General features: G+C 35.6%; 1 pseudogene across 1 annotated transcript; it reads left to right on the top strand.

The window, feature by feature from the left end:
• Nucleotides 1–29,433: 29,433 nt before the first annotated feature.
• LOC125394108 (enhancer of rudimentary homolog pseudogene) lies at nt 29,434–56,656 on the top strand (annotated as a pseudogene). The gene is made up of 2 exons (XR_014999249.2): nt 29,434–29,845; nt 56,405–56,656. The product of XR_014999249.2 is annotated as an enhancer of rudimentary homolog pseudogene (transcript).
• The last annotated feature ends 15,433 nt before the right edge of the window (nt 56,657–72,089 follow it).

The raw sequence follows: 72,089 nt of genomic DNA on the forward strand, positions 1-72,089 counted from the left end.
ATTTAAATCTTCTATCTAATTCAGGAAATATTTTACTGACTGTGCTATCTCCACAGCAGAAAACTTGACATATTTGAAAGCCTGATCCTCCAACATTGCAGTGTCTTGTATACTTTCGGCCTCTGAAGCCATATTGCCATTGTCTATATGATTTGTAAAAGACACATTTTATTTCTCTGGAGTCTTAGCAGCAGTGTTGCCAAGGAACCACACCTGAGAGTGTTGAAGGACCAATAGGAAGTAATTCTCTAATCTTATCAATGAGTATGACAGAAAGTAAAAGAAAGGAATTATTTAATACAATTTCTTACTCAACACATTAGATATTAAGTGTTCAAAATTGATAAGGTCTTCATGTTATCAGTTTCTGATAAACACAGACCATTACATATCCATCCCAGAATGTGGATTCTAGGGCTTCTGATTATTAGTACATGATACAGTTATTTCTCTAGAAAGAAATTGCAGCATTGTCAAAGCAGAGGACATTTCTAGATATAAAATGAACTTAAATATACCTTTGAGAATTTATGAAAATGTGTCACCTTTAATTGTTTCAAAGGTAGGTACCTCAGGATAGAACTACGTTTGGAAATATTACACTTAAGTTAGTAGGATCCAGTATTTAAGTTCAGCCCTGTGAATATTTACTGAGGGAATTCTTTATGGAAAAAAAGAGAATCAATGAATCTATTGTATTTTAATAGTAATAAGTACAACCATTTTATGATTTGTTACAATGACTCATTTGTACAATCACTGAAGGTGGGAAAGAGCACAAATGCAGGGTACTTTGGAGAGCTGAATGTTCTAAGAACAAGAGCACTGTGGCACCTTGGTGAGCTGCTAGCCCATTTCTAGTATGTTGGAGAAGAGGGACAGTGTTCTCAAAGCTAATATTTAATACCACTGAATTGAAGCCCCAAATTACTTTACACAGTATTTCATAGATGTAAAATAATTTGCTTCTAGACAAATTAACTTACTATAAAACAAGCAAAACCTATGTTTGAGTCATCAAAACCATCTATTAGAATTTCTGTCATGCAGTCTGATGTGGAAGAACAAGCCAGTAACTCTAGCACTTTGGAGCTGTGGAGTTGAAAGCAGAGTAAGGTGGAGTTCAAGGTCATCCTTTGCTACAGAGGGAGTTTGATGTCACCCAAGGGTACAGAGGAACCTAGCCCAACAAATAGGCAGCAAAACAACAACACAAGCTATGGCAATGCTTTGATCAAAGAATGGCTTCAGTCCAGGTATTTATGGCCAGTTTAGAAAACATAGGGAAGGAGAAGCTGTCCCTTAAGACTAAAATATTGTTTCACTTCAAAATTGATTCTATCTATAGTATTAAATTTCATCTAATATTTTAGAATCAAATTATGTTCATAATTAAAGGAAGCAGTTCTTTGTTTTTCTTGTAAAAGCAGACAAATATTAACAAACATTCAAAGGCAGTGAACAAAAAAATCTTCTGTTTCTGGGAGATTTGTGGAGTGAAAGGAGCAATTCTGCGCACTGTTCATACAGTCTTGATTGTCTTGATAGTACAACTTCTGCTCTCAGCCCCGACTCTACATCTTTTGATGTTTTGATCTTTCCTCATCAGTTATCATATTTGAGCCCCCAAGGAAAATATTGATAAACAGTCCTTAGAGTGAGATATTTAGTCACTTTTGAGTCTGAGTGTGAGGATTTTCCTCTCTACAGAGTCACAGATTTGCATATGAAGAAGGAATGTGTAAATTGAGGATTGGTTGAACATTCATCCCTTCCAAGCTTTGCCACGATTTAAACAAAGTCTCCTCCAGCTAAGGCAACACTTACCCATTTTCTACTTTGTAGTAGCTTTTATGCTAAGAAACTGTCTGAAGATGTACTATCTTCTGGGAATGAAGTCGTGTTGTGATAGAGAATTGTAAAAGGATTGTAATGTTATCAAAGAGCAGGAGTCAAGGTCAAATCAAAATGCTAAGCCCTTTAGTTTCCTCTATACATTGTTTGCATTCCTCTTCTCTCTAGTATAATCATGTCTGTTTGCTAAAAGGTTATGCAAAAAAATAGACTTTTAGAGCACTGACAGCTCAGTCATAAAAAATTCTGGATTTTTTTTTTGCACTTTATATGTGAACACCTGCTATACTTTTAATGAGCTTTAAATTATACTTTACAAGAATGGATATTACTCTTTAGTTATAATCAAAAAATATCAGAATGACTTGTTGCTATGAGCAACAGCTTGTCAAAAAAGGATACTTCCTCCAGGAAAAATATAGAAAGATAGGTCCAGGTTGATAGATAGAAAATATGATTTATATTACATCGAGAGTTATCAATCTTTTAAATGTTCTTGTCTTCTGTGATTTGGAAGGAATTTGTCATTGTTCTGTGGCAATGACTAGATTATTTTCTTCTGTTCTTATCTTTGTTCTTTCATTCTCCTTGCTACTTATAGGCCAGAGGAGAAAAATGAAGACTTCTGAGACAGTTTCACTGTTTCTGACACAGGAAAATGAATGGGAGCTAAATAGGATTCAAAGAGACTCTTGAAACACTGAAATATAATGTTAATTTTGATGTATTTTCCCTGATCTCCAGAATTACTTTTAAATGTTTCACTTATTTAAATGAAACTTAGCTATTGCCAGATTTCATTTAAAAGGATATCTAGTATATAATAGAGGAAAAGGCATTGAGAATAAACCACTGTGCTGTATCTATTGGCATCCTGCATTCATACAAGTGATTTTAGACATTGTGGTCAAACAGAGCTAATTTCTTTCCCCCAGTGAGTATGAATGTGATGCTCCTTACAGATATGTGAGCTGGCTCTGTGACCAAAAGGACTGCTGGGGGAAGTGGGTTGTTACCCAATGCAGACAGCAGCACAAGCCATAGGTGCTGCCTATGAAAAGTGTAAACACAAGGGTGGTTGAGCCTTGAGGGAATCACCACAAACATCTACAAAGAGGACTTTATCCTCTACCAAGTACATAATTTGGGGAGCAACTGTCATTAAACTAAGGGGAGAAAACAAGGAAGGATGCTTCAGGATGTGTCTCTGAGCTACTGATAAGCCTTGTAAGACCATGGGAAGCAGGGAACTGCTTAATAGGCAAAATAGAATGATAAATTGTGTATCTTTAGCTTTCAGTTAAGAATATAAGATTTTTTTTTTTGGATTGGGTAACCAAATAAAAATGTAGCAAACAGCACCCCTTCATGAGAAACGAACTAACATGGTTTCTTTTGTGTTTAGAAACTCGAAGCTCTGTGCTCTTTTTTTATATATATGTATAAAGAAAGGAGCTTTAAATAACTCATTAAAATGTAGAAAAATACATGCAGCTTTCTTCTTATCGTCTATAACAAAAACTTCAAAAAGACCCTTTAATTCCAAAGTTCCTCAATACACAAACAAGCTATCTATTCACACTAATTATGCAAGTCCTGAGAGAGTGAAAAGCAGAGAGAGAATTCTCAGGGGAGAAAACAGTCCTGAGTGCTCTGTGTGGGCATCCCTAAACCGCATTCCACCTTTAGGTGAATACTGCACTAGCTAATTTAATTTAGCCAATAGCAATGCTAGCTTTTTTGGAATTAACAAGAGCAATGATAGTCTATTCAAAGAGTTGTTTATATAAGTTAGATCATTAAGTATGCAAAAAATACCTTTATGCTTCTTTATTTATTCTTCTTGAAATTAATAAGTAACAATACAGATTCCAAAACTAGTGCTAGATTAATTGTGTGTCGGGTGGTGGGGAGGGGTAGACCCTTTCACAAAATTCAAGAGAAAATACATCAATTCTTGTGAATTTAAATTTGGACAGGTATCCAACTCAAGGAAGTTTTAATATTTTTGTTTCTTTGTTGGTTTGTTTTGATTCTTTCAGTCACTAACCCTCTATTTCACTGAATAGTACCCAGCCTGACGACAGTGTTAAAGATGAAGTGTAGCCACAAGCCTCTCAAATGTTCATTTATGTTCCTTTATATACAATTTAAAGTCTTAGGTAGTTGGACACTTTAGGAGAGGTTTATATTTATTTGCCTTATGTTAATCACACAAAATATAATTATATTATATTTTATTTGGTTATTTATACTCATCAAATACTCACTATTTGACATTTAACTTGAAAGTTACAGGAAAGTGACTGGAGAGATGGTTCAGTAGTAAATAGCAGTACATAGCACATACTGTGCTTTCAGGATATCCAGATTTGGTTCTGAGCATCCACAACAGTTTTTCACAAGTATCTATAAATCCAGTCCCCCAGTCCCTCTGGCTTCTGTAGCTACCTACACATAATCGGTGGAAATAAACTCAAGCAGTAGTACATGCATTACACACACACACACACACACAGACACACACACACAGACACACACACACACACACACAAATAAACCTTTGAAAATCACTGAGGAGTTCATTCCTTTATGAGTGAGCAGTCATAACAGCCATGTCCCAACCCTCAGTCTCCCTGGAAACTATAGGGAGTTTGGAAAATCTGAGAGTCCCTTTCCCTAGGCACTACATACTGTTTCTGTGAAGGTTCATGAATCCGCTAAGTTTTCAGGAAATCTGAGTTCTGTAAGTTTTTTATTTTAAGTGAGCTCAGCTTCATAAGTTTTATGCGTTTCTCTCTTATAATTATCAGGAAATATTTCACTTAAGGAGAATCAGTTATACAGAGTGGGAAAAAGAGACGCTTGTGTAAATCCAAATAAATTTTGTGAATATCAATTCAGAGAGACACTGGGCACCTACAATTGACACATCATGAAGAATCCTCCATACTTCACAGGAAAATTATTGCAGGATTTAGTTATGCAGGATTGGGGCTACTTGGAAACCAGAGGACAGTACAATAGTCCTGATACCTGTGAAACAGACTGAAAATGGTCAACTCCAGAAATGATACTAAGACAACTAACTGTTGCTTCTGGGTAGGGAAGTTAGAGGGCTTCAGGAAGGACATGCACCAGAAGGGACACTATTGTGTTATTGTGCACAGAGTCACACTCTGGCATCCTTAAGTGATGGGGAATCTCAGCCAATCACATTCTGCTTAAGGTGTGGCCCCTTCAGGCCACAAAAAAACAAATAAAAGATCGAAGTGCCTTGCCTCTTGCTCTTTTTGGTTCCCGATTCGCTTGGTGTGCGTGGAATCTCTGGTCTTGTAAGTTTTTCCCCTTTTATTAAAAGCTAAATCTTTTGTATTAAATTGGTCTAGTTAATTATCGATCGACCACACACTCTACACTTAAGTCTTATGCAAAACTGGTGTTAGAGTGTCATTTCTGGAGGATCACTGATTGAAACTAGAACCTAAAGCATTTGCACCCAGAAAACCAGGTTCCTGAGTAAGATACAGGCATCTCCAATATCTGTAAGAGAAGCGTTGTATTTTTGGACTGAGGAGGACCTTAAGGAGTCAAAAGCTAATTTACTTCCACCTTCTGAAAGAGATGCTCATGCTGGAAACCCTGGTAGGTTGTGGAAAATGGAAAGATATTTTTGAACTTGAATTTTGTGATCAAATTCAAACTCACATTTTGTAGTGATTCTGAGTCAGCTATGAGCTCCCCAGTGTGAAGGAATATGCCCTTGGAGGAACTGATATGAAATGAGGAAAATATTTATGAAAAGAGAGGCCAGGTAGACAGTTATAATGTTGAATCCTGCCTCTGACTCTTTATCTTCTCAAGGAAGAGTCTTCACAGGTCTGCTTAAGAACAGCTATGACAGTAACAGTTATATTAACTGTCTTTCTCTGTGCTATAACAAATATAACTTGAGGTAGGAAATGTTTATTTGGCTCGTAATTTTAGGGCCCAGATCTTCACAGCAGGAAGAAGTTGCTGATGTTTGGTGTGAGGCAGTGGGTCACACTGTGTCCACAGTCAGGAAGTAGAGATGAACAATGATGCTCAAGTGCATGATCTGGTACAGCCTACACTCAAAGCGAATGAAACACATCTCAGTTAAATGCATTTGGAAACACTCTTGTAGAACAGGACAGAGGTATGTCTCTTAGGTGACTGACTCTGAATCTTATCGAGTTGACAAGATTAAGCACCACAAGGACACAGGTAACTCTCATGGTATAAATAGCAGGTTTTAATCTCTAAAGTGTTATTTTAAAAGAATCACATACAAAATATATTTAGGTGGGTTGTATTTATAGAACAGGTACCAAAACTCTCTCTCTCTCTCTCTCTCTCTCTCTCTCTCTCTCTCTCTTTCTCTCTCTCTCTCTTTAAGTGTGGGAGACAGATGAAAGTAAAAGCTTTCATATTTTATTTTCATTTAGCAATGGAAATGGTAAAAAAGTAAAGCAATTAAAAGATCAGTAAATTAATTTAAGAATTTTAATTTTAAAATAGCAAATATAGATAAAATGTAGACTTTTTTCAAAAGAAACTAACAAAACGTATATAAATTGCATATCTTCTTCATTTTACATATTTTGTATAAAATGATCTCTCTTCATTCTCATTTACCTGCTCATTGAGCTGTTCATTCACTTTAAGCTGTTCTGCACTTCTATCTTCAAAGAATTCTGAATAATTTTGATTAGTAGTTCTCTCTGCATACACATCTTTTTGTTCTCATTTTCAACCGATAGTTTTACTTTTTATTTTACTAAAGCCCTAAAGAGGAGATTTAATGCACTGATGTGAGTCATTAATGCCAAGATTTGATCACTCTGCATTGATGGAAGTATGCTGTACACTCATTCCTTTAATAAAAAAAATGTCATACCATAGGCAATTTAGTATGTAATTATGCCTGAAAAAATGAAAGCATGTCAGTATCTTTCTTAATTTGTGCAAAAATATCACATATTTTATCCATGTAAAATCATAGGTCTTTAGAGATAGTTATATAATAAGAATTTTAGAATATATTTAAAGTATGGGCGAATGAATAGACTATTGCACACTTTATGGCTCTATCCTGGAATCCTGGCCATCATGTTTTCCTTCAAGTTGGCAATGTAAGGAAGAACCACACAGTTCTGATGGAAAGATCAACAATGCTTTCTTGCTTGAGACAGGTTACACAGTCGTGGCAACTGTCACAAAATTATATCTTCTGTAGGTGACAAGCTGCAAGAAGCATCTGAGAGGCTATTTCCCAAGTGTAGTTTTACTCTTACTTGGTCTAGAACATTCCATCCTGCTCACTGGTGTATAGCTACAATTGACAACCTTGCTTGACTTAGTTTACACTTAGTTCCTCTAATGTGAAGGAGCCAGATCTTTTCCTGAGCTCTATCCCTAGAGCTGTGAAGAGCTGATTCTATCAATCATTCCTTTGAGGTCTGTGTAACTAACATCCAATTCCATCTGGATTCATTATCTCCCAAATGGATTTATGCCTGTATGTATGACAACAACTGTCAGACTCTTCAAAAGACTATGGATAGATAATTGTTGACTGCTTGAGGTACAGAGAGTAATACAAACAAGTCAGTACTTGTAGAGGCAGTAGAACCTTTAGCACTAAATCACTTAGACTAACCTTGAGTCAAGTTCAGAGTTACCTCAATGTGTATATACTACCTTACTCAGGTGGATGATCTTTCATTTTGCATGATCTTTCGTTTTGTTTCTCATTATAAACTGAGAATCATATGTTTTTCCTTTTTATGTAAATATAAATACTCTTATGGATATTTACCAAACAGCAATTATAGTATTACTACGTCAGTATACAAAATGAATGACATGTAAAAAGTCATACAAAAAGAGGAGGCACTAACATGCATATTAGGTAAAGAAGAATGTAGTCAGTTGTCTTTGCATTGCCCACTTTAATTTTCTAACTTCTAAAGTTATTTAGCAGATCATAAATTTTAGAAAATAATCAGCATTCTCTCCTCAAAATGAGAAGTTGTATAATTATGAATCTTATCACTTTACTCTTTATTATCCTTGAGTTTATCTTCTTTCTCCACTTCTAAGAACAAGCTAATGTAATGTCTTTCATTACTTTGGATCTTCATAGTTTTCCTTTATTCTCTCTCTTTCTCTCTCTCTCTCTCTCTCTCTCTCTCTCTCTCTCTCTCTCTCTCTGTGTGTGTGTGTGTGTGTGTGTGTGTGTGTGTATGTGTGCATATGTGTGCATGTGTGCACATGTGCATGAGGGTGTGCATGTATATGTATGTATACACAGGGGCCCAAAGTATGAACTTTGAGTGTCTTCCTCAATCATTTTCTCTCAAATATTTTGAGACAGAGACGCTCACTGCAACTTACTGACTGGCAAAATTTCAGGCCATTGACCTCCGTTGACCCACATGTTTCAGTTCCTTGGGCACTGAGGCTATAAATTAACTAAAAAACACAGAGTATTCTCTGTGAGCCCTGGTGATGAAATCTCAGCTCTTCATGCTTGCACTAGTCACTTGAGTGACACTCAGCTTCTCAGACCTAATATTTCCTAATCTATTTGTCTTCTTGTATGTTGTATACTCATAGCCAGGAATCCTTTACTATAATCAAGAAAAAAAGAACTAACAGATATTTATAAAACTTGGAAATTAACTTCCCTTAAACTTGACCCATTCCTTTTCTTATTTTCATTACTACGCTCCTGAAGACCTATTTTTTTATTTTATTTACTTACTTATTTATGTATGTATTTATTTATTTATTAAAAATTTCCACCTCCTCCACCCTCCCTTTTCCCTCCCCCTCCCCACCTCCCCCTTCCTCTCTTGTCCTAAGAGCAGTCAGGGTTCCCTGAAGCTGCAGAGCGATTGGTAATGAAAAATCCCCAGACTATCTTAATACAAAATATACAGCTTTAATAAACAGAAGTAAGACTTACAACAGCTTACACCAGAATCCAAACAACCCATTCGAACGCAGCAGCCAGGCGAAAAAAGAGAGCTAGCAGAGCGCACTTGCTAGGTTTATAGGCAAGCTTTAGCCTAAGGGCGACACGCACCCAAAACAGAATGTGATTGGCTGAAGTTCCCAATTATCTCCCCCTTTTTTCTAAAATAAGACAGAACCAAACCAAATACAACTATATACAATAGAAGCAAATAATAAATATAAAGTTACAAACAACAAACAATGTTAAGCAAGAAACATATAACAAAAGTTCTGCTAAACATTCTATCTCAGGGAGTCTAAATAATGTAGATGGTAACTACAACTATCTAATCTTCAACTCTATAAAAGATCTGAGAAGGAAAATAATTTTAACTCAAGCAGCCCGGAAATACAAGCGGGAAACTTCTGAAATGTGCAACGAATGGAAGAGACAACTGAATACCTGGGCAATCACCCAAAGTCTCGTATGCAATGTTGAGTCAACCAATTTTGGCTAAGGCCTGATATAATTGATATGCCATTTTTCAAAGGCAAGAAACCTTTTAGGACTCTCTCACCCTGTCTTGGCAAGATAAGACAATCCTGCTTTTATCCATTTATGGATATTTTGTAATTCTGTCAGTGTTTGAGGTATGGGCTTTTTCTTTGCCCAAAGGCCAGTTCTGCCAGGAAGAAGACAAGCTCCAGGTGGAGTGTCTTTGGTGCACAACATTCTCTCGTGAGTAGAGCGGTGATGCCAGGAGCAATTGTGTCTCACTACTATAGAACTATGAGTTAGATTAAAGGCCATTTTCCACAGCTCTTTGAAAAGGTTGAAGATTATACTATCTATACTAAGTATGATCTCTATGCATCTAAATAACCTGATTAGCCTAAATATAAATATAATAAACATATCTGACTATGGATTTCTATGTATCTAACTTGAAGACTAAGAGAATGAACAACTGTGCAATGAGTGAGAACAATGACCTCCAAATGAAAACAATGTATATCATTATATAAATATAAATATCTTAATCAGAGGTAGGAATGTAAATATATGTATATATATTAATACAAATAGAGGTAGAAGTATACTCACATACAATATTCAATATATCAATGTACAAAAATCAACACCAATACAATTTTCTAAAAACAATAACTCACAAATATCAATATATTATTATCCCATCACCAATCAATCCCCTTTTTTCTTTTTTTTGATAAACACTCCTGAATTTATAAAATACCTCCCCAATTCCCTCATCCCTATATCAACTATCCCTAAACCTGAGGGCAAATTCTACTGGGAGAGGGGACTTTGTCCTCTAAAATTACTTCCAGCTGTCATGGGGGCGACGTTACTCTTAGGGGGTCCTGTGAAAATAATTGATGATAAAATTCCCATATAAACATTTGGTGTGAGAGAGTTGTAAATAGTCTCTGAGTAAGTTGAGAAGGTCTGCCCAGAGTGTTGTCAAATATTGTGCATTATCTGGAACTGTTTTATTTAGCTGGTACCAAAAAAACAACTCTAAAAAATAGTGCTATGAACATTATGACGTCATAGTAACCAGGTGGAGTTGGTGTTGTGGGGCCCCATCTTAATACTAGAAGCTTTAAAGACTACTGCAGGAAAATTTATTGTTTGTCATAGGAAAGTTAAACATTATCTATGAAAACATATACAGACATATATATAGATATAGATATAGATATAGATAGATAGATAGATAGATAGATAGATAGAAAAATATGTGGGGAAAGGCAAAGAAAATTTATCAATTATAGTTATTCTGTCCTGTATCTTGGCTCTTGATATGAGACAGAAACTCTGGGATATCTCTGATCAACAGGCTTGGAAATGAAGAGGGACTGAGACATAGTCCAACTCCAAAACAAGCTCTACATATTTATAAATAAATGCACATTAGTACATATTTAAAAAAATAGTAATACCTACATAAACTATTTGGATTCATTGTTGATCCTCTTTTGGTCATAGGCGTTTTCTATATTCAATTATCCAGGGTCTCTTGGATCCTTTGAAAATGAGCGTTCTCCTGTGGAGACAAGAAGAGAACCCTGCCCCCAACCTATATATTTCTCTTACCTTTGGTGTGATTATTATTCTTGTAAGTGAGTTATCATTTATCTCTTCCAAGAGGCTTCTCCTCTTCAAACCGAACCTTTATTAATTTTGATGGTATCCACAATTTTTCCTCTCCTATTGAAACAAGAGCAAAACCCCTTCCCCAACACAGCACATCTCCTTGTTTCCACTGTGAGGTCAGCACATCCTTGAAATAAATTGGTTGATTTAATTCAGCAGATTTTTCCAATATCCACTGCAGCCGTTGTCCCCTTCTCATTAGCATTCAGAAAATTTAAGGTTAATAAAGCATTATGTAACCTATTCCTGAGGGTATTTTCCACCCCTTTCTGTTTGTTCAACATATCTTTTATAGTTCGATTTGATCTTTCTATAACTGCTTGACCTGTCGGATTGTATGGTATACCTGTAACATGCTTAATATTATAATAAGCAAAAAATCGTTTCATTTTCCTAGAAACATAAGCTGGACCATTATCCGTCTTTATTTGTGTAGGTATACCCATGATGGCCATAACTTCTAATAAATGAGTGATTACTGAATCAGTTTTTTCTGAGCTTAAAGCAGTTACCCATTGGAAACCTGAGTACGTGTCAATGGTGTGATGTACATATTTTAATTTGCCAAATTCTGAAAAGTGAAACACATCCATCTGTCAAATTTCATTTCTTTTAATACCCTTTGGATTAGTCCCCGCAGGCAATGGTGTTTGGTTATAAAAAGAGCAAGTAGGGCATTTCTTTACAATCTACTTAGCTTGTTGCCATGTAATAGAAAACTCTTTTTTCAAGCCTTTGCTATTGACATGATGTTTTTTATGAAATTCAGATGCCTGCAGCACACTACCAATCAATAACTGATCAATATCTGCATTACCTTGTGCTAGAGGACCTGGCAGACCCATATGGGATCGGATGTGTGTTATATACATAGGGAAAAGCCTATTCCTAATCATGTCTTGTACTTGGATAAACAATGAGGTCAGTTCTGTATTATCAGTTATAAATTCAGCAGTTTCAATATGTAAGATAACTCTTTCTGCATATTGTGGGTCAGTAATTATATTAAGAGGTTCTTTAAAATCCCTAAGCACCATAAAAATGGCATATAATTCTGCCTTCTGGACAGAATCATAAGGATATTACTCAATTCTTCTGATTTGTAACCTGCTTTCCCTGATTTATTACCATCAGTTTAAAATGTACGGGCTCCAGTTACTGGAGCATCACGAACAATTCGAGGAAGGATCCAAGAAGTTCTCTTTATAAAATTAAGTCTCTTGCTTTTGGGGTAATTGTTATTGATTTCTCCCCAAAAATTAGCACAAGCTCTTTGCCATGGTTCATTGTCTTCCCACAACATTTTTTTTTATCTCATCAGCAGTGAAAGGCACTATAATTTCTGCTGGGTCTATACTTGTTAACTGACGAAGTCTCAATTTTCCTTTTATAATCAATTCAGAAACGTCTTCCACATAAGTTTTTAATTTTTTATTTGGTTTGTTTGGCCAAAAGATCCATTCCAAGATAATATCATCTCTTTGCATCAAGATTCCTGTAGGAGAAATTCTGGAAGGCAATATAACGAGAATACAACTAAGCTTTGGATTTACCCTGTCCACATGAGCCTCCTGTAATTTTTCTTCAACTATTGTCAGTTCTTTTTCTGCTTCAGCTGTTAATTCTCTGGTACTGTTCAAGTCTTTATCACCATCCAAGGTTTTGTTTAAATGAATTATTAGATCAAGTGTTATCCCAACAACCGGTTGTAGGCTGGAGATGTCTCCTAAGAATCTTTGAAAGTCATTAAGAGTTCATAACCAGTCTCTCCTGATTTGTGCCTTTTGTGTCTTAATTCTTTGTAAACCTATTTTATAACCTAAATAATTAACAGAATCTCCCCTCTGATTTTTTTCAGGAGCAATTTACAGTCCTCATTTAGGTAACACTATTTTTACTTCTTCAAACAGCCTTTCTAAGGTATCTTTGTTTTGATCAGAGATCAGGATATCATCCACATAGTGGAATAGTGGAATATTATGGACATAGGAAATTGTTTGCGTATAATTACTGATGGTTGGTTTACAAAATATTGGCACAGGGTGGGAGAGTTTAACATTCCCTGTGGGAGGATGGTCCACTGGTACCTCCTAGCAGGCTGAGTTATTATAAGTAGGCACTGTGAAGGCAAACTTTTCTCTATCTTTTTCTTGTAAAGGTTTAGTGAAGAAGCAATCTTTCAAATCAATAACTATAAGAGGCCATCCCTTTGGTAACAGGGAGGGCAGAGGAATTCCAGATTGTAGAGGGCCCATTGGTTGAATAGCCTTGTTGATAGCTCTAAGATTGGTTACCATTCTCTATTTACCAGATTTTTTTCTTAACAACAAATACAGGAGAATTCCAAGGGCTGATGGATTCTTCTATATGTCGAGCATCTAATTGCCATTGTACCAACTGTTCTAAAGCCTGTAACTTTTCCTCAGCTAAAGGCCATTGTTTAGTCCATATTGGTTTCTCAGTCAACCATTTTAGGGGCATGGTTGTTGGTACCTCTGAAGGGTCATCAATTGTGTTGTGTTCTTGTATAGTTCTAATGTCCAGTTTCCGCCATCTGTAATATCTTGTAATATTTTCCTCAGAAATATAGGCTCTAGAAGCAGCAGGAATGTTAATTTGGGTATTCCATTGCTGCAATAGGTCATGGTCCCATAAATTCACTGCAATATTGGCTACATATGGCCTTAGTTTTCCTATTTGTCCATCTGGACCTATACAATTGACCCATCTTGTGCTTTGTCTTACTCGAGATAGAGTTCCAATTCCTAGGAACTGAACATCTACCTCCTGAAGAGGCCAATGCAGATGCCAAGATTCTGGAGTAATGATACTTACATCCACACCTGTGTCCAGTAAGCCAGTAATAAATTTGCCATTTACACACACTCTTAGCTTTAGTCTTTGTTCATTTATAGAAGTCTGCCAGAATATGGTTTACTTTGTCCTCTTAGATTTCTTGATTCATTCACCACATTTAACTCATCCTTCAGGCAATTATTGCTTTTAACAGCAGGCATGGGGCATTCTAGTTTCCCTGAAGAGGCAGATGTGCTTGCTAGGTTTATAGGCAAGCTTTAGCCTAAGGGCGGCACGCCCCCAAAACAGAATGTGATTGGATGAACTCCCCTATCAGTTCCCTGCCCCTGGGGAAGTCCAAGGTCCTCCCCCCTCCATCCAGGTCTATAAAGGTGAGCATCCAAACAAACCAGGCTCCCACAATGTCAGTCTATGCAGTAGAATCAAAACCCAGTGTCACTGTCCTTGGCTTCTCAGTCAGCCTTCATTGTCAACCACATTCAGAGTATCCAGTTTGATCACATGCTCCATCAGTCCCAGTCCAGCTGGCCTTGGTGAGCTCCCATAAGATCAATCCCACCGTCTCAGTGGGTGGACACACCACTCTAATCTTATAACTCTTACATTTTTGTTCCAAACTCCCATTTCAGTCCACCATATTTGAATCCCTGTCCCATTCTTTTAACAGATATTATGAGTGTGCTAACCCACAATTAAGGACAAATGTTAAAGTGTTGTTAATTCTCATACGTAGGTGCTTATGACACTATTATTACACTTATTCCATTTTTCTGAGTTATTACTGTTACAAATGTACTTCATAAAGATCTTTTTATTAACTCAGTTTTAGATCATTTAAATTTTTTCCTTACATAATTGTCATTTGAAAACCTTTTTCTTGACATGAGTATCTCATGAACTGCAGTCAGTGTATTTATTATATTTGTGAGCTTGATTATCACATGTTTCTTTATAGCCCACATATTTTTCAGAGTTATATTTCTAAGTATATATGATGAATTTTAAACTTGTCCCTTAGGAATCCCTTTAAATTCATAGTTACAGACATGTTGAATGTCTTCAAAACCAATATACCTCTCCTACATATCCATTATCTCTACTGTAAATGACATTTTTCCTGTCATTCTAGAGCCATCCTTAAGATTATTTTTTTAGTTTCAGACACCATCTAATCAGCTACCCATTTGACTAGTCATTTTTATATTCCCAGTGTACCTTAAATCAATCTCTTTTCTCCTCTCTTTGTGTCATCATCTGAATTTAAATCCAGATGCAATTCTTTAAATAAACCATTTATTGATAGTAACATTGCTAATATTCCTTCTGTGCATAAGTTTTACACACTTCAACATCAGATATGTTTGCTTGTATGCATACTATATCACCCCCGTTTTTACTGAGAAATCCCCACTGTTTCTTAGATGTTCACTATCATTTTTGCTATAAACTTTACCTTGCCTTGCTATAAATTTTCAAGTCCCTTGAAATTAATCACTATCAGTGTAAGTTAGTTGAGTTTATTTTATTTCCCTTGTTATACATTGTCATGACTGTCTACCCTATTCCAAGCCTAGTGAGGACCATATAAGCTTTGAATTTTAATTAATGGGAATATTGTGATGGTCAACATGTAACCTGAGTTGGTTACAAATTAAGGATACAGTGTGTATCCACCAGAAAAGGGATGATTCCTGTCCCAGGGTAACAAACTAGTATGGTCCTGATTGCTGTCAGTCTTCTACAACAGTGAAAGAAGAAATATATGAAACTTTTATTTCTATAATTTTTCATGTATTATTGTGAGCTCATTGTTGACTGTGGGTAAGGGACTACTTGGTAAATATAATGGCTATTCTCAATTTTCTAGTTAATGCGATCTAGAATCATCTGGAAACTTTTCTTCTAGGCATACTTATTGAGTGTTATCTTGATTATATCAGCTGTGATTGGCGACACACTGACTCTGGGCTGAATTATATCTTGGCCAGAGGTCTTGAAATGAATATTAAAAATAAAGTGAGGTGAACAGCAGTATTTTTCCTGCTCTGCCCTTCACTGTAAATACAGTATGACCAGCGGCTACCAAATCCTACCACTGCCACTTCTCTGCCATTATGTTTCACTGCCACGATGGATTAGATTTCAAACTTTAAGCCAGAGTAAATCCTTCTTCCTGTGTTATATAAATGTATTTATGCATGTGTGACTGTATGTAATATGTATTAGTCAATATATATATATATTTATATATAATATATATATAGTAACATAGGAAGGATTGTAATGTTATAAATACACACACACATGTTATTGTAACATGAGAAATAACTTCTCTAGTTTGTTCTCTACACCTAAGGAAAAGCAACTTGAAGAATGAGAATTTTTCTTAAACTTCAAATATATAATCCATTACTGAGGGTACCTGGGCAGGAACCCAAGCAAATCCCCTGGAGGAACACTGATTACTCCCTCACTCTCTGACTAGATCATACTCAGCTAGCTGTGTTGTACAACCCAGGACCACCTACATGGTGGGGCCCTCAGACAACACTCATTCATCAAGACGAACTCACACAGAGTGGTACAATCCAGTATGATGTGGGCAATACTTTCATTTAATTTCCTTTTTTCAGATGCTCTAGGTTGTATCCTGGTGGATTGTATTCTTCTCTTGGGAGTGCTGTACCATGAATCTTCTTACAGCACCCTCTTAAGTTATGATAAACATTAGCAATGTATTTGTCTACTTGAAGTTAGCCTCCACAACTGAATAAAGAAAGAAAGAAAGGAAGGAAGAAAGGAAGGAAGGAAAGAAGGAAGGAAGGAAGGAAGGAAGGAAGGAAGGAAGGAAGAAGAAAAGAAGTAACAACAAAACAAGCCTTGAACCTCCTTTGGTTGTCTTAAATCATTAAATGTGTGTGGAGAGACATGTTTACACATGTATCTATCTATCCACTGTGCTATTCTTTGTGACCTTGTGGTAAAGGGTTTGGTGATGTAGTCTATTAGATAGAGTGATTTCCTTGCATGAATGAAGTCCTGAATTTTATCTCCAGCACCAGCTATGTAGAGGTATATTGGGATATACCTATAATCCTTGTTGTCTGGAAGTGAAAAAAGAAGATGAGTGGATCAAGGTCATTTTTAGGTATATAAAAAAAGTTCAGTTCAAGCACTTTAGGGATAATTTTGACCATCTGCATGGTAAATGACTGTTGTCTCTCTGGTCTCCTTGAGAGATCATTTGTTTCCTCTTCAAGATCAGTCATCCCTTTGTTGAAAGTATTCACTCCATTATGGGGCTCATACCCATTGCCTAGTCCCATCTTTTCCAAAGGTTATATTTAATATCCTTTCTATGTGATATACTTCCTTTTCTGTTTGTTCATCTGTGGCTCCCTTAATTTTAAAAATAAGGAAGTAATTTTTATGCCTGTCTGGATTTTTTCATGCAATCAGTTCACATAGGGTCTACTATGTAACACTGAGGGGCCTGCTTCTTGGGGTTTCTGTCCCACCCGGTACCCCACAGCTGGTAAGCCCCAAAGAAAATGACACAGATATCTCTATAAGTTATAAAGTCGATTGGCCCATTAGGTCAGGCTACTTATTAGCGCTTATGACTTATATTAACCCATTATTCTGATCTATTTTAGCCATATGACTCTGTACCTTTTTCATCTGGCAAGTCACATCCTGCTGCTTCAGTGATCTGGGCAGGGGTGGGAGGAATCAGCTTTCTCCTTCCCAGAATTCTCCTGTTCTCATTGCATCACCTCAACTTCCTGCCTGGTTTTCCTCCCTATACTTCCTGCCTGGCTAATCAGCATTTATTTAAAACATGATTGACAGAATACAGACAATTCTCCAGTACTACTATATGAATTACAGTCCCCAATCTGTGTAACTATTTGAGAAAAATTGGGAAGTGTGGCCTTGTTAGATGAAGTAAGTCATTGGGAGTGGACTTTGAGAGTTTATAAGCCCACCTCATTGTCTGATACATGTGGTACAGAAAAGTACAACCAAAGAAAATTCTAAGCTGTAGAGCTCAGTTCCAGTGATTACATCTACAACACACTGCTCCCTTAAGGCTCAGGGGACACTGTTGAATAGGGGGAGGAAAGACTCTAAGATCAGGTGGGACCAATTAAAATGCCAGATTGGGCAAGAAAAACTCACGAGCCCTTAACCATACACCATACACCAAGACTATAGGCAACACAGAAAAGCTGGGAGCAGGAGCTGTGGTCTTCCTAGGCAAGAACATATGAATTGTTTCCTCAGTACAAAATAATTACCCATTAGAACATATATACAAGTATCTTTATATAGACTGAAAGAGTTATATTTGAGAATATATGCGTATATACATGTATACAAAGAACTAAAATTAATGATAAAAAGGATCCTGAATTTGAAGGAGTATAGGGAAGAACATATAGAAGAGTTTGGAGGGAGGAGACAGAGGGGAAAATATAATTATATTATAATCTAGATAATTTAAATTTTGAAAAAATAAAATAGAATAATCTCTATTTACATAAAAGTCAGAAGAAAATAAACATAATTATCATTAAGTCTTTCATAATTTCCATTTAGCAATTTTTTACATTACTATGATATGCTTGTGCTTATTAGCAAAATGATATTGAAAATCATTATTATTCCATTTTCTTATATGTTCTTGTACAAGACACATGACAGCTGTCAGTGTCATTAGAATTTTGTTGCTAACAACAGTCTCATAGTTTCCTTGATTTTTTATGACCTTCAATGTTTGAAGAAACAATGCTGTGATATTTTGTAAAATATCTTTTAATTTACATTCTTCTAATGGTTTCCTTTTTATTAAGGTTATAACCTCTTGAAGTAAGATCTCAGAGACAAAATGTCATCCTTGTCACCTCATAGTGAGAACATGTATCACCATCATAATTTATCATTGTTCATAATAACTCCAGGTCAACACAGTCATTCCACATTGTAGTCCCTTGAAGAAAGTCACTGTGCAGTCCATACTTAATAAGTATGAACATATCCATATCCTGTGAATAGAGGTCAGTTACTTGTAATTCTTAAGTACAGAAAAAGTATAATTTATTATTAATATAAATACATATTTATCTAGAAACTGCCTATCATAAATTAGTCTATCACCTATCCACTTGTAATCTATACATCATCTATCTCTATGTAAGCTATATATCATTTATTTAACTATTTATATATCTTTAATCTGTTTTCTCTATATTTACAACAACAGAAGTCAAGGGATATTTAGATATTTATCACACAAATAGGACAATGATAAATGCAAGTTTATCTCAATGTGAAATCTGTTCTAATTTGGTCCACTGAAATCTATTTCAGTGGTTCCTGTCTGTCATAATCCGAGCATTATGAGACCTTTCCCATCTGTGGAGAGTTTGTTACTATACCAATACCCGTGTGTTTTATCCTTCCAGGACCTGGGCTAACATCAGCCATTTCTGAAAGGTACCAAGGTCCTGGGTATTGAGTAAGGGCAATATAAATCTATACTGAGTACTCAGTGAAGTTTCTCTTGCAAAGCTTTAAACCATGTACTTCGTTACTCCTAAAGCTTGGGATGCTCTTCTCTCTCTACACATATGGTCTTTGGTTCAAACCTTTTTTACCTTCTTATTACCTCACTAATCTCAAAAGACTCAGTCATAAGAAACTTCTAAATCAGGATGTCAATTAAGATTCTCTTCCTCTTCGTTTCACTTTACTCCTCTTATGCACTATTGCTGTTTTTTGAGTTAAAACAATAATCTATATTGCTTACATGGTAATCAATGGGAAGTTTCTTTCATGAAAGGATTAAAGAAGGTGTTGGGCACATTTGATTTTGTTGATAAAATGATTGCAAAGTAAATGAAGTTAACAGTAGCAAAAATTAGTGCCGCGTTTAAAATCCTAACACTCTGGAGGTTGATACAGTTTGACCATGAGTTTTAAGCCAATGAGGACTATAAAGCACATCATGCATTAGTAAAAGGAAAAAATGAAATGAAATTACCAATTATAGTGGATCTGTGTTACTAGTTTAGCTAATTACTGAAGTTGTATAAAACATTTTTTTTTCTACCAAGGGAACTTTTGTCAACAATCATTAACAGGCTCTCTTTGTACTCTTGTAAATTTAACGTTTTAAATTCAATTTCATGCAATTATATTAAACACTCTTTAGTCCCTAGGTGTCTTCTCTAAATGAATTTTTGTTTATAATAGTTTACAAAAAGAAATTTCAAATGAAACTAAACTTACAAATAGAGAATGTTGTCATTTCACACAGTAATATATCTAAACCTATATTGGGAACGAGTAATTTAAGATTTAAATTACCTAAGTAAGTTGTAATGTTAAAATATTAAAATGTTAGCCCTAACTTTATACTGAAGATAAAATTCTAAGCTAAGTGTAGCTGTAGTTATCATTCACTATGCTAGTCCAATATTTTGGAGAGATAAATACAGAGTAAATATAGAAATATTAGTATAAAAACTATCTTTATTAAATGTAAAGCTTTTGGTTTGGTTTCACTTTTCTTAACATTGTATTTTCACTAGTATTATTAATTTTTCAAAGTGTTTTTAACATTATGACTTTTCACCCCTAAATGATTTACGGTACATTTTCATAATAATAGTAACACTATAAGACTCAGTAACTCTGCCACTGATACAATGGGTGTATCTTATTTAAAATCCATATTAAAGTACATAAAATGTCCTAAATAATACTCTTAGCTGGCTTATTTTGTTAATTCTTGGTAAAAAGATTTACCACATAAAGGTCATATTTAAATACTACGTTAGGTTCTCAGAGGAACACAGTTAATAGGGTATATGGAATTTAAGTGTTTTATGCGAAGGATTATTGATTCATATTGACATGAAACCTGAGCATACCAGAGGTCTTGGAGCATGTACACTATTGCTTAGTTGGGGAGGACCAGGCTTTTCATTATAAAGCCATTGAATGTCTGGATTAATACTATCCATACAAGAACAGTCTACCAATTTAAATATCAACCTGATGAAACCACTCTCTCAGAGAAACACCTGCGTGTATTATAGTTTTTTACTAAGTATCTAGCAATTTCATGATATAACAAGTTAATGCCTAGTATTAGGCATCCTAGACACTTCATGTTATGAGATTTTTAATTAAAAAGGGGACATGTGGAAATGGCCCAGTATATAAATTGCTTGCCAGGAAGCATTAAGAAAGGATGTTGAATCTGCAGCATCCACAAAAATGTCATGTGGGTGTAATAATTTGTCTACAATCCCAGTGCCAGGAAGGTAGAAACAGGGGGATCTCTTGTGTAACTAGGCAAAATCACATAAAGCCAACAAAACCTACAAAATCATGGTTCAAGAGAGAGACCTGGGTTTTGTAAGTAAGGTGGGAAATGACATAGTACAAAGCTTGACATCAGCTGTTAGCCTTGACATGCATGACTCCACATATATCTGCACATAAAAGGGTATCATATGCATATGCATATATATACACACTTGAACACAAATATACATATGCAAAATAAAACTAAAATTAATATGGTTACTCATGAAATAAAATATTTGAAGGTCTCAACTATTATTTTTCAGTTAGTTAATTTCACAGTAGAGTAATTATAAATCTAGTTTCAAACATACCTTAAAACTTTGTATCATAATGGCATCACACATTCTTCAAAACTAAGAAATTAATGTTGCTTCAGTATACTGTCAGTAAAATAAACATTATTGGATTTCATCAATAATGACTTTTGTTTGGCGTGTGTGTGTGTGTGTGTGTGTGTGTGTGTGTGTATGAATGATATGGGAATATGTGCACGTGGATATATGTAGATATTCTTATCATTTCAAGGTCTGGTCTAAGTCACTTCAATACATTTAGTTGACCTGGCTGACATACTTTTTATTGAATATTGGACGATTTCTGAATCTTTGTTGCACATGGTGTTGACAATCTGGAAATTAACCCAGGTGATATGATGTAGAGAATGACAATGTGTGTTATCTTAGCCTTTCAGTAGAGATAATGTGTTTGGTGGAAGGATGTCATCATGTGAACTTCCCTTATAATCTCACCCCATCACTGGCTACAGGATAGTCATCTGACCTCATTTGTGTGGCTAATAGTACTGCCTGATGTACATCATGCTTTCAAGATTTTTTCTTATAAAATGATAATTTTCTCTGTTCCTTGTACTGTTTTTGATATTTTTAAAAGCAAATCATTAGGACCTTACAAAGGAGAAGGATGCTATAAATTTCTCTCCACCTCCTGCAGGAGAGAGTGTTTATATCTCTTAATCTAGTTTTCTTCTACATGGGCTCCTGTTTAGATTTCAAATCTTCTATTTCTGCCTTTGTCAACTCATATCTGCTACTTCTAATTTTGGATTTCAGCCCAAAATTTCTGTTATCAACATTGTGGCTTGTTCCAATTTGAGGTGCTCTTTAAGAGATTCCTCCCTAATAATTCTGCATAGTCTTTTAACTTTTTCGTCATATTTTTACAGAAATCTCAAGTCTATACCATGTGAAGGAAAATAATTTAAATTCACTGGGATCATTGAATTTCAACATTCTATACGATTATGAAGGCTATTATTTCATTCTTCATTTAATGTTCTGTAAACCTACTTTCCATCATTTGATTACTCCAATAAATTAATATGACATATGAGGCATTATTAAAATACATTTGCTATGGAGACTATGAGAATTCATAGAATAAAAAAATAAGCTATCAAGCCATCTGTCAGTGAAATCTTGGTACTTAAAAGGATGCTCCTTTTCTTGACACTTGTACATCTCTCCCACTTCTCATATGCTGCTCTGAATTTGACAGCTGCATGGGTGATTGAATCCTTCACCTGTGAAATTCAAATTCAAATGCTGAATATGTCATTTTTAGCTAAAATAATATAGAGTAATAGAAAGGCCATCTATATTTATACATGCATATATTTGTATATTGGTGGCTTATCTTGCTACCAGTGCACAAATGAAGCCTCAATGTGTCACATGAATTTGAGAGGGAACTTACAGCTTCAATATTTTAATATTTAAAGATATACAAAATCTAAATTTCATTTATCCACCAGTGTTAATCTTCATTTTTCTATGAATATGCTTTTAATAAAGTCAAGATCAAATTTATCATTATATGCTATCCAGTTTTATTTTATTTCGAAGGTTTATTTATTTTCATGTGTCTGTGTGCTTTGCTTGTATGTATGTCTGTGTACCATGTGTAGGCATCATGACCAAAGAGCAAGAAAAAAATTTTATGTCCCGGGAGACTGGAGTTACAGATTGTGAGTGCTCAGAATTGAAAATGGGTCCTCTGAAAGAACACGCAGTGCTTCTACTCACTGATTCATCTCGCCATCCTTCTACTTCAAATCATTCTGTCCATGTAGCTTTTATATAAAGAAATAAAGATATTTTCTGTAGCTCAGAATTCTAGATCTAAAACTTTTCTCATCTTTGCAGCACATAGAAAATAATCTCTTAGTTATGTCAATGAACTCTCAAGTACCACGAGCAATTAACAAACCAAGCACAACACTTGTCTTAGAATGAGTCCTTGATATTTTTCTACCTTCCTTCTTAAAAATCAGATGTTGAAAAAAAATTGATTATGTAAATAAAATCATCACACATTTTATTTTAATATTTATTAATATTTTATGGCTCAAATTTTATTTGATTAGCCTTCATATTCTACCATCTCTCAATTGAAATGAATATTTAGTATTTTTTGCATCTGAATGCACATTTTCATACAGGTTTATTTATGAGTGTGTGTGTGTGTGTGTGTGTGTGTGTGTGTGTGTGTGTGTGTGTGTGTCGGGGTGCTTGAATATATTTGCACTGTGTATACATTTTTGTGAGATCAACTTTGACTTTACTTCTCAGGAGACATGCATCTTGTTAATAAGACTTGTTTTTCATTGGCATGGCGTTCACTAAAAAGCTCCTCTCCTGGCCAGTGAGCCCCAGGGATTAAACTTACACTACCTTTGTTTCTCTAGCAATGGAATTACAAGGGTGTACCTCTAAGTCTAAGCCTGTTTTTTCTTCCCTACACTGATTTAGGGGATTTAACTCAGGTATCAAGTTGTTTTGCTCCAATTCAGTATTTTTCTTTGATAGTTTGTGAAACACTATTGTAATTTCCCATAAGGTTAAGTCACATCAAATACTTTCTGTTTAAATGCATTTGTTTATTCTGTAATCCTTCCAGATACAAAGACAAACTCTCATGATTATCTTCTGCACAACATCTTATAAGTGAGAAAGACCTCTCTACAGCATAAAGGTTAGGGTTTTTCCTTCAGAGCATAACAAGCCCTTTGGATAGTTGATTGTCTAACCTCTTAAGGTAGTTATTAAGAGAGAGATGAGGAAGTAAAACATAAAACGGAAGTTTTGTGATAAAATTCATGCCATGATTCTTAGAAACTCTGGGCACATTTCTGGAGGGTCTGATGGAAGAATGTATGAATGCTCAGTGGCAGGTCTGATGGAGGAGTGTCTGTGATGCTCATTGGAGGGTCTGATGGAGGAGTGTCTATGATGCTCAGTAGTGGGTCTGATGAAGGAGTGTCTGTGATGCTCAGTGGCGGGTCTGATGGAGGAGTGTCTGGGATGCTCAGTAGTGGGTCTGATGGAGGAGTGTCTGGGATGCTCAGTAGTGGGTCTGATGGAGGAGTGTCTGTGATGCTCAGTGGCAGGTCTGATGGAGGAGTGTCTGGGATGCTCATTGGAGGGTCTGATGGAGGAGTGTCTGGGATGCTTAGTAGTGGGTCTGATGGAGGAGTGTCTGTGATGCTCAGTGGCGGGTCTGATGGAGGAGTGTCTGGAATGCTCATTAGAGGATCTGATGGAAGTTTATGATACTTTGCCCAGATCCATTTTGGTTTCCTGAGACCTATACCTTTCTGTCATTACCTACTACTTTGGTACTCATTTTCGTTTGCTGCTGCATATGGAATATGACAGAAATACTACACCAGTAATACTACACTATAAATTTATGGTTCTTGATCTTTAATCTCTAGTATCCATCCACTGTCTCTTCCAAGCAGCTCACGGGCTTCTGGGCCAGGCATCACTAACATGAATCCTAGTCAGAGTTAAGAGATTATAAATTGATAGGTTATTTTAACTTAATAATATCAGTGTCCTCAAAAGGGCAGTAATTTTTCCAAAGGTATATAAACATTAAAAATAATTTTAAGTAGTATTAAAATGCAAAATAATCACAATAACACCCACTTTGCTCAAATATGCTCATTGTATTACTTCTTTGTGAATATGTATGCATTTCTTTCTCTCTCTCTCTCTCTCTCTCTCTTTCTCTCTCTCTTTCTCTTTCTTTCTCTCTCACACACACATACAGAGACACACACTCACATACACACAATCAATAAAATAGTAAATAAAAACAACCTTTGAAAGACTCTGCTTTGAAGATACAACAGGGATGTTACACCCCTGGGTGAAGAGCAATTAAAATAATTAAAATCCTAAAAGAGGGAGAATTAGTCTTCTCCACATATGAGAACCCTCAATAGTCAATTGATCTCAATTGGTCAGCTCTTAAAACCAATAAGCAACACTAAAAAGACTCAGCAAGCGACAGTTTTGTTTTTGTTTATACTCAAACACACAAATAGGTACACACACACACACACACACACACACACACACACAGAGAGAGAGAGAGAGAGAGAGAGAGAGAGAGAGAAAGAGAGAGAGATTTATATAGCAATAGTAGAGAGGTCATGAATTTGCGTGGCTCAGCAAGGAAGTGCTGGAGATATGAGTGAGGTTTAAAGAAGAGGGAGGAGAGAATATGATGTATATATTTTGCTTATTTATATATTTAAATAAGTAAAAAAATCCTATATATAAAAGTGGATTTTGAGTTTGAGAGAACACTCTCTAAGATTAATTTGCAAAGTATTAAAATATTTAATTTTATATGTTATAATAAATTAAAATGTTTTAATGATTTCTTTCTGTGCCTCTTTGTGTATAGGTCACATGGAAAGCAATGGCAAGGCTCAGACCAGTCCAATCATCTTCACGTCCTTGATAATGAACTTAGGTCAGCTTCAGTTCAGATCATTTAGTGCATAAAAACCTTTGCTCTGCCTAAACACAAATTTTAATTGGAGATAAAGAAATAGTCTTTAAATGTTAGGAAAGCCAATTTTTTTTAGATATCTTAAAAACACATTTTTACTACATTCACAATGTTTAGTATTAAATCACATTTTAATTATTTTTCCTCAGCATACCAAAATGCATTCTGATCATTCTTATTCTTGCATATAGCTTGCATTTGATTTCACAGTTTTTGTTACAATAAAATTGATGCTGAAATTTGTAAATATTTATACCTTCTTACACCATGAACTTTGTTTTTAATTTAGTGTGTTTTTACAATACAAAGATCCAATATTCATTCACATCTAAAACTACAATGTTTCTAAGAGCTTATTCTTCAAATTCATAAAATGACTTCTGTGTGCATAAATATCAGAGCTGGTGAATCTTTCTTCTGTAGATAATCAAAGAAGGAAGGGATTAATGTATGCTGTGATACAAGGAGAGGGAAGACAGGTGGTCCCTAAGAAAAGATATTATTAGTATAGGGCAAGTTGGAAAGGGTGAGATCAGGAAGATGTAGTGATTTCAAGTTTTCCCTAAAATTACAGTTTGCAGTAGAGTATATTTTTAAAAACGGATATGAAATTAGAAACACTAAAGACTATTGAGATAAGGAAGTTATCTCAGTTTGGGTTGTTCTGACAAGTTCAATTTACTCATGGGACAACTATTTAATTGTTCCAATGCTTATACATTTTAAAGTTCACTATGTTTTTCTGCTCTATGTTACACTGTGGCTGGGATTTGCAAACTGATTGATTATTTCACCTTTAAAAGTATACACTTGTGGGAGGCACACGTCCACCCGTACATATTAGACTTTAATGGTGAAAACACAGTCAGACTACATGGGAAAAGTAAAGATTACACAGCAGAACAGGAAGCGAAAATTAGGTAAGCATGAAGCTCCATGATAATCAGCTTTCTGTTAATCTAACAAAATATCCAAGATAATGAATTTAAAAGGGAAAAATATTACTTTTGGTAACAGTCTCAAAGATTTTAGGCTATGATAAATTGACTTCCTCACATTGGGCCTGTGGTGAAAATTATGTCATGATAGAAGTACATGACAGATGTGATTGGTGTTAATTGCTAAGCATGAGCGAATCTAGAGTCACCGGGAGAAGGGCCTCTGAGCAAGACCGAGGGGGATAATATGGATTACAATAGTTGACATAGGAAGAACCATCCAGTGCAGATGGCACTGCTCTCTGGGTTCCTGGACTCTAAATATACAAAGAAATTGAGCAGAAACATACTTTGTTTTCCGTTGCTCCATTACTTATTTCACGTTTTCCCTCACTTGACTTCTTGTTGGATAAACTGTCCCTGTAAGAAAGAAAAACACAGAGGCTGTCTTATTTGGTGTTGCATTGCTATGAAGAGACATCAATACCAAGACAACTCTTACAGAGGAAAACATTTAGCTGGATCTTGATTACAGTGTCAGGGGTTTAGCCTATTGTAACCATGGCACGGAGCATGGCAGTACACAGTCAGAAATAGTAGCTCCAGGCAGCTGGAAGGGAGAGACACTGGGACCTGCTTAGGATTTTGAAAACAAGGAAGTTATGAAAGAAAAAAAAGTTACCTGTTAGGAAAACACACAAAGCAACAGACACACACACACACACACACACACACACACACACACAAAACAACAACAACAACAACAAAAACCATTGACTGTCTGAGTAGTACTTTGGAATAAAAAACTTCAAGTGTGTAACAAAGAAAACTTCAGGGCACTAGGCAGTGGCCTTCACCTCCACCATTGCTAAATCACAGCCACCAGAACCCCTTGTCACTAGGGCTATGCTCCTGTCCTGTGGGCAATGGCGATCGGATACTCTGAAATTGAAGGTCACCTCGACAACAGATGCCAGGGAAGTGGGTTGGGAGTGCGGCAGCTATTTTATTACCTTCATTGTGAGGTACTCTGTGCATTCGTGTTTCAGCTCCTTTGTTTTCACTGGTCCCTTCCTCCAGTGGTGTACATGACCTGGAGCCCCGCTTGTTTCCAACTTGTTTGCTCTTACTTTTCTTAGGAAACCGGATAAAATGAACTTCAGACCTGACCAAGGTAGCTGCTGCCAACAATCAAGTTAGCTCCATTAGGCACATTCTGGTTGTGAAAATCCTGCAACTTGGGCCGCACGCGAATTGTGGGATGCAGATTCTATTACGGCTCATGATAGAAAGGAGAACAGAAACTTTACCAGGTCTGAGTCGATGGCTAAGGTTATTCAACTCAGCCACGGGAGCCCAGCGCCTAGGGTCAGAACCAGCTGTAAGGTCCTTTCCCTTGAGCGTCTCACTCCTTAAAAACCTTTCCTGAGAAAATTATTTTAATTATCCTCATATATACGTTTGTTTAACTTAAGTATTGAAACACCATTTATATAATTATTTGCCTTATAAAAATAAAAGTGCTGCGTGAAACATCAATATCTCTTTGTCCCTTTTCCTGGCTATGAGTTGTCACTAATAAGATCTGCTTCCCTTTGTTAAAGGCCCCATTGATGGTGCTTATGCATTCATTTCAGCCAATTTTAGAAAACATGTGTTTGAAATGATGGCATTCTCTTTATAAAGTGGTTTTAAGGTGATGTTAATTGATAGATTCTTATTTGCCCCAGTTCTGTATTTTATTGTAAATTAAAACATTCCTTCAATAGATGTAGCTGGTAGATACTGCCTCCTTTTATGGTACAGATTAACAATATGTAATGTTCTCGCAATCCACAGAGCATAAAAATAGCTTTCTTTTGTTATCACTTGAGCGTTTTCTAATTTATTCTTCTTATTAAATCTTTTAGAAAAAGTAAAGGAGGGAAATTTGTGAATTACCCTGTATTAAAGACAACCTCACATTCTTTGCAAAGTAGAATAGTGCTTCAACACATACTTTGAAATGAGGTATAGAGTTTGGAGAAAGAACATTTTGCAAATATTTATAAAACAATATTAACAATTAGGTGAAGTTAATGAGAGCTGCAAACAAGGTTGAATAAATTCATGTTGTTAAGATAGGTGGCGAAGAGAAGTGTGTAAATACGGACTTGGCTTGTCTGCTCTTCTTTAGTGAATATGCCTTTAAACAACTTCATTCTAAAACATATTTGACAAAGGTTATTTAAATAAAAAGAAGTGCATTGAGCCAATATAAATCCTTACAGAGATGTCTCTCAAGAACTTCAAGCACAGAGTTGGATAATCAACCGCTTTGACAACTATGGAACCATTAACATTGAGATGTGTTGTCTGGGTCAGTCTTTGCAGGCTGAGACCGACTAACTCACATGCGCAGTGCATGCCTGCATTGGTGGAGCAGCTCTCGCGAGACCTGGCTGTTAGGGGCGTTGCCGCCGAGCTTGTGCTAACACGGTGCAGCCCCCACAACAGACCGGACTGGCTTGCGATGACTCCCATCAAGCTGCTGGTGCAGGCTACTCAGAGGCCGGAAGGCCGAACTTATGCCGAGTACGAATCCGTGAATGAATGCATGGAAGGCATCTGTAAGATGTACGAAGAACACCTGAAGCGGATGAACCCTCTCTGCCAGTCCATCACGTATGGGGTCGGTCAGTTGTTTGAGTTTATTGACCGTATGGTGAACCTCAGCTGCCTGGTGTTCCGAGAAGACACCCAGACCTACAAGCCTTACAGTCGAGAGTGGATCAAAGAGAGGATCTACATGCTTCTCAGTCAGCAGGCACAAAAGGCCAGGACATAGTGATCTGGAAGTTTCCGGGACTGGGGCCAACCTGGACCACAGGTGTGTGTGCTGGGGTGGTACCCACTTTGACACTTACCCTCTTTTATACTCCTTTGGTTATGTATTAGATGAAATACGGGCCTCCTTTTACTCTGGAAACTCCATTGCCCCCTTCATTGAGTTTTCTCTTCAACTTTTTTTATGATGATGGAGATGGAAATAGTTCTTTCCATTATGTGCTTCATAATATTCCCTATGCCCAGCAGACGAGGTAGCAAGGGAGCAGTCACACTGATATATGTGCCCTCCAGATAACTCAGTGAAAATAAAACTCTTTAGTTCCAAGTTTCAAAACGGAGACAGGAAGATCAGGGAGGATCCATCTAGACACTAGGTTTTAGAAGGTTCTATTCTTGCTGACTTGACTCTATTACTTATGCTCCTGGTGAGGCAGATCAAGGTGGCATCGGAAGGAAAACACCAAGACCAATCACCTCATGACTATCAGGAAGCAAAGCGTTTAGGCATGATTTGGCGATGCTCAAGGGGTAATGCATTAAGTCACAAACGTTTGACCCACACTCAGCATATATGGTTTCTTCTCAAACACCACTAGCAGTCATGAGCCAGGAGCGGTTGGATTCATATTCAGACCATAAAATACAACTTGAGTGTATGTTTTACTTTGATTCTATTTTAATAAGTATAAATTAAATCCGATAGACATATTTTTATGTCCTTACATGCATACAGATAATAGGTATCCAACAGAGATCTATAAGTTTAATTATCATTATTTCTGGTCATCTAGCTCACCCTGCTTTCCCTTTATTCCACACATCCTGAGCTCAGAAGGAACGTGTTGCAATTCTCAATTTGTGGCATTTTTAATTGACTGATTAACGTTTGTCTCTTTTGAATGATAAACAAGATGGTTTTATAATAACCTTATGATTAGTGAATGACTTCTCTCTCTCCTACGTCTAAGTGGACATGCAAAAGATTGTGGATGTTGTGCACATTAGAATATGACCTCTCTAATGTTAATTAAATTATCTAACAGTTTGAAACAAATACACAGAGAACTTTCTGTGATAGATGCAGCAATCGTGACGAACTGTTATTGCAATCAGCCCCCATTGTGAAGATGGAGAAGTAAATCTCACAGAACACATGAATTGTTCCAAGTCATGTCTCTAATAAACAGAATGATGAGAACTTCTTTATAAGTCTATTTCTCATCATTCTTATAGTATATTCATCTATTATGTGTAAATGTTTTATGATCGGGCAAATAACTATTTCTCTATTCGTAAATAATGGTGTTAGTAGGAGACTATTAAATCTAGATATGTGGCATGATGCTAAGATTATGTAAATTATGCTGTTGGAAACAGGATTGAAGCATTCAGTGACTTACTTTGGTTTGTGTGCTTCATTTGGTTTGTTTCTGATGATGTAATTCTGAAATCTAGCATATAAATAAATGTCACCTTCATTTGTAAATCATTTAAATTAATATTTGTACTTTTTCAACATTTCATTTTAGTTTGTGTTTGTCCTTTGTGTAGGCAATCCCATGGTGGAATCGTGGAGAACAGAGAACCATTTCAGGGGTCTCTTGTTTCTACCACTTTGTAGACTCCAGGGATTTAACTTGGGCTTTCAGGCTTAGCAACAAGTGCCTTCACTAGCGCATTGTCCCCAAATTAAGGTATCTCAAGAGAGGATCTCATGTAGCCCAGGCTTGCCTCAGAGTTGCTTTGTAGCTAGAAATGAACTTTCTGTCCTCTTTTCCACCCAGTCCTGCCGTATGTAATACTAAGGATTGAACTCAGAGATTTGTTGATGCTAGTCAAACACTTTACCAGCTAAGCTACATAGCCATCCCTTTAGTTTATATAAACAACCTTTAAATGAGGAATAATATTTAAAATCCAGTACCTCTCACTGTATTTTTCATGTGTTTTATAGTAGAAGATATTGTTGTGCTTAGGGATAAGTAGATCAGAAAGAACTAAGCATATCTCAAACTAAGCAGCCCTTTGATAGCTGGCAAGCGAAGAATGTCTGCCAGATAACATGTCATCATTAGTGGTGCGGGAAAATTGTCTGTATTCTGTCAATCATGTTTTAAATAAACGCAGATTGGCCAGGCAGGAGGTGTAGGTGGGGAAACCAGACAGGAAGTGGAAATGATGCAAGGAGAGCAGGAGAATTCTGGGGAGGAGGAAGCTGATTCCTCCCACTCCTATCCAGATCACTGAAGCAGTAGGATGTGAGCTGCCCCACTGAAAAAGGTACTGAGCCACATGGCTAACATAGATCAGAAAAATGGATTAATCAAGATGTGAGAGTTAGCTAATAAGTAGCCTGACCTAATGGGCCAATCAGCTTTATAACTTACGGAGTCCTTTGTGTGATTTTTCTCTGGGACTAAACAGCTGAGGGGACGGGCAGGACAGAAACACAAACAAGCAGGCCCGGCCTTTTCATGTTACAATCATTATCTTTCCAAATTCAGATTCCATGTAAACAAAATAAAAGATAGCAATTGTGAGAGCTACACTCAGAACTGTGGGGCTACTCCCCAGGAGAAGGTGAACAGACTGTGATGACTAAGAATTAAAATAGGGCACAGTCAGTAAAGTGCTTGACTTTAGTCTCTGGAACTCTTGGGGAAAAAAAGCCAACCATATAGGTATATTAATACAATTAGAGGAATCTTCTTGGAGCTCCTTAGCTACCAGGAATGCCTTTTGGCAAATTGCAAGTCAAAGAGGGCTTATATTAAAGCCATTGTAGATGGCACCAGAAGAGTAGACCCAAGCAGCACGTACACCCATACACACATGTATCTGAATATATATGAGCATGCATGCACACAGGCAGACATACAGATAATGGTCAATAGTAAAACAACACATAAAACTCTGCATTTGCATGTGTAATGAGATCTAGTTTAGAATAGCAGGATGACATAAAGAAGCAGTGCTTTATACAAAAAAAATAATTTAGAAAATGTTAAATCTGAAGGGAAATTTGAAGTATAATGTGGAAAAAATATATTTGAAAAATATATGCTAATATATATTTCTTGTTTGATATGATTTCCTGAGTAAACAGACACACACACATACACACACAAGCCTACATGGAGTGTTCATGATCAAAGAGGGAAGAGAACCATTTCCCATGGAAGGGTACACCTAACCTGAGAATTATTTTTCTTCACATGAACTTTGAGAATATATGTCCTTGAAATTTGTATTATTATCTACCAATAAAATTAAACATAAGTCATGGTAAAATAATCACTTGAATTGTTTTAAATTAAAATTTTGATGTGTCTATATCAGTTGGGTGTTAGAAGAATATTCATATTACATTTTTTTATCTTTTTTTCTCTTCACACCTATTCTTTGTAGTTATGTTCACCATCATTGAATTTATACTTCTTTGTGTATATTTGCCTGTGAAAGATGAGGTACACAAGAAAACAGTAGATTCAGGCAAGTTGAAGGCTATCCTCTTTGAGTTCCATGAAAAGCTGAGAATGATTGTATATCTTGGGCTCAGGTGTAGGGCTGGGAATGCAGAAAGACTAAATAAAAGAAAGAAATGTGGAACCACAAGCTTGCAATAAAATCCAGTCACCTTCTCATCACTACTGGTATTACAAGTACTGCTGTAATCCCCTCTTTTATTATTATTATTATTATTATTATTATTATTATTATTATTATTATTATCATCATCATCATCATTACCATCACCATCATTAGCAGCAGTAGTAGTAGTAATAGTAGTAGGAATAGTAGTAGTATTAGAATTTCCCTAACCCAGGCTTCTTCCTAATTACATAATGGCTCCCTCTATCAAGATATCACTGTCCTTGTTCTCTCTCTGTCCCTCCCACAACTCAACCATCCAGTTTCCTCAAATTATCACTCCCTCTCCTTTACCCCTTCCTGACGTCCATGCTCCCAATTTACTCAGAAGATATTATCTATTTCCCCTTCCTAGGGACACTCATTTTGTCTCTTAGGGTCGTCCTTGATATTTAGTGTCTAAGGGGTTCTGGGTTGTAGCCTGGTTATCCTTTCATTATGGCTAATAGCCATTTATGAGTGAGTGCATACTATGTTTCTGGGTCTGGTTTACATCACTCAGGATTTTTTTTTTTAGTTCCATCCATTTGCCTACAAATTTCAAGATGCCATTATTTTTTAACCACTGAATAATACTCAGTTGTTTAAATATACCACTCTTCTTTATCCATTTTTTGGTGTAGGGGCATTTAGGTTGTTTTCAAGTTCTGGCTATTATGTATAATGCTTCTGTGAATATAGTTGAGCAAATGTCCTTGTGGTATGATTGTGCATCCTTTGGTTATATGCTGCAGAGAGGTATTCAGGGTCTTGAGGTAGATTGATTCCCAAATTTCTAAGAAACTATCATACTCATTTCCAAAGTGGCTGAACACATTTGCATTCCAACCAGCAATGGAGGAGTGTTCCCCTTACTCCATATCTTTGCCAGCATAAGTTGTCATCAATGTTTTTGATCTTAGCCATTCTTACAGGTGTGAGATGGTATCTCAGAGTCATTTTGATTTCGATTTCCTTATGACTAAGGGGATGTTGAAAAATTCCTTAACTGTATTGTTGACAGAGGTTTCTGTCCTACCAGGTCCCACAGTTGTTCAGTCCCAAAGAAACACACAGAGGCCTATATTAATTATATACTCATTGACCTTTTCAGTCAGACTTTCTTATTAATTAACTCTTACATCTTACATTAACTTGTCGGTGTTAGCCATGTAGCTTGGTACCTTTTTATCAGTGAGTCATTCTCATCTTGCTTCCTCTTAGTCTGAGTGATGACTGCAGACTGAACTTTTCCTCTTCCCAGAACTCTCCTGTTCTGGTTGCCCTGCCTATACTTCCTTCCTGGCTAATGGCCAATCAGCATTTTATTAAATCAGTACAAGAGACAAGTCCCACAGCAGTGTATTCTAGGCATTTGAAATTTTGCTGGGTGGGTTCCTTTTGTTTTATCCAGATGGCAATAATGAGCAGGTTCCAAAGCTGCTTCTCAGCTCTTTGTGTGTCTAGAGTTTCAGCTCTCAGGCTGTGGGTATGGAGAAGTTTGAACCTTACAGAGTTGGTGGTACAACTCTTGTGCCCAGCATATCAGAACCCACCTTATGTCATTAAAACTTAGCTTTCTAGAACTCCTCCAGTGACTAAACACAGATGCCTCATCTTTGACTATTTTCAGTTATGGCCTCTGCTTCCTGACACAGATGCCCCAGAAAGCTTTCCAATCACCTTACCTTCTCACTGCCACAGGTATTTCAAACGCTGCTGTCATCCCATCTTCATTTATTATTATTATTATTATCATCATCATCAGGTTAATTCACTGTACCAATGATAAAAACATATACTCAGCAATAGGGAGTGGCATGGTTGTGACAACAAATGCATTAAAACAATTTTCACAAATCACAGATTAGCTTCTAGTTCCACCCAATTCCTTAAGAGTTAGTACAGTGGACCAGTATAGCAGAGCCTGCCAGAGTGATGAATAGGATTCAAATTAATACAGCTCATGATCTTCATACTGAACAAACCAGGGGCAATTCACACATTCTATGCACGTGCTTTGCCACTGACCCATACTCCTACACCAGAGACTGGTAATTTGAATGGAAATATTTCATTAAAGCAATTAAATACTGCCAGTGCATTCATAAATAGCCATATACCTCCCTTTCTTTTTGCCTTTCCCTCTCTTTGATTCATATACAAACATAAGTGAGACAATGAATCGTATATTGTGAAAACAATATTTTCAAAATATAGAAGGATAAAGATGATCTTTTGAGGTCTCTATTAATGCCCTACAAACTGAAAGAGAAATATTAAAGTATACGGGCACAAAGTATCTGAAAAATATGGCTCAGTACATGTAGATTAAATTTAAAGCCTAAGACAGCAGTATAAGCTATCAGTTAGTAACAGTAATGGGGGGCAGGGAAAAGGGGAAGGGAGGGAGATTGAGAGCACTCACCATTATCTTGGAAGTGTTATGCAGCTGGACAATGGTGGGATATGCCTTTAATCCCAGCACATGGGAGGCAGAGGCAGATGAATCTCTGTGAATTCTAGGCCAGTCTGGTCTACAAGAGCCAGTTCCAGGACAAGGACCAAAGCTAGAGAGAAACCCCGTCTCGAAAAACAAACAAACACAAAACGAATGCAAACAAAAACCCAGCTAATCTGAGAAATTAGATCTGTGTCCTTAAACCCTTGTCTGCCATCAACTGCAAGATTATAGGGGTATGAAGGAATACAGATTTTTTTCCCCAGCATTATGAACTGCTTTTTCATAATTTAAATGTTTCCTTCTGAAGAAAGAAAGAATGGAGGCTTATAATCCTCTAGACGTTCATAAAATAAACCAGACTCAGGAAGCCCAGAGAAGCCCCTCTCCCAGGATACACTTGTTGTAAGTAACTGGGGAGAGAGAAGACATTTTTGGTGGAGTTGACTGAAAGTTGTGCAGGAAGTGGCACAGGTGCTGCTTTAAGGAATTGCTACCCCAGTGGGGATGGCTTCATAGAGATGCAGTGGCCTTTGTGTTGCCCATGTTTCTAAAAATAACTTGCGATATTCCTGTAAGCAAGTTCAGTAGACTGAATGATTAAAGGAATCCTGTTCTGTTTGCCTGTTTATCTTCAAAGCTTTGGTTTTTGTGTTTTCACTTACTGTTCTTCCAGTTAATAAACTGTTAAGTTCCTGTTTCATTTCATCACCAAAAGATCCCAGGATACCCATTTTTTTCAGTTTTCAATGTATTATTTTCAAATTTCTCACAGACATAAAACCTTTTTCCATTTACAAAAGTGATTGCTACTTGCAATTATTAAGCTTTGGTGTTGTGAAAGTGTATATTTTTAACTAATCTACCAGGTAGCTTTCCTGTCTGCCAACATATTTTCCAACGTTCTCTTTTCTGATACTTTTTTTTTTTTGCATGGGCTCTGTATGGTTATTTTTTTTTAGTAAGTAGTAAGTATTCAATGAAAAATATAGGTAGAAAGGCCTCTTAATGTGTTATTCTTACTCAAAATTTAAACTTAGCAGTGAAGTACCTAGCAGGCCTAGGTTATTTTATTCAATTCCTAAGACTGAGATCCTGAAATTTTTTTGTCCTTGTAAGGATTGGACTGTTATTTTATCTCATTATTTCTAATTCTTTTCTTGGCTGCTGACTCTTTTTTTTCTGGCAATTTTCCTTCCTTATTTCTTTAGGCATTTTATTTTTCCCTTAGTTTGAATTTCACCCGTTTCTCTATTTTGCTTTTCTTTTCTGCTTGGGAAGATAAGTTCATTGGTATTGCTTACATGCATATGTGTGAGGGTTTACTTACAGGCAGATAGATGCCTCAAAGACAAGGGTAATACTGGAAACTCCACTGCCAGCCTAGTTGAATTTTGGAGCTCCACGGTGACTCACAGGCCGGTCAACAGGTTAGAGTGTGTCCACAGCTCACAAACCTTAGAAAGTTCCTAGAGCTTCTTTTTTTTTATAAACTTATAGTTTATAAAATAGTTTATAAACTATTTTTTTATTTCATGTTCTGCATTTTCATTCCCTTCCAATTTTCTAGATGATTGATTATCTTTCTAGTTATTTTAAGTTGATAGCCATGATTTGTGAATTATTTTATTTATTCATAAACTATTTACAGTTCAATATGGATACAAGAATGTTTTTAGTCTCTATGAGCATACCATTGGAATAATTCTAAATTTCCCTTTCTTGCTTTTTACCCCCTCTGAATTAACCATGTGTCTTTGGGGACACATGTTTTATGTTATTTTTCTCTCTCTCTTCCCTTCCTCAGCTGAAATAGCAAGCATTCTGCAACATTACTAATCCTCATTCTCTGAGGTGTTCAGAGACTGCGACAGTATCTCTGTCGGGATCATTGGGAACAAAGTCTTCTTGTTCTATTACTGCTTATCTGATTGTACAAGAATTTGAGAAATCTCCATCTGGCATGCCCTGGTTCTGATGCACATAAAACCCACAAACATCCTGGGACCACAGCTGGGATTATAACTCTCATCTGTAGCTTTGTGCGTGCATACTCACACATGCACATGCTCACACACTTAATCACTCCCACAGACACACACACTTAAACATACACAGTCATGTGGATTGTTTTGTTAAACTCATTGTCTTCACAACATGTTTTAAAACAGCAGTCACTTTGTAGTTCATAGCATGCCTCTTTTTAACATGGAAGTCTTGGGGTTGTTTTTTTTCTACAGTCCTTTTTTTTTTGGCAATGACCTCGCATGCTCATCCTACAGACTCATTGTGTAACTATTCAGTATCTAAGCCTCTAAAGCATTGTCCCAATAACCTGTAGCAAAGTAGCCCTCTATAGCTTTGATCTGTATCTGTTACATTTTACTGTTAATATTTGGATGTTGTTATTGCCAGTCTCATTGTCATTCTCTTCACTAATTTTGCTGTCATTATCCCAGGCAGTACTCCAGTTACTATGATAGAATAGATTGTGTGTACACTGTTAAGGTTTCTAAGCTGAGTGACAACCATTATTTCATTATTGTATTTGATATAGCTTTGTTTTATTTTTAGCATTTTTATTATCTTTGAAATTATAATACAATTACATTATTTCTCCATTCCTGTTCCATACTTTAATTACTATTATGTATTTTATGGCTCATTTTCAAATTCAAGGCCTCTTTTTCCCCTACTCATACATACAACATGTATGTATGCTGTAGACTGTTACTTTGAGATGTGTTAAATTTGTTTATTCTCTGGAACATTTGTTTAGCATCGTAAGGTGTGTTGCTTCTGTTTATGTTGCATTTGTTTAACTCTGTGAAGCTGTGATTCTTTGCTTGTCTAAAACACCTTATGTCTACTAAAGAGCTGAACAGCCAATAGTGAGAAAGGAGAAAGACTAGGAGGGTTTGTCATGCAGAGAGAATAAATAAAAGAAAAAATCTGGAAGAGAGGTAGGAGCAAGAAGAGAGAACAAGGAGAGGCAGATGTCTGAGTCCAGCCACCCTGCCAGGCATGGAGTAAGAGTCAAAGTAAGTATACAGAAGTAGGAAAAGGAAAAATCCCATAGTAAAATGTAGTCAGGATAATTTAAGTTAATGAAAAACTGGCTAGAAACAAGCCAAGCTAAGGTTAGGCTTTTATAATTAAGAATAAGCCACCATGAATGATTTATTTGGGAGCTGGGTGGTGGGCCCCTAAAGAGTGAGAGCAAATATTTAAAGAAAAACAACCACCACCAACATATATACATATAAATTTCTAAATATAACCTGTTCTTTTGGCATAATGTCGCTTGTATGTATGTTTTGGGGCTCAGTATTTGGTATTGGGTAACCAATTGGTGTACTCTTTCCTGAGAAGGCTATTTCTCCTACTGTTAGCATTTCTTATTGCCCCTCCATCTTTATGTGTGGTTGAGGTCTAATGGGCATTTCCTTGTCCACTTGGGCATATCTGTTGTGATGTGCATGTTCTGCTCATGTTTAGGTAGTCACATTAAGGAGACTTCATGAGTCCAGTTAGAGGTTATGCTAGTGTATTACAGGTGTGGTTGTAGGTTTTGCCTCATATATGACAGGCAGGTGGTCTTCCACTAAACTACGTACCTAATACTCTTCTTGATTTCTTTGACTGAGCCCTAAAACTGCCACTGCATTATTTCTCTGTCACAGCGTAAAGTTTTACTGTGACAATTCCTTCAAAATCTTGCACACAAATATTCACATCTTATCAGTTATTTTCATTTTCCAGTTTATATCTTCTAGAAATCTAACCACAGTAGTTACTGCAAGGCCAAATATAATATTTTATTTCTCCCATTTTTTTTTGTTTCCTAAAATCACCATTTCAAGTTTTAACTTCACAGTAAATCATTAACATATTGACAATTATCAATTCAATGTGCAGATAGAGATAAGAACATAAATCTGTATATTCATTTGAAGATCACAAAGAAATGTGCCTAATCTGAAGTCTAGAGTGATCAAAAGATGTAGCTCTAACAAGGGTGATATAATTCTTATTTTGATATTGTCTAACTACATATTTTAATAGGTAGTAAGCATTTGTATAATTTTTCTCAGCTGTGTAGTAGAAAGTGTGCACATTGGGAGAAGGTAAATGCTCAAGCATAGTCCTGATGAAATAGCTCAAGCTCTTTAATCATAAGATTATAGATAGTGTGACAATCTCCTTGCATGAATAAAATGGTAGTATTTTATTAGAGAAATGTTTTGTTTAACTTGCTTTACATCATTGAATACATTCCTGGAAAGAAGATTAAATGTTTTGTTTTTAGGGTTTATACCAAGGAAATATTCTTCTGTACGTATGTGGAGGTTATTTAATTTAATTAGCTTGACTACCAGAATGCCATGCAATATCTTATTCTCATTAGGAAAAGCTTATTTAATAAATCTACCTGCTGAGATTCAGAAGTAATCATTGAGTATTGATGAAAACAAAGTTTCCTTCCTTGTTGTATAATGCAGACACATAGAGTAGGGGATTTGGAACCCCACAGCACTACTGCAGGAGATATTAACAGCAGCTGCAGCAGGAGACTAGGGTGCCAGAGAGAAATTGGGAAAAACATGCTGTGATGCTTGCAGAAGAAGTTCCAATACTTAGGGTCACTAATTGTGAGAAAACGGGATGTGCCACAAATTAAGAGACAGAATCAGAAATCAGGAGATTTTTGAAGAGATTGCCTGTTTAAAAATGAAAGTGTGGCACAATAAGTATCTAGGAAACTGAGTTCCTCCTGCAAAATAAAATCTATAAGACTTTAAACTGCATAATGATTATTAAGTAGCTATTGTGATACGTCTATGGTTTTCTTAGTATCTAACATTTAACATTAACCTAGGATTATGATATAGCTTAAAATATGATATAACTTAAGAAAGAATCAAGTCTTTTAGTGTTTTAATATTTCAAATAATACATGATTAGTTATTGATGAACCAGAGGGGAGGAAGAAGAAGAGAAAAAAATTGGGAGAGAGAATAAAAGAGGGTGTGTGCAATAAGGAAATAGAATGAGAGTTTTGCAAACCTTAGACAAAGCAAGGCATGGTAGTCTATGACTTTATACATATTTTTATTAACTCTTTGAAAACATCATGAATGTATTTTGATCATATTAATGCTCTCCCCTAGCTCCCCTAGATCACATGGCTTCTCTTCACACAGAACTTTGAATTCTCTCATTTTTGTCCTTTTCAATTATTTTACACTCCTAACGTCTGATTGGTGTAGGAGCGTCTTCTTTCTTTGTGTTGCTTTCATTGTGGTCAAATAAAGAAACTATCTAGGCCTTTTGATAGGGCAGAAACTTATATAGGTGGGGAGACAGAACAGAATGCTGGGAGAAAGAAAGAAGAGTCAGGCAGACGCCATGGCTCTCCTCTCTGAGATGGACGCTGGTTAGAGTCATGCTGGTAAGCCACAGTGAAGTGGCGATACAGATTATTAGAAATGGGCTGAATCAATATGTGAGAGTTAGCCAATAAGAGGCTAGAACTAATGGGCCAGGCAGTGTTTAAATGAATATAATTTGTGTGTTGTTATTTCAGGATCTAAGCTAGTCAGGCAGTCAGGCAGCCGGGTGCCAGGAACGCAGCCCGCTGCTCCTTTTACAACATCTGATTTGTGATGCCCATATATTCTTTGATATACATGTAGCTTTCCAATGGAAAGCAGTTAACCTACTGGGGATGACAGTCCTGGAAAAAACTAACTCTCTTTCCCAGCAGCGATTTTTTTTTTAAATCAATAGCTCTTTAGCTACAGGTGGCACTTCATACCTATTTCATATCTCCATGTTGAGATTTGGTCTGGCTTGAGCTTGCACAGGCCTAGGGCCTGCTTTCACAGTCACTGTGAGTTTGTATGTGCAGCCTCCCTGATATGTCCAAAAGAAACTTACATCCCTATCCTTCCTCTTCTGTCTTCTCCCATGATTCCTGATCCTTTGTAAGAGGAATGTAGTATAGATGGCCCCTTAAGATTAAGAATTCCGTAGTCACTTACTAATAGTGCTAGATGGTTCTATAAATAGTACCAGAGGGCAAAATTAATCTCCAGTGTTATCCAGCTGTGAAACCAGTGAAGTATTGCTGTCACTTATCTGATATGATCAGCCAACGGGTGCAATAGTGACATGAACATCACTTTAGTAACCAGTCACTTTATAATTGGGTCCAAACAGTGCTCTACGAGATAAAGCGCCTACCAGTCACTATTAGAGGTCAAGAGCCTATGGCTACACAGATCATGAAACCTATTCCTGTTACTTTCCTAAATGATGCAAGTCTTGGTCTATTGATACAAATTTATGGTTCATTTTGTTACGCTGTGTACATATATTTCTGCTCTTATTTACGATATTTTGTTTGTGCAGCTCATTTAAAAATGTATAATTAAAAATTACAGATAAATAGTAGTTTATAATAGTCAAACTTGTAGTCATGTTAGTTAAGTTTTCTAGTTATACAGAGATATATTTAAGTTAGATTAGATAATCTTCAACATGTCAAAGGCCTATGGAAAATGGCATTTAAAAGGTTTTAAGAACTTGACTTTTCTTGATAGTGAGACATGTCTGCTTCTGGCAGGAGCAATTACTTAAGAGAGGTTGATGGGCATCAAAGAAACTTGTTATATAATCTGTCGTCAATATGGCAAGACTTGCCATTTGGGGAAGAAACTGTTCTTGCCTAGACTGCTTGATGGTATGCTGTATGAACTGGACATACAGGACCCACATAAAAGTGACTGCTGAATTTACCTAAAGAAGGTAAGGCAGTCATTCAGGTTCCTGCTTCACAGAAGAAACTGCCAGACATTCTGCAGGACACAGAAGAAAGCAACTGATGAACTTAGTACAAGGCAGAACAGATCTTCAAACTTCCTGCTTCAGGGAGAAGTCTGTCAGATACTGTAGGCCTGTAGGCTAAAGATGGATGCCCTGATGTTCTAGAAGAATTTTGTATGACTATCTAGGCAGTGAGATGCCTCTGTCATTTCTAGAAGTTTGGAAGTTGTTTAAAATGCACTTCCTGTTTTCTTAGGTAATATTATATCGTTCTGGGGTCTTTGATGGAGTTGAAGACAATTATACTTTTCCTTAGTTATGAAAAAAGATAAATTTAATATAAAACTTTAGACTCACAAAGATAGGATAGATGGTAGAGTATTTTCTTTGATTTGCCAAATAGCAAATGGACTAAATATTGTAACTATAATTTTTGGCTGATAACTCTTTTGTATATGTAATTTTCCTATGTTAAAGATAAAACCTTCATTTTTATTTAGACAGAAAATAGGAGATGATGTGGGGATTCCCCTCTGTTTGCTATGAATGTGTTTTTATTGCCATTGCTTAATAAAGAAGCTGTTTCAACCAATGGCTTAGCAGAGTAAAGCCAGGCAGGAAATCCAAACAGAGGTATAGAGAGGGAGTAGGTGGAGTCAAGAAGATACCATGTTGCTGTTGAAGGAGAAATATGCTCTCTGAAACCTTACTGGGTATGCCATATTCTCATGGTAAAATAGGAAATAATAGAAATGAATTTATTTAAGATGTAAGAGTTGGTTAATAAGAAGCCTGTGCTCATAGGCCAAACAGTAATGTAATTAATACTGATTCTTTGTGATTATTTGGATCTGGGTGGTTGGACCACAAGAGAGCAGCTTCTCTTTACAAATAATAGTTTAACTTGAAGGTAAATACGAATTAAACAACCACATCAGAGAGAAATTAGCATAGGTACACACGAACAATATCACTCCTATTTTTCTTACTATGACATTAGGTGCATCTGCTGAGTGTGCAACTAGCTTTTCAATTTTCTTACTCCCTTTGTTCCTCCTGGCTTGTTAATCTTCAGATTTCTATTTTAATAAATTGATTCTTCTTTTTATCATTCTCTTGGTATCAGTGAAAATCTAAATTTCAAAGTTACAGAAAACAGTGATAAAATCACATCATTCTTGAGCAAAATAAGTCCATACCTTCATTTATAGTCCATGTTAAAGGAAGTAAGTCAGTCACCTTTAATTCTTTACACCAACCCACATGCTCTCTGCTGGACAGCTAGCGAGATTAGCAGGCTGGCTAAGCATGTGCTTCAGTAAAACTAGGACACCTTGTGTCCCGTTCTGTCTTTACCTCGCATATCTGGTAATGTTGCCTGTGCTTTCTTCATTCTCCATGAAGGCTCAAAGAAATGGAGCCACTAACAGTACACTAAGCTGAATATCTTCAAGTAATTTGATTGGGAGAATGCTTAAGGATCCCTTCCAGCAGAACCTCATTAGATGCTTCCCAGTATTAATTATGGGGTAACTGTAACAAGAGAGTCTGGCAATGCAACAAATGAGAATTAAGTAGGTTAATTTAGTCTTTGGGCAAGAAGATGAAATTGACTCAATATCATCCAAAATGGTTTAAAAATCGTTCAAGTTTTGATCTGGGGCCCTCTATTATCACTACTTCATGATTTACGCCACATTTTACAAAGAATACACATTATGTGGAGTGAACCTTTTGAGAAAATTTCCCAGGGGATGTATCTAAGTTAATGATTGCTTAAAATTAGTCCTTTCTACCTACCATTACTTGAAAATAATACCCTGACAATAGAAGTAATCTTTTTAAAATTTTGTCACCTTGTGGTGTCAAAGCAAACAACATTGGCATAATGTTTGTTATTTACTGAATTGCTATTAAGCTTAAACCATCAAACAAGATTAGTTCTTCCTCGAAATCACTTTCTGGTATTCTATATTATTTAATGTTCCAATATGCATAGTCTGTTTACTTTCTGTATTGAATCACTCAGTTCTTTTACTTCAAACGCTTGCAGTCAAAATGTCAACCCGCAATATGCCTTCCCCCCTCCTCCCTGTTGTCAATCACTCTCCGTAAGTCTGTCTGGTAGTACGGTGGTTAGTCATGATCGTCAAGATGACATGATCCAAAACCACATAAGGTATGAGCTGGTGAGCCTGGTTGTGATGGATTTTGTAAATTGGGTTCATTGAGGTGGGAAGGGCCAAACTAAAGGAAGGCCTTGGACTGAATAAAATGAAGAGTATTAGTTGAATATCACATTTCATTTCTCTGTGTGTCCTATCTTCTCTAGGTTGTTTTTGTCACCATAACCAGAAACAGGTGCAGTTCACTTTCTAAGCTAAAGTGAACGTGACATCCCAAGTTCTCTAGTCTAATAGTCTTTGATTATAGATTCTCAATTGTTCATTGAAGGCTTCACTTTTTCAGCCTCATACAGCGTCCTTTAAGGGATTTCTTCCAGATATTATACCCTGACCACCCGTTGCCTGTCCTGCATAGTCTTCTGCAAACATGAACCAAACCTTTTTGAGTGCCCCCATGCCTACATCTCTCATGGCTACAAAAATCCAGTATCCCATGGGTTTGCTAATGAATCAAAATGTCACCTTGTCCCTTCTTTCACTGTTGAAATGAATCTAGTGAAGCACAGAAGCTGATCACTGGGAAACAATTACAATTCTCTAAGCCTTTATTCATAATCAGGCATCCTCTTCATAGAGACTTTCAGTTCCAATTATATCTTTTCAAAACAATTTGTGTTCTCATGTATTGGAGCCTTCCACAATGGTTTATTGTTGTCAAGATATCTTTTTTGTTGTCTTAGTTGTAAACAGGTTTTTGTTTGTATGTGTTTGGTTTGTTGACTTTTAAGAGTTACAGCTTTTCCTTCTGCATCCTCCTTTTTTGCAACTTCAAAAGTCTTCTGAAGACCCCGTGCCTATCAAGCAGCCTAGGTTTTAGATCTTTCTCCCACAATCATTTTTCCACACAGTATGATTAGGTAACTCTTAGTAAACAAAGACTGTGGTCTAGCCTGGCTGCTATTTGCTTTAAAGTTCTATCAAAAGAGTTAGGCAACTTCAATTTTTCTAACGTTCCCAGGACTCTGGCAGACTATGGCCAGATCATTTATTTTTTTTATTTTACCAGAATATACTACAGTTGTCTTTTGGCTTAATTCCTGATAAAATATTTACTCATCTATAAAACTGGGTCTTCACATCAAATTCTTCTTCTATAACAGATTCCACTTACAAACTGAGATCCAACAGCTTAAGTCCTCTGGTCAAGTTTATCACCGCAATAGCCACAATCCTTAGTACCATCTCTTTTCAGTCACTTTTATCATTGGTGTGAAAACTTGAAGTGCAAATTAATGAAGTAAGCATTCATTTTAGCTTAGAACCGAGTGTGAAAAGTTTATGATAGTGTGAATACTTGATGGCAAGGACAGGAGAGAACTGGTCACATTGAGTCTTCAGTCAGGAAATAGAAAAATAAATGTAGGAGGTTTTGTTACCTGATTTTTATTTATTTTTGGTACCTAGCCTATGTGATGGTGCTATCCACATTCAGAGCGGGTTTTACTGCCTTTCTTAAACTTTTGGGGAGTCATGTTATCAAGGTACACACATCAAAGCGGGAGTTTCCAGTGTGATTCTGAATTTAGTTAAGCTGACTGTTGGGCATCTGAACCCCTTAGTCATTTCTTGTATAATTACTTTTTGATTTTCATGAATATTTTCTAGTGTTCCACAATAGCTAATCTTATCTAAAATTTTAACTTGCTTGACTATGAATTATACTCATTTTTAAATTATTCCCTATTAATTTGCATTTCATGATTTATTTATGCTGTCATTTCAAATTAAGACATTTTACTAAGCCTTCATTTTACTTTGAAAATATATTATTCTATATTCTTATACTTAGTTGGCTCATTTGAATGTTCTCATGATTTTTATTAGATTAAATAGAATCTCTCTTTTTTTTTTCCTGTTCACTTAATTGAAAGCATTAGGAGGCATCAGGGGTCAGTAACTTCCCCTTTTTGTTTCTGGGTGTTTTACAAATTAATTGTATTCGAGCTATGTAAGCACTCCTTTCTGAATTAGAAAATCCTCTGTGTCCAGCCTTCCATGCTGCTGTTACAGTTCTCTGTGATGTGTCTTTCAAAGTGCCACTCATAATGCTATGTAGTTGTGTTGGCATCATGACTTCTGACATCTTTCTTTGGAGATTCTACTCTCCTAAAATATGGGACTCTTCTTTCCTTTAGAGGTAAAAATTCCATTTTGCAAGAAGTTCCAGAGCAATCGATTTCCAATGATCTGAGTAGTGGCTGGGAAAATATTCCGTGTGTTCCCAAAGAGGTCTTGCTTATTTGTCTCCCCACTCCTACTTTCTCTCTTCTAGCATTACTTGGGCCCTGACAGAAATTGCTGAGTCTTTAGTGTTGAGCTTCCTTTTTCTTTGTGTTTGTTTCATCTCTATCACGAAGGTCATCAGGAAATAACAAGTACTCCCTGGCATTATCTTAAAGGTTCTTGTTCTATGATGACAAGTGAATGGGCTTACCAATGAACTGTGGTATTATTGGAATCAGTGAGTTACATCTTTTTTGGATGTGGTTTATTAAAATAAGGGTAGCATAATGCCTGGTCCTCAAACCAGAACAGACTTTAAAATCACTTTATAAATCTGTGCGTTTATTAATTGCCTAATTAAATAGGCAGTATGCAAACAGCAATAGTTTGACCAGGAGATGACTGAATATTTGTCTTCTGATAAAAGATGACTGTAGCAGCTATTTAAGCTCACTTGCAACTCTTCCAGAGGACACTGGTTCAACTCTATAACTTTTCATTGAAGGAAGAAAAACAATCTAAATATATGGAGGCATAGATTATTTATAAGAAAATAAAATTAAATGTCACACAATGCTGTTTTATATTAATTTATAAATGTTATGCAATAATAGCCTTAAGAAAATCAATTTTATATTGATTTTCCAGTTATTTTTAAATTGACTATGAACAATTTTAAGGGAAACAGGAATAACTAGTTCTACCAGAGATTAAGGATTTAATAACTATGATGCTTAAGGCTATTAGATTTGTGGGAGAAAATATTGACAATAAGCTATGGTAGAATATATCCAGTATTTTTGTTGTTGCTGTTCTTAGGAACAGCTCATTTAAAACAAACGTTCTATTCCGTATGACCAAGATGTCCCCTTATTTTCTTATGTGTGGATAAATCCAGAAATTCCAAACTCTTAATCTTCGTGGAATAAATTATTAGCTGTATAAGCTTGTGGCTACTGCACAGTTATAGGAAACTCTCTGGTAAACATAGTTATCTACATTGTTTTTCCTGTATGCCCCTTAACATTGATCCCATCTCAGCCTTTGTCAGCCAATAGCCTTCTTTAATATTTACAAGGTAAGATTTATAACTACAAACTGACTCATCACTTTCCATTTACTAAAAAGACATTAGGCACAAAAATGCATAGAGACAAATGGTTTGGTTTACAGTTTGGTCAAATGAATTGAAAAGAAGAGAAAAGAATGATTTCTTCTTCACGATCTCAATGGTGACTCCCTTGGCTGCTGTTCTATTTCTGTGTAGAGAGACCATGACCAAGGTAACATATAAAAGTAAGCATTGAATTAATGGCTTTTTTACAGTTCCAGAGGGTTAGTTTATGATCAGTGGTGGGCTTGGTCAGGGGACATAGCAGCAGGCAGGCAGGTATGGCACTGAAACAGTAGCAAAGAGCCCAAATCCGATCTGTAAATTTTCAGCAAAGAAAGAGAAAGAGAGAGAGAGAGCGCAAGCGTGGACTTTTGAAAATAAAGCCTACCACTAAGTAACAAACCTCCTCCAACAAGGCCTTTCTTCCTAATCCTTCCCAAAGAATTTGAAAACCTAGATCTAAATATTCAAATATGCTGGGAAAAACTCCTTCTTCAGGCAATAGCCTTTGAAATGCTGGTCCCCCCTTGGGTGTGGCCTCCAGTACCAAAGAATGCACATGCTGGCTTGCTAGCTCTCTCTTGGCAGCTGGATTTTGTTCTTGTTACCAGCTCATGCAGAGAACTGAGATCCCTGAATCTGCCCCCTAGATAAAGAAGCTTTTATCATACTCAATTCTGAACTAGTGTGGGATTACTTCATCTGTGTTCACCTACACAAATATAAGAGCCTAGGGATGCTAGTCTCATTCAAATAACCATGATATAGTTTTAGAAAGTTATTGTTAGAGACATGGTTCAGAATCCAGAGGACAGCCAATGAGATTTCCAAGCTCTTATGTTTCTCAAAAGTAAAATTCAGATCAGTGTCAAATCCATTTGGTTAGAGTGCCCTGATCCTTATAACAAATGCCTTTACCTCTGTAGTAAGATTTTTATTTCCTATCTGAATTCTGAATTAGGGACATTCATTGTCATCACCATAGATGCTCTAGAAGAATCTGTAATACATGTGATTGCCTCTGGCAATAAACAAATACATGTCTCAAATGTCAGTAGTGCTTAGGTTGAGAGACATTATATACAGAGTCAGTTGAGTAAATAAAGCAACTTGTTCAGAGTATCAAAGTTTAAATAAATGAACAAATAGAACAGTATACAATATTTGAAAATAATAACAGACCTTGAGTAATCTTTGCAATTACATTATAAAAACATTTAAATTCATAGAGATGAGAAAAATATGGAGCCACCAATATTAGGACCTAGCAATTAAAGGGATTGCCAATGGGAGTTAAATAAATAACCACTGGGTTTAAAAAATAAAAGGACAATGAAATGAGAATGGTAAGTAGTAGAACTGCATGCTCCAATCATGGCTGGCTTTGAGAATATTATTTTTACTTCATAGAGACAAAGTGAATCAGTTAAAAATTCATTAACTGACAATGTGAGATGACAGTATAAGTGGTAAAGAGGAAGTCTTCTACAGAATAATCCTCTTTTAAACTGTAAAGATTTGGTCAGTAGCAAGGCAGGAAGTATAGTTGGGGTAACCACTCTAAGGATGATGGGATGGAGAAAAGCAGAGTCAAGAAGTCACCATCCAGACATAGAGGGGTCAGATGAATGTACCATGCTAATAAAGGAGCAGCCATGTGCCAGAGCACAAATAAGGAATATGGGTTAACTTAAAATGTAAGAGCTAGTAAGTAATAAACCTGAGCTATTGAGAAAACATTTATAAATAATATTAGGCCTCTGTGTTGGTTATTAGGAAAAAGGTTGGTGAGAGAGAAATGTCCGGTTACAGAAGTCCAGTGAAGTTTTAAAATTATGGGTAATTTGTATGTCACTGCCTTGAGATGGGAGTAAGATTACTTAACATTTTCCACTTTACATGCCTAAATTGTTGGTTAGATTTTAGATCAAAAATTGTGTTTTGCAACTAAGACAATCAATACAATCTCCTTTTCTTCAATTCCTTCTTGTATGAAGTTGAAAGGGAATATTCACACTAAGTCTAAAGCTAATCAGCAAGGAATGACTCTTAAGTCAATGACAGACTTTTTCATTAAGGGCCATGTTTTCTCATCCATTGATATAAGTGGTCACTTCTGTAAATAGTTTTAATTTCTTTTGCCTGCTATATAAACATAAATGAACCAAGTCATTAATCTGCATTTCAAATCTTATCTAATAATACTATGCATTTGAACAATATTGTTAAGGACATTGACAGTAAGAATCTTGCCCTGATATCTATACAAGCAGTTCAATGTAAGCAACATTATGCACATGCTATGTTTTTATAAAATGAACTAACAAATGTAGAAACAAGAAATATGGTTAATAAAAACTAGAGAGAGTAACTGGGGTTCAACCTGAAGATCCAAAAAGCAAAGCAACCAGCCACTGGCTCTTACCTTGACCTCAGTTCGAAATGGCAATCCTGCCTCCAGGAATCTTGGAAATTGTTTCTGAGAGCTCTCTCCCCAAACCCCCAATTTTATATTTCTCTCTGGGGCAGGGATTAAACATATGTACTTCCCTGTTTCTATGGCAACAAGTGTGGCTACTGGGATTAAAGGTGTGTGTTACCACTGCTTGGTCTGCCTTATTTAAGCTCTGATCTTCAGTCAAGCTTTGTTTATTAAGATACAAATGAAATGCCACTACAGAAACATTTGATAATATACATTGTGACCATGCTCTTGGGGGAGTTGTTTCAGGTCCATACATCTTGCAAAGTCATTTTCATCTACAGACTTTTGGAAGAACAGACTATGGAAAGAAACCCTAAGCTATTAAGTGACTGTTTTGAAAATGATCAGTCCTATAAAGATGTAAACTCAGTGAGCTACAATAATACCTGACCTGACAAGATAAACCCCCTGGTCTATAGTGATACAGATGTTATAAGTGTAGCCAACTACTTTCTGATTGGATCTAAGTTAAGACCTGCCTCATGAGATGGACCCATACTTGTCACTGTTAATTGGGGCAGGAATGGGTGGCAAGATAAGTCATAAGGCTCAGGGGAGATTCTAGTAACTATTATTCTAGTAAGTGTACGTAGTACTGAAAAAACTACTTAGGACTTACTGCTCCACCCACATATCACTATGTCTTTCATCAGCATATAAAAATAATGACATTTTGAAATTTTAATATCTATATCAAGTTAAAATCATCAGATATTTAACATTTTTATTGAGTATGAATCTATTTGAGTTATATTAGCTAAATATTAAAGTTAAGTTGATGTTTCCAATGGCATGAGTCCAAGGAGATAGGCATTACAGGTTTCCTGGGTACTTTTTGAATGCTGATGGCTTCTAACATCTTTCACTGGTTTGAGATTATGTAGTATATCTTATCCTATTAATATCTTTAAAACTTCAAAGATGGTTCTATCAATATTTGTAGAGTGTCTTAAGTTGAGGTGTGATCTCCAATGATGGAATTAGGCCAATTCTTGATGTACTTATGGCTTCAATCAGCTTACCTTATATTCTTTTTTGGAGAAAAGCCATTTAGCTATAAAAGATTCAAGCAGCCTGAAGATTACCAAACAGTATGTGTTCTTTCAGTAATGTAGCTTAAAGTGTTCCCATTGAGAAGGAAAGAAATTGTCTCTGGAATGCAACCAGCCACCAACAAAATACAAAGTATGCTGCACAGGACTTGGTAATTCATTCATTTTATTGCATTTGTTTGTATTCGTTGTATCACATACATAGCCTAATAGTGTTGACTTTAGAAGGAAAGGAGTAAAATTTTTTCGACTCAGTTTCATGGTTTCTGGTAATGTTCTAAATTTGATGAACTGTGTTTTAACCATTTTCATCTTTTTGATATTCAGATTTCCACATGATTGTAAATGGTGCCTTGCTGAAGCAATCTATGAACAGTGGCTCATTTTTCCTTAAGAAAAGGCCTCTCTCTCTCTCTCTCTCTCTCTCTCTCTCTATATATATATATATATATATATATATATATATATATATATGTGTGTGTGTGTGTGTGTGTGTGTGTGTGTGTGTGAGTGTGTGTGTGTGTGTGTGTGTGTGTGTGTGAGTCTTTTTATTAAAAATGTTAAAGTTGAGTTTCAGGAGGCTGTTATAATATGTTAACTCCTGCACATGACTGGCAGACAATCATAAACCTCATAATGGTACAATTGAAGCTGAAGTGCTTGCTCCCACCAAGCTGACATGTTTGTACTGAACCTCTGAGAAATAAGAGAAAAAAAAATGCTCAAGTAGACCAGTTTCAGTTCTCATGATTCTGAAGTTAGTACTTACAGAAAGGACAAAACCTGCAATAAATTAATGTTAAGTGAGCTGGACTTTTGCTGTGTTACCTGTCCTCTTCCCGTCCTTTTGCAAGGGAATTCACAAAAACCAGCAACACACTCCTTCAGTCTGCTCTCCTTGGTCTTTTGTTACTTCAGAAAAACCTTCTTCAGTTCAGTCAGTTTACACATGGCATAAGGGACAAATGGCACCAGCCATCCCTTCTGTCCTCTGGGTTTCATAATGGGCCTTTTTGACATAGTCTGTTTCACATGGTGACACATTAAACAGTAAGTGTGCCCATTAGCCACCAAAGATGCACCTTTGATGACAGATCATGTGACTTCTACCCAGTGTGAGAATTTAGAGAAACAGGGAAAGGTGTATTTTACACAGTGTAAATGAACATTAAAAGTATTTAAAAGTAAATATTATCTTAGACCTTAGTATCAGTGATATTCAAAACATACAGAAAATTATAAACTAATTAATAAACTATAATTATTATAAAATAAATTTACAAATTGAAATAAATGCTTTTCTTATCTATATGTCATGTATGAATGTTCCAATGTTTGTTTAGTGTGTCATTTTAACAAGAATTGTCTGAGAATAATTTCTGGAAGTATAAATATGCATGATATCCATGCATGTATACAATTAAATTGTCATCTCTACATATGATTTTCTATCCTTCAGAAGTAGTAGAGATGAGATAGGATTCACGACCAAATAATTTAAGGATGTTGGACATGGAATATGTTCTTCAAAGGCACACTGTTCAAGCTGGAAAATAATCTCTTTTCATGGCAAATGCTTCCTACTTCTTCCAAATCCAGCACTCCTTGATTGAGACCCATTAAAACCTATCATTGTCTGCCGCTTTGGCGTGTAGCACATGCAATCAGGGCTCAGTGTTGCCAGATGTACTTTGACTCCTGAATAGTCTGTATAATTAAACTTGGCATGAATTACCACAAAATATCTTTTTCACACTGACAACGGAAACAAATCTGATATTTTAATGAAGTGTATTCTGAACCCTCACATATTATAGGCATTAATAAAGGTATAATTTGACTAGGTCAAACTTTTTAATGTATCATTCAAGAAAATTTTAAACTACACTTAGAATATATAAAAATATTTTGGATCATGTTAAACCAAAGCTTTAGAAAGCTTTCCTTCTACTTTAATGTCGATAAAAGCAATTGCTCTAAAAGGTCAATGTAAAATTGTTTTCCTCAGTTAGAATTTCTGAAAGAAAATTGAAAAAAATGGATAGACTTAAGCACAGAATTTATACATTTTTATTCAATTTGAACCTTGAAATTCAGAAATTATTATTCATCATTTTTATTCATCATGATGATGATTTTTCTATGAAGATCTTACATCATTAGGTTACTCTACTTAAGCACATATGCAGTTTTATAAATACCCTCAAAACTTCACTGGTGTTACTTTCTTAAAAAGCAAACTTTTTTTGGATATGCCTGTACAAATATGGGCACCACTGTTCATGCCGAGTTTTCTGAAGCTGAAAGATGTTACTGCTGGGTCTTAAACACACTGAGAAAAGTGCCAAGAACAACAACTTGCCCAGTATCTGTCAAGTCAGGCTGAGCCCAGAGCAGTGCCTAGAATCTAAAAATAAAAATAAAATGCTCTAAAGGTCAGGGCAACAGCTAGCTGCAGTGGGCTTAAAATTAGCTTTCAATAAGCAAAACATACACTTAAGGTTTATAAAGCATAAATGTGTCTGCATTTGTAGATTCTCAGAATTTAGATGAATATAGATGACTTTATTAGAAATAAAACACTTCTGATAGGGTTGCTGTACAGTAATGTTATAGTGTAATTTAAAAACTGTTGTGATCAATTTATGCTTTAGAAGTACTGAAAAATAACGAAATTGATTTAATTAAAAATGCATAGAAAATGTAACATTGAGAACTTGTGAGGGTAATGATCGCTCTAGTCTTAGAATCCATAGACAAAAGTTAAGCCATGATTGAAAGACAGCTTTGCGTCAAGGCATAGAAAATGGGAATTTCACTTCCAGAATCTATGAGAAACGGAAATGTAGTAGAAGTAGTTGTTGTTACTCTTTGTTTAATTGTTTTTAAGTACATTAACAAAGGACAAGTAATATTTTAAAACTACGTATGTGATATTAAAATACATAACCAAGTGTTTCATTTTAGGCAAACTACATACATGAAATAAAAATAGATAACAAAGTGTTTCTTTTTCAACAGAGGGCCAACAAAAAAGGAGAGAGCTAAGATTTTAAAGTATTTAGTTAATTTTTAAAAACTACTAAGGTGATCTCAAATATATTTATTCACTAAAGAGAGGAGGTGTTAGGGTGCCATCATATAACAGATCCTGGGACTTTATCATGTTTTAAATTTTTAGTGGCTTTTAATAGTGGTTTATTTATATAAAAAAGAGAATTGATATTTATCCTAATTCATGCCCTCTAGTCTTTATTATATTTTTCACATGTATCGATCATTTACACTTATTTTATTTTAAATTTCCTGTAAGATCTGAGTTGTCCTTCACAATTAGGAGTGTGTTTCTTAAAATAAATAGAGCACAGGCCATTCACATTGCATGTACCTCTATTTTTTCATATCTCTGTGGTGTCAAATCATCTTAGATAATAATCTATGGAACATAATAGGGAAGATTAGCTTGACCAGCTTCTCCTCTTGTGTATAACTGCACAGGTTAATGACTCTCCATACTTCTATATGGAAGGTCTGTGATAGAAGAAATCATGCCTTACATTGTCTTCATTTGAGGAAAGCATATTCCTAGTGCTGGAAAGTCTGAATTTGTACGCTAGCAGCAGACAGATTTACCTTCAGACAAGAGAAGCCCATTCAGCTGTCTCATTTTCTCAAGGGAAAGTGAATGGCAGTCCAATGTGGTAACAGTGCTCTTTTAACAAAATGAGGCTATCAAGTCGGGATCAATTAGCTGCCACACGAAGCATAGAAACGTATGTGCAAGTATTCCATGCAGTGAATAATGGATGTCCAAGAACATGCATATAAGAATTAGAAAACTGCTTCCATTTTTTCTTATTATTACCATTACTATTTTATACTACCCTGATATTCAATATAATAGGGTATATATATATATATATATATATATATATATATATATATATATATATATATATTTGAAATACATTCTGGGACAAAAGTTGATGCTGGCTAATGTCATCAATTGAACTTCTGTGACTTCTCTTGCTCCTGCTGCTGATCATCTTTATTTTGCATTTTAGTGTTAAGATTTATATGACATCTTTAGCCTCTCAAAAAATATTTACAAGAAAATTATCACTGCCTCTTTGGGATACAATTTCTTTTTTCATTTGTAGAGAAAAGTGCAATGGCTTAAGATTCTATATCAGAATAATTTATTATTTTCATGTTGAATTAACTTACAAATTTTATTTCAAAAATGTTACAAAAATATCATCATCTACCTATTTATCTCTCCATTTTTACTGAAAAGTCTTTCATATACAGATAAATAACTTTCTGTTCTTAGATTTTTGGTAAACTCTGAACCAAAGTATTTATGTGAGTGTGTCATCATCTCCATATGATTGAGACTCTTTCTATTGATATTCCTGTGGAGATGATGCATCTATCTTTGGCTGCTGGAGAGTGTGCTACAGGGAATCTTGCTGGTTAACTGACGGTCAGCCCGTAAGTAGGAAAAGATATTTTGTGTGCCTGCTCTAAGTTATTTTATGTTTGCCCTGATACAAAGATAGAAATTAGGTTTAGTGCCTGGTTTCAGCAACCGTGTAACCATTTGCTCTTTTCTTGTAGCTTCTGCCCAGAATATCCCACTTGACTGTGTTAACTGATGGACTTGCCCAAGTGTGAGGACTTCATTGCTTCTCAATTTTTAATGCTTCAACATATGTGCAAGAAAACTGATCAGAGAGCCCAAATCCAAAGCCTGTTCCTGCATATGACTTGGTATCCAACTACCAAATGATTTCAGACAAATTATTCAAACTGTTTCAAACTATTAAACCTCTTTAATTCTATTAAATAAAATGGAAACTTTATGAAGAAGCTAACAATGCAGTTCTGATAATCATTTTTAATACTGAACATGTTCAAACTACTTCTAAACTTTCAAAATAAAGAAATAAAGAAATAATTTCTGATAATGTCTGAAAAATGAAAAAAATGTAATATTTATATCTATATATAAGCATAGAGGTGAAGTGTGGGTTTTCATGTTATTAAATGAAGATACAAAAAGCGTGGGTTTTGTATATTCTGATTAGATTGCATGTGAAATTTCTAGCATCTAATTAATTAGAAACAAATGGCATTAACTTCTAGAATATACAATGTAAACTTTCTTAATTTTCCATCTTCATCAGCTCCAATATGGAGAGTCAAGTTAACTATCCTATTTTATTCTGTGAATGACACACACACACATATGGCTTGTATGCACTGCATGCATACATGTGTGTGTGTGTTTGTGTGTGTGTGTAGGATATATATTTTGAGACTTATACATCACTATAGTCCTTGATTGTAACAAAACATACATATATTTCTGTTACTCTTTCTGCTTTATACTATGAAGGGAATCCAAATAGTTTTCCCCTCCTTTATTTGTTGAATGGAACACAAGCAATGACAACTTTATTAAGATAATGTAGTGCACACAGGCTGTTAATTCCTCTGTCCTCTCCAGAACTTCTTTTAGTTCTCCATCCTGCTTGATGTCCTGGAAACTAGCCTTAATGGGCTGCGCTGTCTGCATTAGACTTAGCCTGATAGCCGAGTAACAGGTAACTTTTCTCTAGTAGACAAGGACATTGAAAGCATGGTCTTTATTTCCTGGTTCTAAGAGATCCAAAGGTTGTGTTTGCTGGGGCTGAACAGCCCTTTTCCAACTGTTCTTCTATATGTGAAGCACCTACCTCATCCCAGGACTTGATGTGATAATATTCACTCCTGTCTCCCCATTCCTGATTGATAGACTCAAGAAGCATACACTAGGTTCTTGATTTCCCTACCATCTTTCTGCAGTTTTCTTTCACGAAACCCTGTCCAAACACCCCATGTAAGTGAGCCACAATTCTGTTGCATGGAGTCTGCATTGTTAGAGGAGAGAGTGGGCCTGCTTTTCGTCCTGGTCACCTGGCTAGCTTAATCTGAAATAATCACACAGAAATTATATTAATTCAGTTACTGCTTGGCCCATTATATCTAGTCTCTTCTTGGTCAACTCTCACATCCTGATCTAACCCATTTTCACCAATCTGTGTATCACCATGAGGTCGTGACTTACCAGGAGAGATTCTAACCAGCGTCAGTCTCAGACAGGAGCTTCATGACATCTGCCACTCTGCCTTCTTCCTCCAGAATTCAGTTCTCTTTTCCACGCCTACCTAAGCTCTTCCCTATCAAAAGTCCAAAGCAGTTTCTTTATTCAACCAATGAAAGCAACACAAATACAGAAGGGCCTCCTACACTGCTGCATATTGAACTGAACTGTGTATTTGTGGGACAAAATTATAAAAGAAATGGAAAGCAGAATTTCAAGTATGGTAGAGTTTTGTTTGAAAAATTCTTACAAATTCATGTTATATGGGACTTTCATTTCATTTAAAAATGAAATGTCAGTAGGATCAAGTACTGAGCATAGCAGATGTTTTGATGCTGTTGAGGCTCAGATCTGAAAGATACCCCTGGTTTCACAAGTGAAAGTCTGTGTTTTAGCTTGACACTTGAAAGGTGGTGAACACTTTAAGACGTGGGCTCCACTGAGAGGTTTTATGTTGTTGGCTTCAAAACTTTAAAGGGAGTTTGAAAGCTGGTTTCTTCTCTTTCCTGCTGCTTCACACCCACCAAGAGAGCAGACCACTGGACTCATCAGTCTATCACAAGGTCAATCCATCATGGACTGAAAGCAGAGCTCAGCTAGGCCTTAGATATATAATTATAGCAGTTGGATGCTAATATATATGAAAATAGTCAAATACATTTACCATGTTATCTATCAGTTCTTAATAAATGTAGGAAAGAATACCAGGTCTGTAATGATACCCATGCACTTCAAAGTGTATATTTTCTAGAGGTGGGAATTGCTACTAGGACCTATAATTTCATGCATATCTGAAAACAAATTTAAAAGTATTTACCTCAGTAATTTGTTTTTTATTTTCAACATTTGTTTTTTTAACATTTGATTTCAACAAATATAAAAGTATTTACATCAGTGATTTTTTTTTTGTTTTCAACCTTTCATGTGTTTATTGGTGATAATATTACAATCATTGTGAACTCTTATTCTTTTTGCTTGAGCAAATTACTGTATTTACCTATTAATGACAGGCAAATAAGTCATTCCCTTCCATATAAAATCTGTTACAAACCAAGTGTGTGCACAACATTGCCTTCATTAACTAGCACGTGGGAGACAAGAGGCAGGAAGATCAGAAATTCTGTGTTGTTCTCAGTCACAGAAGGAGTATAAGGGCACCTGGTGCTACATAAGCCCCCATTTCTTAACAAATAAACATGCAGCCACAATAAAGCAAGAAGAATCTCCCAGAAGTGTTAGTCATGGTAACATACATGCAATAAAACCCCAAATATAAAATTGCTGATTTTAAGTAAATTGTGTGTAGCATGGGAGTAGACGCTGAGTATGCATAGGCTTTTATTGTTTCTCTGTTGATTTCTCAGGTCATCAGAATGATTGAAGGATTCTATTCAAACAAAGCTCTTCTACCCACATTCAAGCTATTTGTTTCCATTGCTTTGCAACAGATAATATTAATACTACCTTAATGAAAATGGTGGTGTTTGGACTCCAGTGATAAAAAAAACCCAAGGTATATCAATTTTTCCTGACAATTTTGTCATTGTAGAAATGAGTGAATTAATTTTAAAGAGCATTAATAGAATACAAAAAAAAAACAAAAACGAAAAAAAAAATGACCAAAGAGAGAAACCAACAGGCCTTCTGGAGGGACTTGCTATCTCTTATTAAAATGCAAGTTATAGTTCCAGAAGCTGGTTTAAGAGTGCTTACATTATCGTGTAAAATAGCCATTGATTCTGAATGCAAATTTTTATGTGTGAAATCTTTAAAGGCTGAGTGAAAATTAATATTAATATTATGAAATGCAGGCCCATGTTTTTAAAAGTTCAGTAGGCTTTAGGAAGGTGAAGAGACTGTAAAGGTTCATGGTCTAGGAACAACCTGGATTTACATCTTTAGAAATATAGAAAGTAGCAGAAGCTATTAGGTTATGTTAGGTTACTTGATTTAATTAAGTTTAGATAACTTTACTGAATGCATATTAAGTACCATAAACAGTGATGAACATGTATTACCATGAGATTGGTAGTGAAACTCTCAATGATTAGATTGTTATTTTCATTTTTGTTTTTTGAGTGAAGCCTTCTTTCCCATTTCCCTATGAGAAGGGGAGCTTGGATTTGATGAAGATCTTCACAACTGGAGACAGACAAGTTTTGGAACAAACAGCAAGGAGTCAATTGAGTTCCATAGGACTCAAAAGTCTTGTGTAAAAGTCAGGGATAGATGTAATACTAGTACTTTAGGGCAAGATGTGAATCTAAGGGACAAATTTAGCTTTGATCCTCTTGATGGTTTTATATGTGAATTTTCAGCCATATATGTGTCTTTAAATTACAAAATTACATCTAATCATCAAACATGGTGATGAGTAGGTCCAACATCTACCAACTATGATAAAATTATCACATTCAGACAAATTAGCCATTTTCTAAGGACAAAATTTCTTAAAAATTTGTCATATGACAGACTTCATGGTGTAAAATAAACAATATACAATCATGCCACAGTGTTAAGTGAGCACATCTTATGTCATACAATCAGGGGATAGTGGTAAGCAACCTGGTTCTGATAACCAAGCCTGATCTGCTTATACCATAGCCAGCTGATATCAGGAATCATGGTTTTTTTCATTCTTTTTTTATTCATTGAGGTAAGGTCTCTCAGTAGGATCCAGAGTTCAATAATATGACTAATGCAGTATTTGTCTTATTATAAGGATCTCGTCTCTGCCTCGCTCTTCTTCTTCTACACAACAGGCTATTAATTGGTGTTGATGATGTGAACTATAGATCATCTATTCAATAAAGGGAAATGTTCCGACCTTGGAGCCATTTTCCTAGTTATTAAACTCATATGTTTTCATGCCGGTTTCTCAACAGACAATCCATAAAATACTAACATAATATCCATATCAGGATTCTGTAGACATATCTGTTCGAGGTTTCTGATACCACTATCATGTCAGTGTGTTAATTCACAAAAAGATATACAATTCTCTGGCATTATCATAAGCTATTATATAGGATATTTTGTCCTTTATAAACTTTCATATTTGACTCAGGAATAATGCTTGCATTCTCAAATGCTCATATATTGTTTGCTTGATTTCCTCCAATCAGCTTTAGGAAAAATGACTGAATCCTTGAAATCATTGAACAATCCTTACTTTCTATTCTGCATCTTTGCCCGAAAGTCCAGACCCAATTTGATGTCATGATCAGAGAATAAGGACATGATTGTTCCTGATTTGAACATGCTTATATCATGTTGCATTTTTGGAACAATATTAATATTTTCACATAGAAGTCAGAATATATCAGAGATTTCAAGTAGTATTAATCAAAAAAGCCACAGAAGTTTAGCAAAGGGTTCATTTGTGATATAAGATAGCAAAATAGAAATGGAATAACTTGGAGAGAATCCATAATTTATTAAATGACAGAACCCTAGTCATAATGAGATATAACATTCTTCCTGAAAAAATTAACAAAGTTGATTGCTAGTTGTACCCCTTTATTTGCAGCCCTCTTTTGTTCCTTGAGAGATGCCCAGGATAAAGGAGCACAATATTCCTGCTTCATTTGAATGTTAAGTATCCAGGTCTGTCACTTGATAGGTGAACAAAATAATTTGCTTCTATGATACTATCCAAGCATTTCTTCAGTTAATTATTAACTGTCTTCATCGCATCTGTGAATTTTCAGACCATTAAATCAGACAAAGAAATTATTCACACCGTACACCTGCTGCTATTTATATATCCAAGAACCTATTATTTTAGAGCAAGGTCCAGAAAACAAAAACAACAGCAGCAAAAATCCCCAATACTCTCCCACTTGGAAGCATCATAGATTTACAAAGTTCAGCAAACGTAACAAGTGAGAATGAGCCATAACCTTCTTTACTTTTATGGAGTAAGGATCAATTCCAAATAATGAAAATGTGATAACATTGATTTGGTTGATACTGATGTCCTAAATCAGTGCTGGAGCTAGATGCTGCTGCAGATACCTTATTGAAATATAAAGTAAATTGGGGCAGTTCCCCCAGCAGCATAAATTAGTCAGAACCTTGGAGACATTGGGTATATTTTAGGAGTGAGGCACTGAACTCTCTTTCTAAGAATTATGTCACCTTAATTCAGTAATTTGGTATGCCTCAGGGTCTGCATATATTTCAGAGATACTATAATGAAGAGTGTGGGTATTCATTTAAACACAGAAGTCCCGCAAGAATAAAAGGCATGTCTAATTCACAAGAAACGCTCATTCTAAGACTGTTTCCAGAAGCAATGCCAACATGGACCAACGAGGTGAGATAAGTTATTAGGAACACATGGGGGTGAAATGGGCAAAATGTACTAAAGAAATCATTGAAAACTAGGTCACTGGCAAATGAATTAATAAAGACCCATATAGTTAACAAACTGTAGAGCCAAGGAGTGTTTCCTTTTCCTATTTCTTACTGCTTGGTCTGACTTGGACACACCACCACCATTTCACAGTCCTTACACACTCTTTTGTTTTATTGATTTATATCAAGTGTTATGCAGGAAAGAACTATGCAAATGGAAATAATTGTATTGGCCTTATTCAGTAGTTCAAAAGAAAATACTTATAATTGTTTATTTTTCAAAATGAGGAAATGGATATATTTTAATGATGATGTCATCATATTTATGTTTATGACTGTAATCTGATGACTAACTGCACTATCTATTAGTAAAATGATGCACTACTAAACTGTCTTCATTGACTCTAAACTGTTTCTATATAAAATAGGCTTTGATTTTTACAATGGACTCATGCATCAGTCTTGAGCTTACTATAATTGCATATATTTTTTTGTTTTACTTTCCAAAATAGAACCCCAGAGAAACTAAGTAATAAAGAGTACCCTAAGAGAAACATATATAGATCCCCCTGGGAAGGGGCAATAAACAAGATCTTCTAAAAAACAATTGGGAGCATGGGGTGTGGGAGAAGAAAGGGAGGAAGGGAACGAGGAGGAGAACTTAAGGGAATGGGATAGTACAGATGGGGAAAGACGGAGACAGAGAGTAAGAAATGAGAGTCATTATAAGGCTAGTAAGAAACCTGGCACTATTTATATACTCACTTGGTAATATGATGAAATGATATTGATTTGGAAACATTCACCTTTGATTATTGCTGTTATATTTTGTGATCTGTAAAACTATTCACCTACCCTGGATTATGCTGGTTCTTCATTGAGAAAAAGAAAATTATGAAGAAGTAAATAACGTTTTTGAAAGAACACTATTTTTATAGTAAAGGAAAGAACCAAATATCCACAAATAAATCATGGACAGTAGTTAATAGTGTAAATCATGTTCACATTTATTTAAGGACACAGAAGAATTTGATTTATCATGCTGTTTCTGGGTACTAAGCTATAAAATCTACAGTAGATTTCCCATGGATCACATGTGTTTATGTCAGTATGAATTGGAGTTGGTAGAGTATTTAGCGAATGATTATGGACAAAGAAAGGCTGTCCTCATTAGTTTTAGCTACATACTGTATTACATAAAATCAACATGTTTTCCTTTGGAAAAAAGACTTCAGTTTGGTATATTACTTGCTGCTATGAATAAATAGTTCTATGGACTAACCTATTAAAACATCAATATTGCTAAATGTACATAAGTCAAGGCAACCCACTAAAGCAAGCTCACTGCGTTGGATTTCCGGCATTTAGAACTCCGGTGTTGGATTCAAGGCCTTCGAATTAACTTGCGAGGGTTTGTCAGGATGCAGAAGAGGACGGATTCCTGTGCATAAAGAAAAGGAAAATAATGTTTTATCCATATATACAACGTTTGTTTTAGTATGCATTTAAATTACTTCACTCAGATTTTTTACATTAAATTTTTATTATGAAGGTTAAAATTTACTTATGACATTTCCTCTCTTCCTCCAGTCAAAACCTCACTCATATATACCCCATCCTTGTTTTTTTTTTCAAATAATGGTGTCTTTTTTATTAATTGTTGTTGCATATATATATATATATATATCCCTAAATTTATAAATACAAGTGAAATTAAAGTAAATAGTCTCATGGGAGGAGTGGCACTGAGGTATGAAGATGAATTTGCTCCATGTGTGAAAACATTAAAATGAATTTGAATTAGAAAGAGAAAGTTTGATCCCAGGATACAATGCAGAATGCTGCAATACCTTGTAACTTAAAGAAGTAATGGGGTGCCTGCGGGGAGCCTAAGAAACATAGTAAAGGAATGGGATATCCATGTTTAAAGCTAAAAGAGTTCCATATATGCTCTGAGTTTTACAACGTCACCCAGGCTCACAAGAGTGATGCTTTAGGTCTAAACAGGACATTGTGGAAAGTCGCCGTTGTGATCTTGCCTTCTCACTGGTGAAACAGTAAGTTACAGATGAACAGTAAGTGAAATCAAGAGCAGCTGTATAAGGATGGCTAGAGATGGAGCCTCAGCTTGTGTTGGAATGGAACTGGCAATGAATTCTGATTTTCCTGATTTTACTTCACAAATGCTGCCATTATGAGTGTGTGCCACCACACTCAGTATCATTCTTATAGTTAGAATTTCGCCTGGCATATTATGAGAGGAATAGCATGAGAGTCATTTGTAACCAATGCTGTGAGACCGGCTTTTTCCTTTCAGAGGCAAAAATTAAGGACAAGCACTATTTTTATACAGTGTAGTTGAGTCTTGAGATACAATAGATAGATGATGAAAAGATAGATAGATGGATAGATAGGTAGGTAGGTGGATAGATAGATAGATAGATAGATAGATAGATGGATGGATGGATGGATGGATGGATAGATGGATAGATGGATATATAGAGACAGATTGATACCTATGAAACCAAAGCTCAATTATAGTCTTAAAATACCCCATAAAGGAATTATTTTGCCAATTGCCACCATGCATTGGGGAGACAGAGACAGAAGGACCATGAGTTTCAATTCAGCCTCTGTCAGAGTATGACGTTGTCTCAACAAAGCAAAACAAAGAAAAAATGACAGTTGAGAAATGTAATAAAGTGATGGAGGATCCTTCTACTAAGGTTAGTGCATTGCCCATGCCTACATTAAAAGAATTAAGCTATAAAATTGAAACAAATAATTAATCAACACTTACAGTGTGGAATCAGGTAAAGAATAATGTGCAACATTAGTTCTAGTCAGTATTTGCAACTGTGAATCAAATGGATGCAAAACCAGTCTATGATTCATATGACTGCTTACCGTTCATCATGCTTTAGTCCATATATGACAATTAGATGTAAGGTAGGAAAAATAACATCATTTCAAGTACTTTTGTTAAGCTTGTGGTGTGTGTGTGTGTGTGTGTGTGTGTGTGTGTGTGTGTAATAAGAATGAACATATACCCTGGTAGTCAATGTGTATTTATCCATCTATCTATCTATCTATCTGTCTGTCTGTCTGTCTGTCTGTCTATCTATCTATCTGTCTATCTACCTACCAATCTATACACACACATACACACACACAAACACACAGACACATATTTAGTCTCAGGGGGGCTAGTCACCTTAAACCAGGACATCCAGGATGCTTCATAATTTTGCACTCAGTAAGTTAAGTCATCTATTACACATATTCACACATTTGTTCTACTATAATGGGAAATTTGTAATCAAAATTCCTTGTTCTATGTGTTAAAAAGTTAATATACCAATTTCCTTAAACAAATGATAATTTCAAATTAAGAGTGAATACTAAGTGATCCAAAGTGCAATCTTTAGAGAGGAAAAAGATTCCCAACGCTAAAAAGGAAAAAGAAAAAGAAAAAGAGAAAAGATTACTAAATTACCAAAAGATAAATAACTATTCTATCATACTGTTGTTTGTTTGTTTTGTTTTTTCCACTTTTTTTTCTAATATCCCACAGTATAGTTTTCCTTTTACAGTTAACCTAGTGATGATTTAATGAATAATAGAATTTATTTTTAAACTATGTATTTGAGCTAAAAGACTAAATTAAGGAATGACATATAATTTGTATGTCCGAAGTTTAATTAATAAAATTAGAACTATGATTTTATCAAGATGTGATATATTTTATTAGGTATAAGATATATGCTAAATTTAGCAATCAATTTAGCCATGAATTGTGGGTATAGATATACACTTATAGATAAGTTTACGGTGTCTATGTGAACACTTTCATATATTTTGGCATCTATATATGTATATCATTTTAAGTAACAATATTGATATTTTATCCGTGTAACTTATGTACTTAGAGACACGTAGGAAGTGACACTAGTGTCCTGTCTTTGGAGAATGTTTATACAACAGCAGAGAACGGAATGCCATCCACCCAATCTTGAAACCGGGCACCTTGAGAAGAACTGCTGCACATAATAAACATGAGTGCAAGTGTTGCTGTTGCCTTGTCTGCATGTAACACCTGCCTCTTAGTTCTTAATTCCTATTCTTAAGGTTATAATGATTCCAAGAATTGATTTTTGTTGAACAGTTTGTTTGTGGAAGCAGTGATGTCTGCCAAATTAAACCATTTCTGTGAAGAGTGCTCATTTATCTTCCTTGGATTTCAACCAAGCACATTTCAGAGATAATGACATAATGTAACTGCAAAACTTCAACTTGACTGGCATAAGGTTTAAGTAGAAATATTCCATCTCCGACTCTGTTCATATCCATATATATTAGGCATGCTGCTCATTTTTACATTCACTCATCCCTCGGGTGGTAGATCTCAGTTCTGTCTGAATATTGCAGTCACTTGGAAAGCTGGGGATGATGTTGATATCTAGATTCTACCCATAGAAATTCAGGTGCAATTGTTCATGGCCGCTGAAACTCCTCCAAATCATTCCAATATCCAGCGAATTGTAGAATCATTATCAGAATTTCAAGGGTTGAGCAAAGAACATAGAATCTATGATTTAATAAACATTCCTTTCGAATTATCAGACGAGCATGCTGAGTGCTGGTCTGAATGTGTTGTAAAATCACAGATATTTTTATGATGAAACTTTTTGTGTAGCATACAAGCTTTAATTTTAAATCCAAGAAATGATGCCATTTTCTATACTGATTTTGGTACCTAATCTATTAAGTTGAGACTTCCAGATTTTCTACTATGTTGTAGTGTTCTAACTGCAATGGCAATAAATTCAAATACAGTAGCTTGTGGGTAAATATTTGATAAGCAAGTGACAAGTTTGGGAAATAAAATTGCCACATGTAATACTTTATGATTTTGATGACATATTTTCTTTCAGACACGGCTGCTCTTAATCTCAGCATTAAGAGTTCAGCATTCAATACTGGTTTCACCACATGACTGCCAGTGAATTGTCTATACAAAGCTTAATGAAGACTGCAGAACTTTCTTGGAGTAATGTGTTAATTCTTCAGCTTGTACTACATGCCTTCTCGATGATAGGGAAGAAATGAGGGGTTTGAAGAAGAAAAAAAGATTTTCAAATCAAATTAGACAGAAACCTTCAATTTTGAACACAATATGACTAGATTCATGATGGAATCTATATTGTTAAGGAATTTGTACCCCACTATTAGGACAAGAAAAACCGCAAATCTTTATATAAAAAAGTGCGGTGACTCTTATGAGATATTAACAAAATCAGAAAGGTGATGGGTTAGAAGTGATTGACAGAAGCAGATGTTTCAGGTTGGATGGTAGAGTACTTTCTGAGAAGTCTCACTTGAACTGGCATAAAGAGGAACACAAGGTAATGATGCTCTAACAGACTGTACTAAAAAGTGGATGAACAACAGATTTTTGGTGTCTAACACATCATGTACATGCTTCAAAGAAAGAAGGCAAAGCTGTAGCTTGTTGGTACCACAGACCAATGTTCTATTGTGCATTTGATTTCATTTACCTACAATTCAAACTATTTTAGGGGCCTACCCCTGATAATGTTGAACTCCAAGCTATGATTCCAAAGGTTAGTTGGCCTTCACTGGCCAACAAGACATAAAGTCTGTTAGAACAGAGAGAAGATTTCAGATGTAGATCCAGCAATGGTAAAGAAGATTAGAATACAGTTTCCTGTATTCTATGCTGAGGTCATATATTATATGCTGATTTCTCAAGGCTTGTTTGGTGAGCTTAATGTTTCTGATTCTACATGCATATTTTTAAAGCAGCCTTATTCAAATACTTGCCTTTTAATACATGTTGCATGAAATTCTCCCAGCCTTCTGAAAAGTAAGTACTAAACAGTGGTTAGAACAAAGCATGATGAGGTAAATTTGAATTGTGGTACAATTTCTATCTAAAGGTGTCGAATTGTTTCACTGAAGTATTTAAATATGTCAAAAATATAACTCATTAAGAAAGAGACAGAAAATAATATGTAAAAAGGAAAAATGAGTTAAATAGAGAAACTATTCAGAAAACTATGGAAATACTAAAGGAGGTAAAAAAAGAATGGCATATTACCCTGGGGCTCTGTATAGCAGAAAAATCATATTTCAGTCACTTTTCAGTCATTAAAGTTCCACTGAGAAGAGATTTCAATTTTAAAATACTCTTTAGGAAACTGGAGATACTTACAAAGACAATACACAAAGCAAAATGCTTTTGATTGGACACAGTGACAGGAAGGAATAGCAGTCAATAGAGACAGGAGTTTCTTTTCTTCTCATATTCTTAACAGGAATAGAACACACTGGCAGCATAATACATGGAAATTGCTATAGGTAAAGTCATCCTTGTGACAATCCTCCATCATGAAAAACCTTGAAGACTAAGTATATTGTGTTTGTAAAAATCCATTTTCAAACTGGCTGTTTGAATTCACCTAAGAGACACATCTCTAGTTTTGACTGTAGGATGTCTCCAGAAAAATCCAAATAAAGAAAGACCAATGACAAATGTGCATCGCAACTTGGGCTAGTTTACAAACTCAATGAAAATAGAAAGGAAGATGATGTTACTGGAGGTCCAGCACTCATCCCACTCGGTTAAAGGATGAAGGTTTATGTGGTAAGTATCACACAAATGGTCACCTTTGAATAATTATGTTCCCTATAAATGAACATGACTACCTTTATCTGGGTATCTCTCTCTGAAATAGTCTAGATGAAAAAAGTGAAATATACTCAAATTAAAGACTGGCTAGAGAATTCAGAGCCCTCAAAAAAGAATGATCATGATGTTTTTCTGTTAGTTGAGAGACAATATAATGCTTTTTAAAATTTTTACTTTCATTCCTACAATTCTGTATTTTATCTTTAGCTTTCAAATTTTGCTCATGTTGCCCAGACACAAATTTTAGTGAAACCAAACTTAGTTATCTATATCTCAATGTAATATCTCAAATATATTATATTTGAACTATATGTTGATATTTTCTTAGCTTCTTATTGACTAAGACATTAAGTAGAAAATATACACTTATTGATATAACTAATGGCATTTATTATTAAAAGAAACATATGCTATGCCAGACATTTTTTTTGAAAAGTTTCTGATTTATTTCTATAGTTTCAATACACTACTTGAAAGGAATAGGATACAAAAGAAAAAAAAAAACATTTTCCAGGTCAAAATTAGTAGGTGCTGGAAAAAAATCAAGACATTATAAACTCCAAGTGGTATAATTTTATAATGTCAGACTTACAATAAGTGTCAGATTACCCAGACTGATTTTATATTTGTAGAGAAAGAATGAGATTCTTGGTGTATCATTAATTAACAATGAAAGTGAATTATTTAAAATATATATATATATATATATATATCATATTTGTTCTACTAGTTTAATACATGGTCCAAAACACCTAACACCTTACTGTTCATTGGCTATTGAGAATTTTAGACTATATAGTCAGTCAAACTTACTAATTGAATTATTTTCATGTATTATGTAATGGGATGCTAATAGAGTTAAGGCATCAATATTTTCATATCTAAGATTGACATGTGAATATTACAGCCTTAAGTCTTTTCTATAGGCATATATTTCGATGAATTGTTAATAAGATAACTATAATAAAAAACATAGTATTTGCTTCTATTCTAATAGATTAATTTTAAAAATGTTAGCTTTATAAATTTACTTAATTCTGTTAGGATATTATGTTTTAACATTGATTATATACACCTATTTTGTCTTTCTAATTTTCTTTTACTCATGTAACACACCATGCACAAATTTGAACATTAAAATTATTTTAAAATGAAATCCTGCTTTCAAGATATATTATTATTTGCAAAATAAACCTAGTATAAAAAATCCCCGAGAAGCTTTTCAATTAGCTATTTTTAGCACAGAAGTAAAAAATAGATGCCACATGGAAATTTTCAATCAGTTGATGTGTTTTTGGCGCAAAGAGAAATTTGGTTGCAATGTCCCCAGACATTTATTCAACACAAATTCTTCTCCTGAAGACTTCAGACCAGTGGTGGATAGGTACTCCAAAGCATTTATTGATTTCTCCTTTAGGACAGAAATGGAAGCTGTGAACATGATAAGTTAAAGTTTCCTGGAAAAAAATGGCACTTTGGGTTTTTTGTGAATCTCAGGTGAAATGGAGTCTGAGAGTTTCCTAGAAACAATGTGACATATGTCTTGGAAATAGGGCATTCATTCCTTCCAAATGAATCTTAACATCTTTTACCTGGTAGGTAATAGATGCCATCTCCAATGCATATCTCTACAGGTCAATTATGCAGTCTAGAAACTCTCTATAAATTATTAATTGATTACAATTGTTACACACTTTGTATGTACAAAAAGTATTAGTTCTGCCAGATGTATTTTTTTAATGCTAGCACTGGGGAGGCAGAGGCAGGTGGATCTCTGTGAGTCTAAGGCCAGCCTGGTCTACAGAGCTAATTCCAGGACAAGCTCCAAAGTCACACAGAGAAACCCTGTCTCAAAAATCAAAACAAAACAAAACAAAAATTAGTCCTTTGCATAGGACTAATAATCATTTTTCTGACTTTTTCTAGACAATAAAATTTGAAGTGTTGTTTGAGTAGCTTTCTTGAGTTATAAACAACTTTTTCTGTACAAAATTTACTTAAGCAAAAATTAGCAAAAAAAGAGAGAGTCATTGGTCTGTGCCAATGTAGAGATCTCTTTTCTATAAATCACACAAACTTGGTAGACTTACTGTATGAAGAAAGTCAATCAAGCTTCAAAATCAACGAGTCTCATTCTGGGAACCATCATTATAAGTAAGTAGATGGAGTGGCCAGCTTTTCCCTTGCTCATATTTTTTGATGTACAGTTTTAATGCCACCGAGTGGTCTGTAGGAAATAGCTGGTGCACATACCTAGCATGAGTTGTGGCAAAGTACTTTGAAAGTCTGAGGATCACATTCCAACAAGAACGGTACGCAAGGGCAAACTTCATAGAGAAAAGTCAAAGGGCATTGCAGCAATTGCACAGCACTTATACATCCTTCATATTTATATTTCTATAAATTGTCTATGAATATTATTGTCATAAAAACGCCATTACTTCTGAGAAGACTCACCATGTTCAGCATTTTGGGTTTCTTTTTGTGGGTAATATGTCAAACTAAAGAAAAACAATTATTCACTCCATGTACATGTGAAATCCTTTATTGTTAAACCTTGCAACATTAATTGGAATTGGTAAGATTTTGTATTTATTTTAATGATTATTATAATGATGACAATTTACATGCTGACCACAGCTCCCCTCCCTCCTCTCCTCCCCGTTCCAATGCCCCACCACTCTTCTCCACCTTCCCCAACTCCTCTGTTTCTCTTCAGAAAAAGGCAGGCCTCCCGTGGCTAGCCAAAAAACACAGCATAGCAAGTTGTAGTGAGTCCAGACACTCCCCCTAGAATGAAGTCTGCACAATGCAGCCCTGTATGAGGGTTAAGATCCCCAAACCTTGCAAAGGAGACTTTAGCAAGAAAATAAAATCAGGCAATGATAATTGGATGTTTTTGTTCTTGTTTCCTGACCTTAACAAGGTTCTGCGTTCAACTAGGTGCCTTCTAAAACATTAGATTTCCTTTGTGGGCTTTTCACCCAAAGCTATTTAACAAAAACATCTTTAGTCTAACTTTGTTATTTTTAAAGCTTTATTTCACCTGTAATGTACTCTGAAACCTGTGAACACATCTCCCAACA

The sequence above is a fragment of the Myodes glareolus genome, chromosome 20 (genome assembly GCF_982192425.1).
Source record: "Myodes glareolus chromosome 20, mMyoGla1.1, whole genome shotgun sequence".
Lineage (NCBI taxonomy): Eukaryota > Metazoa > Chordata > Mammalia > Rodentia > Cricetidae > Myodes > Myodes glareolus.